At 43.1% G+C, this 60,153-nt stretch overlaps 2 protein-coding genes across 2 annotated transcripts; one reads left to right on the forward strand and one right to left on the reverse strand.

The window, feature by feature from the left end:
• Positions 1-362: 362 nt before the first annotated feature.
• LOC124413646 (lachesin-like) lies at positions 363-57,815 on the forward strand (the record flags this gene model as incomplete). Its single annotated transcript, XM_046894367.1, has 9 exons — positions 363-500; positions 40,142-40,238; positions 44,055-44,176; positions 52,967-53,152; positions 54,018-54,210; positions 55,419-55,550; positions 55,621-55,740; positions 56,311-56,481; positions 57,033-57,815. Coding segments are annotated over 9 exons (1,557 nt in total), but the record flags the coding sequence as incomplete, so codon positions are not given.
• LOC124413388 (zwei Ig domain protein zig-8-like) lies at positions 13,076-17,106 on the reverse strand. The gene is made up of 6 exons (XM_046893926.1): positions 16,695-17,106; positions 16,060-16,217; positions 15,270-15,480; positions 14,723-14,873; positions 13,970-14,118; positions 13,076-13,682 (listed from the first exon to the last, which is right to left on the reverse strand). The coding sequence occupies exons 1-6, from the start codon at positions 16,819-16,821 to the stop codon at positions 13,582-13,584; spliced, it is 897 nt and encodes a 298-aa protein (XP_046749882.1). The 5' UTR covers positions 16,822-17,106; the 3' UTR covers positions 13,076-13,581.
• Positions 57,816-60,153: the final 2,338 nt, after the last annotated feature.

The following is a 60,153-nucleotide window of genomic DNA, read 5'->3' on the forward strand; positions in this document are numbered from 1 at the left end:
TGCTTGCCCAAAATGTGATTTGTATAACCCAGCACTCCAAGGTAGCCTCACTAAATCATACTCTCGTGAAGTTACTCTCACACTCTCTCCTCTCCTCCATCCTCAGCGCAACCTGAAATTTTGAAGAACCGTGTCCTTATACCTGAAATAAATGCCTCACAGTGCAAATGGCGGTGGAAATTATGTACCATTTATCTTACACCATAATATAGTGGTGGTTTCACGCTGATACATCCGGTCGTTCGGGTCCTTCGAAGGTGTGTAACATGCCTGGCGAGACGTGTAGAGCAGGAGTGATCCAGTGATCCTGAGAGAAGGTAAAGGGAGAAAGGAACCGTCGCGTCGGGGGCATTTCGTGACATATATTACCCCGGACAGGCAGCAGCATTAAGTACTCCGAAGTGTCAGCGGGGGCCGAATCTCACCCTCTTGGTATCGTTGAACGCGTCAATCTAAATCTAAAGTCCCGACACCCGAGCCGGCGGGTGTATAGCTTATGGGTGGGTGTATCCGTACCGGCTGGCTACGCCATTTTACTCCAGGCCGGTAAATTCCTCTCAGATTTTAATTGCCGTTGTGTTAATCCGACAGTGTTGCTCTTCAATTACTGCTATAGCAAAGTTATATGTATGTATATGTAAATGCATTTATTTGCACGAGAATTAAAGGCCGAGAAGGTATGCCCACGCTGGATTTACGAATCGATTGAAATACAGCAAGGCGGAATTAATTACCTGCCTAAAATGGCTTTACGCATTTATTCGTGAGGTTGGGGCGGAAGTTGGAACGCGAACATCGCGAGAAAGCATTTGAGTAAACAAGAGGTTTATAATTAATTATATCTTATGATATCCTCGCGCATTAGTGAAAGGTTAGTTTTAACTGAGAGTTTAGTTAATTAGAATTAAGGTTAATTAGGGTAGGAAAGCGGCCGACCATTAATGCCAACGTAGTCGAGATTACCCTTAGTTCGGTCCTTATTCCTTAACCACGTCCACGAATCACCCGCGTCGCTGCTTGAAGTTACCTCCACACGATGCAGACTCCATCGCGCAATTTCTTACCTGATGGTGTATATAAGACTTGACACAAAGTCAAAGTCTTCTAACTTGTCTGGCTGACATTGCGATGTAATTTGTGCACAACGAGAAAATTTCCGAATATTCCTGTAATTAAACGGTACGTGCCAAGCCAGCTGCTTCAATTCTTCCGAGCTTATAAAAGCCGACCTGAATATCGTTTCCCGATCAATTTTATCCAAACGAAAATAATATCTCTTCCGGAGATTTATTCAATTCTTATAATACGTCATGCAAAGCGATGGATTGGTTTTACTGGAAATAAAAACATGTTTGCTTTGCACAACGCGTTGGCTGATGTATGGAAATCGCACGAACGCTACTTCACGTTGTTTTTTCTGGTCATTCATAAAACATAAGCAACGAACGTTGAGTGAATTACTTCGATTCGATACCGATGTACAAATACAGGTGTAAAAGAAAAAACGAAACGACACCTGCGGTATAAAAATTAATTGTGAATGCTGCGAATCTATATTAATGCAAGTTTTGGTTCACTAATTTCAGCGTGAGCTATGTAAAGTAATTGAGCAGCGTCACGAACAGAGGCTAAGGCGTATTGGGGTTGTGCACATTATGTCTCACCCCCTATCTACCTACATCAGACAAGAATACACACTTGAAGAAGCGAAGGTGGATACGCGCGATATTAGGACGAGGCGTAGCAGCCGGAGTGGCAACGTTGGCTGGGAGAAGGCGAAGTTACTTGGGTTCCAATATGGCCATTGCTGGTCGATGTTAATGCGATTAGCAAGTGTACTTAATGTCCTACAGACACGTACACAGACTTTGAGAAACACGTACGAGAGAGCGTCGCGCACACAGAGCAGCTGGTGGTGTCAAGCCGTATATGCATGGTATAGTATAAAACAGTAATCGCTTACAGTGCAGTTACGAGGTAAGTTCGATAATCGATTTAGGTACAGTTTCGGAAGTACCCCGCCGCGCTACCACCCTTCGAGAGTTAGGTTTAAACCTAGTTTAATTAAACTGCGGCTTATTGGATGTACAGCTTCACTCGGGTCAAGCATTTTCAAAGAAGAAGGAACGCGGGTCCGGTTATAGAGATCAAAGCAGTTCATGATACTGCCAGATAGTACCTGTCCAGTTCAGCCATGGCACATAGCTCGGAACTCACTATTCAAACCAGAGTCCAAGGATCAAGAAAAATTGGGACTCGCCCACGTTTCCTCGCGGCAGGATCACTGGCGCTGGAGGATTCGAAAAGGTCTTTCACCCTCTGCATCTGTACATTCGATATCTCACCTGCAACTAGATGCGTGCAGAATCACGGTGAACCTTGGAGCCAGCTACTATTTCTGTAGGAAACTTAATTACGCTAACAGGCAATTTATCAGCCAGATTCAACATCTTTCATTTGTCTTCTCCACCCCTGTGACACGGAATTGTGACCTCGACGAGCTATAGGCGAAACCTAATGCCGAAGAGACCTTTCGACGAAGAGCATTCGACCCTATTCTAAACGCGGTCAAAGACAGACGCCAATCGTGACTCTAATATGAATAATTTTTATCCTCAGTTTAATCCCACCGACGTTTTCTGGATTGACTTACCAGGCTTGATTCGAGGCTCGCGCTTGCGTAACGAAATGCGAAGAAGGACGAAGATGGAAGAAATCCCGACGCTGCGGAGGAAAAAGGTTCGGAGCTCGGTGCCTTTGCAATTTAGACCCACAGCCAGAAGAGACTCATTAGCACTTTCATCCACAAAACTACCCCCGATCCCTGACTCAAATCTCAATTACACACCAGGGATTTTTTACCGATGTCACTCGCGAATGAAAAGCACCCTTTTTCGATGCATTAACAAGCCAGGCCGACTCTTAGGAAATGCCTAAAATTACTTTTAGGCTTATTAACAGTCATTGACGCAGTCTTTTGTGGCTCTCTTCGTGCATACTGATTCACGCTCGTTCTTTCTTCTCTATAGAACCTAGACTTTAGAGTATTCCGGCTGCTGCAGCTGCAGCTCCTTTAGACGAATTGCATTTCCCGTTCACGGCGCTCAAGTAAACCGCGGCGCCGTTTTATCAAGTAAATAGATACGTGGATACAGATATCAGTCAGAGCTTTGTCGCCTTGCAGTTGCACTGACGTTGATCAAAGTCCGACGACGAATCGAAGCTTCTAGATTCGAGTGGAAAGCCTGCTCCAGGTTCTCTTTTATCATGGAGAACGCGAATCGAGCTTCTCATGCATGTGCGATATGGACTTTTTCAGGATACTGGGTGTGCCAAAAGTTTTTTACCCTCCAATCTCTGCATCGTTATCAGACGTGAGATTATTAGCCAGGACAAAATCGCTACTTATCCTCTCGTGTTGTAGAAAGGATGCTCGACTTCTATCAGGACATTCCACGCATGCTTCATTCCGAAAAGTTCATCTTGATATGAAATAACTGATGCGGAAAATTTATCTAATTCCAAGGAAAGTTTCTTCCTGCTCTTAACTATCTTTTGTTGGCTTTAATTACTCGATGGCCAGAGCTGCCGTTAGATTAGATAATTTTCATCGCCTGTACAGGTAATAGTATTTCAATTACAGCTAATAATAACTTATAATTCTTCAACTTCGGTGTGCAACTTTTCCGTCACAGACGAAAATTGCAGTGCCATTTAACTAAATTGATGTTGTTCACCTACCTGGGTATTATTGACTGTTCTCGACTCCGGAGTAACCATGGGAGACGCCAATGTGGAACTTAATATAGTCCGCGAAGTTAATAATTGATTCCGGACGATACGCTTCGAGTGTAATCAAAACTCGACTCAGGTTACCGTAGGCAAAGTGGTACGGAAAGGTCAGTTATCCATTGCCTTACCAGACCTCAACCTGAACCCTCGGAACTACTGCGTACCTAGGCAATATCGCTGCACAACTACTGCCAAGCACGATCCTAAATTTAATCGGAATGGAGTGAAAATTGATGAATTCATGGACCAAGTTTTCACGGACGGTTTTCCGAAAACGCCTAATTCCTAATTGTTTGGTGGCGAAACTTGAAGTAAAGAAATCAAACTTTTACGAAACAGCAAAGTTTCGAATGGTCGTAAACCCAACACCTCAAAGTTCCGAAATGCGAGATTCCGAAAATTCAATTTACGATCTCGCAAAAATGTAAGGAAAGTAAAATTTGTAAAATTAATAGATATTTACACGTATAATACGAGGGTGTACAAAATCAGAAAAATCGGAATGACTGGGATTCCGAACAAAAAAATTTCAGAATTTCAATGTTTTCGATTTCTAAACTTTCTCATTTTCGCACTTTCGCAACTTTGACTTGTCGGAGTTATACTCTTTCGGCATTTTGTCCTTCCAGAACTTTGCACTTTCGGAACTTTGAGCATCGGGTTTCGGACGATTCGAAACTTCGATGCGTTGTCGAAGTTCAATTTCTCAACTTTTAATTTCTCCACCAAAAAAATCGAAATTTGGCGCTTTCGGAACTTGTCAAATTCGGAATTTCAACTCCGCCTCAATGAAATCCTGATGAATTCTGCGTGACACCTGATAGCGTAATCCGACATTCAATTACCTTGATTGTTAGTCAAGACGGCGTGTCAGGTTCCACAACGAGACACCCATACGTAACGCACCACCATACTCAGAAGTTTGCTGCTTCCAAGTCACGAGTCCTAGAATATCTGCATGCAAAATGTACTGAAATCAATATTCAGCTATGAATTTGTGATTTACTGGGTGCAATTGAAATCCGGAATTGATCTGAAGATAGTACAACCATTTCGTTCATCACAAACCGATCTTGAGACACCTAAAAATCACAATCTGAAGGTCAAGTTTCAGTATAAGTAGATATACAATATCCATATGTCAAACTTTTTCTGCATGTCTGGACCGTTGAGATTCATCGGCACTTGCAAGAGTCAGAAATATTCCAGGAGTCTGAAACGTAAGTGGATATCGCTGACAGTACAAACGATCTGATTGAAGGTGGTCATGATCTATATTTTGAAAATCTGGTATAAATCGAAGTTCGCCATGATGCGTTCTCAGCTTTCCTTTCCTTCAAGTGTAACCCGACAACCAAGCAAGTGCCAGAATGTTTATTCAAAAATTAAGTAGGTACAGACCAGAAACGAGTCTCCAATAACGCCATAAAATTACCACTTCGAGAGCAATTAAAGGTACGATATGATATTTTTATGTCTGTTCGGATTCGCTGCTTCCGTAGGATTATTTGACAAAACAATCTTCTCTCCTTTAAGATTTCCCTCCAGCTCTTGAGCTGCGGCTTTTCTTTCTGGGGCTGAATGGACCATTTTTTCCTGCTACTCAAGGCCTCTTTTCTGCGCGTTTTATAACAAATCGCGAAGTCCCTGTTACCAGCCATTTCATGTCTTGCAGTTTGAAACTCGAGTTAATTGATCGGGAGATGCCGGATGTTACCGAAGGATAACGACCGTCGACGAGGGTAATGGCCGTAGTCATCAGGTGACAATTATCCCGTTCACACCAACCACCGCTACCCGTCTCTATCCTCGGTAAACAAGGATGTTTTGATCCTGCGAATGTGTGCTCGGGGCGGTTCCGGTCATTGAACTTTGCGTCTCGTATTTTCATTAATGCATGGATGTTATTTATTTTTTTCTCTCCAAACGCAGTTTATCGCTTTGAAAATCGAACTGGGGAAAAAGTTAAAAAATAAAAATGTATAAGCCAAAAGTTGGCCGATAAAAGAAGCGGAAGAAAAAAGAACTGGGTAGAAAAGAAAGAGAGAGAGAGAGGGAGAAATAACGGTAGACGGTTGAACTCTCGAGTTCTAGTAGAAATTGCTCCGTATTTTTGATTGTCTTCAGAGTTTCGCATAAGTTTTCCCTCGAAGGGATGAATTGCCAATATTTTCTTCTGTTCCCTGCACTTGTTTCTGGGGAAAATAGCTCCGGCAACGCCACACGTATAATAAGGTGCCTTACACTTGGAATGAAGGAATCAAACAAAGGTTCCGCCCTCTTTGAGTCATTCCACCTGCCAGATTTATAAACGTTTTCAATTTCCATTCTATCAATATGCCTGTTTTGCAGTTTTCGTTTTTTGGCTGTTTCGGCTTTTCTTTCACCCACCTTAAACCTTAGTGCTTCAAGTCAGAAGTAAGGTCGAAATCAGACCCATGATTGAATTTTCGTTTAGGGTCGGCCAATGGCTTGATATTTTCAGTCGACAGCACGCGTTTATGTTGAGAAATTCGATGGTTAAACGTTTGCACCTTTTTTCATAGGTTTTCGCGGCGTTTTGGCGCGTCAACAGCTTTCAGTTTTACGACGGCCACGTCCACGGTTCCTTTTATACCAACTTTATCTTTTTCTAGGTTAATGCTAATCCGAAATCATGGCGTGTGAAGAAAGGAGAAGTCAAACAAGCAAAGCGAACCGAGCTCCGGTGGATATCCAACGGGTGCGAAAAGGATGACGAATCTGTTTTCTGGGGTGTGACTTATGCAGCGGGCTATCGCTTGAAAGAGGCATAAGGTCTCCTTATCGATGACGGAAAGGGATTGGACATTTTCCGCGTAACTAACGCCTCATTGGTTCCGGTTATCCGCTCAATTGTGTAAGCCGTCTTCGCGAGTGCAAATTTTTGGTGTTACGTATTTTCTTCGACCCATTTTTCACCCCTCTGCGCAGTTCCGCAAGCCGGCCAAGTATATAATGTTATTTGCACGAGCTTGCGACTTTTTAAATACATCTTCAACTCTCTTTTAATCAAACAAGAAGCTCGAAGAGTTTCTTTGAGCCACCATTGTCAGTGATTAATTATTCGCAGAGTTGTTGTCAGAGACCCAACGACAGGAGCTTAGGATCTAATGGTGGATATCGTGACAACAGGCTGAGAAAGGTCCGCTACCGAGTATAAAAGCTCAACAGTTTCTTTAGATATCCAAGCTACTCTCACGACTGAGTTGATCTTTTTCCTATCGCGTTACGCAAGATTAAATTTAACATCCGTTCAGATAAGAAAGATTCCAGATATTGTCAAGAGAAATAAATTGCCTCGCGAAAAACGTGCTTACTGAATTCCAGACTCTACCGTTTCACCTAAAACACTTTGCAAACTTTTACCAACACTTTGTTATAATGAATTTAAATACACTTCGCTTCTCGTCGGTTTCAAAATCCCTTACATAAAGCGGTTTCCGGTGATTTCTAAATTTTATCCCTTGAATCTGGTTAACAAGTTTTACCGATTTAGCTTACCCGACGTTTATTTCAAATTCTTTTCTACCCTAGTGTTTCATCGTCTTATGAACAAATGTGATTGTCTTCGGAGATTTTATAAGTAAGACTTGATGCGTCTCAAATCCGAAATTCATCGTCTCTAGAGTTTATTAAAATACAAGAATAAACACCGGTGAAAAATGAAGTCGTCTCGTTGTTAATGTACCTCTCTGATTTGTTCGTCTTCTTTACTCTCAACTGTGCTTTTTTTCTTCTTTTCAGCCCACCTTTTGATGCCATGTCTACAAAAGCACTCGGAGAAAGTATCCTTGAGATAAGATTTTATAAAATGAGGCCGGTTCAGAGCCACACTTTGCTCAGAGTCGTGCAACTTGTTCTGTGCTTGGCACTCGAGCTGAACTAAGGAAATGCAAGTACAGTCGATGCCATCGACCCTTGGTTGGCAGTGAGCTTGAATAGATTCGCTAACCATCTTCAAGTTTTCGCCGACAATTTTATTCCAAACTTGTACATTTCACAGATTTAAACTGAGTTTATTAGTGGACTTAGTTTAATAAAAAAAAATCGCGACCAAATCAAATATATAGAAAACCATCCGAGTTTCGGACAGTTTCGTTTTATTATCTGTTTTTTCTGATTGGAGTTACCCAGGTAAACGAGCAGGCATGACTACAACAGAATTTCTGTAAAGTGAACCAACAGGCGTGATTCCTCGAAGGAGATTTTTTATAGATAGAACTCTCGCTGGCACTCTGTAGGTCTTATTTTCTCTCTTTGGTATCTGAGAGTAGAAAGGAAGCTGCTAGGATCCGGTCCGGAAATAATACGAAGGCTTATTAGTGTCCGAAACTCGTGGATCGGCGGGGCTCAGACAGTCTGACAAAAACCCATTACAGCGTCCCCTGAATCTTCTGGAGTCCGTAAGTCTGCCTCACTGCCATCAATATACTTAAGTATATGTTATGCAGTGGAAGCTGTCCGCATTTAAGAAGTAAATAATTGTACACCCATGCGAATCCGAAAAGAAAGGCCGGAACTCGACGTGACTTCGAAAGAACGGTCGTTGACTAATGGAGGTTCATGCATTTTGAGGGATTCGTACGTGCAGCTTACATTTTCGTGTTACGGATGGACCAAGAATTATGTTTAATAAAAAAATGCAAGAGTTCTTGGTACTTCGATAGCGGTACGAAGTCTTAGAAAACGGGAAAGACAATACTCGTTACACTATCGGTTCAGCTGTCTGTAAGTTTGTACGGTTAGAGGGATGTATGTATTTAGTGAAGTGCACCACACGTGGAAGTTTTATTTCAACGTAAAGTTTGTACGGTGTGTATGTAAAACAGCGCGATCTCCTGCAGAACGGTATATACGTCTGTATGTTATATGCATGATAGGTGCACACGTACACACATAAATCGGCGACAATAAAAGTGAACTGCAGTCTATGCATCGTAAGAAAACATCTTTGTTGCACGTTGCTACTCTCGAGATGCAATTGGAGAGAGGGTCGAACTGCAGTCTGGCCTTTTGTAACATTACAATTCGAAATTGTGAAAACTAATCGATTGCCGCTTCTCGTTCCACATCCATGGAGCTCTGCGTGTTTGCTATGAATACTACATTCGCAGTGATTCCCTCCGCGTTTTGTCCCTGAAAAATAAAGCAAACAATATTCCAATCGTAAAGCTGGAGGAGAGTTTCACATTTATTCGTATGTGGATGTATATACGTATATATTGTATATATACGTCGGTATTATTTGTCGTTGGAAAATACACACGCGAGCGACTCCTTTTTCTTACTCTGCAAATGGATTAGACCAGCGAGAAAAAGAGAGAAATTGAGAAAGCGCGAGCTGCAGGATCGCATCGACGACCTACTCCTGCTCCTGAAAAGCCGCTCGAGATGCGGCTGACTCAACCGCGACTTGCACTACTCGAGTCTTCCCCCGATACACGGCTTATGCAGACGTTCTCCAACTTGAGTTTCCGCATCCCGGGCGAACAGGACGCGGCACATAAACTCATCGGGTAAAAAGCGCGACCCTCGTTTAATCTCAGTTTTAAAAGGTAAAAAACGGTTAACGACGTGTACGCAATACCTGAACGAACGCCGGTTGAGAGGGTGGCCGGTTCCAAATTAAACCAGATTTTTTTTTGCCGACTAAAGCCGCCGATTCCATATAATTCGCTGAGTGCTGAACTGCAGGATATCGAAATTAAACCTAAAGCTTCACGGTGAGAAAGGTGCGAACTTGCATCTGGGTGCAATTTTACGTGAGATCTTGAATTCGCAATGAAAATTACAGTGAAATGTCTATATGTATACACGCGGGAATTTTCACAGCGTTCGATTCTCCCTTAGCAAATATCGAGGGCTGCGAAAACTAGATTCGCTTTTGCGAACGTTGGTTCAATAATTGCGAAGCCTACATGCCCGCAGGGCTATGAACGAATTTGAAAACGCATTTCCCCAGTTTCCTGTACAGCCGACTATCCTGTATCCAAACAAACGTAGAGCTCTCGAAATGCAGTAGAAACGGATGAAATTATCCGCGGGATTACGTAACTACACACAATTTGCTTGACTTGAAAATCAATAACAAACTCAATTAAAAATTGCAATTTGATTTTCCGTTACCAATTTACAGCTCGGAAGGGTGAAAGCTGTCGAAATTTCATCTCGTCATTTTCCGCACAGAAATATGAGAAAATTTTTTAAGTTTTTACGATATTTTCAACCGTTAGAATATATGTACCGTAACATTCGTTGTAAAAATTCTACTTTTCTTTTCTGCAATAGCGTATTTTCACGAATTTTTTACTCGAGGAAATTCAAGTGGCTTAACACGCACCCGGAAGACAATACTTCATAGGACATTTCACGGAATATTTGACAAGGAATTCACGCGAATAACTGTGTATGTTCGCAAGGTCACCCAGCTATCCCATATAACTGTTTTACAACCCTTCATTTTATTTTTCCGTCGCATCGCATCGCTTCAAAGTTTCGGAGAAATTCTCTTACACATTTAAGAAAGAAACGTGTCGCCGTATCCACTCTCACACGTTTCCACCCCTCATACTAATGCTTCGGCATATCGACATTTTTGCTGTCCATCTAACTGACCGTGTATGTAATTTCACTTGCAACCCATCCGAATGACGAACAACATCGTCATACTCCAATCAATCGGTCATCCTGATCATCCCGATCACAGCGTGCCGCTGGCTTCACCTTGGGACAAGCTGGTTTTAGCTCGTTAATTTTAATTGCGCCAGTTTTCCATCTCACGAATATCGAGTTATATATTGTGCTGAAAAACGTATTATATATTACGCGTCGAATCCACCAAGGGATGGGTCCTTTTACCTGTCGCAATTCTGCCGGCACAAAACATTTGTGTTTTCTATTGTGTTATAATTAGCGCCCGGGGTTGGAATCTGTCAAACTATTATTTCAAATTATCAAGTTATGTTGTGTTATAATCATCGGAGTTGTTTTGAAAATCCGCTCGTTAAAGAAGTGGAGAGGGAGATAACATATACATGCAGCTAGTATACTTCAATTTAGAGGATTTTCATATGAATTTTACACAGAATTTATACAATGACTTTATGATCCAAAAGTCACTAGATCTGCACCGAGCCTTCATTAAAGGAACGAGAATTCTCACTTTTTTCAGTCGTTGTCTTCCTAATTAATATTACATCCTCAATAATGGGGTTAAGACTTGAGTTGGGAACGCAAATAATGTTATATGCCGAAAAAAATCTACATAAATACTCAGTATATATAAAATCTAACGGTACGTCAACAACCCTTATCCAGGATGAAATTCCTGGGAATTGGAGGGAGGCGAAAGTTCTCTGACCAGTAACACGAACGACCATCGTATTTACCTGTCAAGTATATCATGCGAGCCGACATCCATATGCATGATTTTGTCCTGTCAGTAGTTGGAGATCCTCCGAGAGCTATAGGCGGGAAAAGGGGTCTCGTTAAAGGGGTTTGACGGGTTTCGGGATCCGGGATTCGGGATTCGGGATTCGGGAATTTCGCATCTCGAGACCCTATCGTTCCCTTTCCTAGGATATGCCGCAGTGTCAATCGCGGTCAGGACCGAAGGTACAAATGCGAGCTGACTGATGCAGAGCGCAGAGATTCGCGGATTTTGGGTTACGGGATGGCTCAGGTAGATAAAGTTTATTCCCGAAATTTCCTCGCTCCTGCAGATGCGTGCGGCGATCGGATAAGGACGCCGCGGTTTCACGGAGGATCAGGATCACACATTCACATATATATATTACATGTATGTATACGTATAGTACGTATACGGTGCGATGCGTCGCCAGAAAATTTATTCATATTTATAACCATTACCCCTCGTTCATTGAAATTCAACGGGAGCGTAACGTGATCCATTATCTTCTCATCGAAGATTCATCTCCGCCAGTTCACCCCCGCTCCACCACCCCCGCGCAGCCTGCATATTCCCCCGAGATCAAAGCGAGCCAATCTCAGACCTTGAGCATGGGCATAAATTCCAGGTAAGCTTCCGCACCCGTAGAACAAGGCATGATGTTTATTCGTAGAAATTTGATAACCATTATCCTGCAATTTGGCACAAGGTGGTACGACGCTACGTTATGTGCGGGAGTAATATTGCACCGTTGAACAACCGAGTTCCACATACGTTATACGGCTGTGAGCAGGCTGCACATATTCTATCTGTGTGTGTATAATTTACCCGGATGCCCGTGTATTTGCCGCGCAACGCACACGGTCTTGCCGAATGTGTTTCAAACGGCATAAAGCAGCCTGTTACCATAGTTGTGTAGTACATACTCGGTAACTATACGTCGAGTAGAGTGTCGTGGCTATCCCCCAAAGCCGTGTGGCCAATGTGCATGAATTTCCATCGCACACGGTCCGTTCGCGAAACTACTATATCTAGGTTTCGCGGTGGACACCTAACCGCGGCTTCCTGGTGATTTGCATGAAATGAGGCTGCCTATACTCTACACGTTCTATCCCCGGTCCCGAGACAACGTAACCGCACGTATACCGCAGCACCCACTTAGCGAATACACTATATACTCGAATTCATGGAAATATAAAGTTTCTCAAGCTCTCACGTCTAGTTCAAGCAAAAGTGAACAGCAGCGGCGAACGGTCTGCACAACTTCCACGGTACCCATGTGTGATGCACCGACCACGCAATGCAGTCTGCGACAAGTTATTGTGCTATTTTGGCGCCAGTAACAGGCTGTCGGAGCGATAATAACACCCGGCGATTATAGTCGCGATGTCGGTTACTCGTCTAGCGACAAACCTCTCTGATAATGGCGGTCTGCCCGCGCGTTACGTGTGGGTGATATAAAATTTTGCGAGCTTTCTGCACACGGGCGCAAGACTAGAGCTCTGGATATAATACACATATAGATATAGGGAAGAAGTTAATTGGGTGTTGGGAATGGGGAGTAAATATCCCGAGGGATCTGGGTCAACTGTCATGGGGGTACCTATGGTCAATCGACTGCCATACCTGCGATCCTTTCTGCAATCATGGGGAACCGTTTTCTTCTCTCTTTATGTATGTTCACGGAATGAAAGTGCGCGGTATGCAATGATGCCGCCTTCGTGCGATTCGTGATGGTCAAGTTTCAATTCAGGATTTGTAGGTTCGATTCTTGGATATATAGGTATATGGTACTTGCTATATTCCAATGACAAATAATAATTGTATTCAGTTTTATTATCGGTTTTTGTGCTATATAAATTTTACACTGGGAATAACAAGGATAAATAAAGATGAAATAAAATGAAAAAATTCGATTTAAAACGGACTCTTCCGTTGATCGTTGATATACATACATATAACTATGTATAATATTTCACTGGATCGCGTGCAAATTACAATACCTGTGTAATTACTAATCTCCATCGTTCCTCGGATTCACGCGCACTTTTGATTACCGGTAAACAATGAAGAGTTTCTTTATCTCTTCTCTCTCTCTTTTTTTATCACTGTCCGATCTGCGGGTTCGTTACAGTTTAGTAGGCTTTCATTAGCATCGCTAAGTCACCGCCACGCGAACCTCCTAAATCACGGTGGCGGACACCTTCCGTGCAATTTGCCGTTAATCACAATCATTTGAATATACACTTTGGTACACTGTACACACCCGAGTCACGTAGCTTCAGTTCAGGTCGATTGGATTTCAATTGGTTTCAATCGAGCTGACGGCGAGAATTACGGTCGGTTTACCCCCGGATCGCTCATCTCAGCATATTCCCAACGAAGGGGGTGAGCAAGGCGAGGAGAAGTTTCGGCGTAATTCCGCAGCCCCCACCGTGCTGCATGGCGGCCGGATGCTCACCTGCGACAAAAATTTCAATTTCAACTCCCGACTGTAGGACCCGCAAAACAGAATTATTACGAGCTCCCACTTTATTTAAACCCCGGCCCTTGTACAACGCTCGGTTAAATTTATGTGCCAAGTGTCGCCGTATTTATAAAAGGCGCTGCAGGTAAACGTCTTGTGACCTCGAATATTCACGGCCCCGTCTTATGAATTCCTTCTTATCTATACCGACTGCTGAATTACTTCGACCAACAAATCACATTCACGCTACGGATTTAATTTTCACCTTGATAAGAGCTTACCGTTCAGAACGTGGACGACGACGCTTGCGGAAGCTGCGTTCTTCGGCACGCACGAATAGTTCCCGCTGTCACTCAGCTCGGCCTTGGTAACCAGCAGTTTACTCGTTGTACCGGCCTCCGACTTCTCCGTAACCAAGGATACTCCACCCCTGTTAATTACAACGAACGTTACCATTTCGTCCCTCCTTCACGATCTTGGGATTTATTTACGGGACTATTTTTTCTCTTCCAATTTCGACAAATATAATATTCAACGAAATTAAGATCGTGAATCGTCTCGACAAATTCGAAGTCAAATTCCAACCTAACGCATCACGCATTTAATCACGCTCCGTGCAATACTGGAAGTAACATGTTTTTTACACCTATGTATTGTACATATAAGTTAGAATTTTGTTCTCCAAATCAACTGGTTTTTAAAACTGATCTTAGATATCCTACAATCACGTCAATTTACGTACAAATGTATAAAGAATGTCAAGTTTCTATTGTTTCATCGAGACAAAGCAAAATATGAGGCATTGTAATGGAAAAAGTGATAGATATCAGAGGTAAAAAAATTTTAAATTGATTTAGCACCCGTTCGAGGTTGAATACTGGTCATATTTTTATCGCGCCAGATCAATTGTCGAATTCCATCTCTACAGGGAATTTTTTTCAACAATGAAATTCGATCTAAATCTCAAGTGAATTGACGCTACGTGTATATTGAAAATTATATTAAGTTACCGAAGGGAGAAATTAGAAACGAACCTAGGGCCGTCAAAGTCAATCACGACACCGGCATGATACCACAAGACGCTGCTTGGTGGGGCGGCCTGAACGTTGACGGTACACGTCAAGCTGATGGTGCTTCCCTTCTTAACGTAAACTTCCTCGGGACCCCAAATCTTGGCTTGAGCGTCTGTGACAAATTTTTTGTGCGCCTACGTGAACTTTAAGAAATTTAATAAAGCAGCGTTGTCATGTTGTGTACGTAACCTACACGAATCATTCCTCGTGGTGTAAATGAAATTACTATCTAACTGTTAGCTGTTCCGCCATGGAAGTTTAGCTGTGAGATAAAGCGCACTGCCTGGAACCTTGCGAGAGCTTAGAGAAACTAGACTGCAACATTCCCAAGAACTCCGAGCGGCGGAACAGACTTTGTAAGACCTTAATATCCAATCGCACGGAATTAGTCAAGGTACTCGCGAACTATTTGAGGAGGTTTCAGCATCTTCTGAGAGACTCGACTACACGTAGACGCGCAAGATGAATGAGCTTTATCGATATACTGTAATTAGAAACGGGGGATCACCTTGAACGTTGAGCATAATGGCCAAGTGAATCTTCGGCTCAGTGTTCACCTGGCACTCGTAAATCCCGGCATCTCTCTGCTGAACATATTCTATTTCAAGGTCCCAATCATCTGAGGCCTCCGGATGAATAACGGCGAACCTCTGGTCAGTGGTGTAGGTGAAGATCGAGGAAGTCAGAATGTGGAGATCCCGCTTGCGCATCCAGGACACCTGGGACACAGTATCACTGGTTGCCAAGAGGAAAAATCTTCGACACCACAGGCGCTGACCTGCATTTTAATCCGACTTGAACAACTCGCGTTACAATAACGTACATCCACGATAGACGGAAGTCATGATTTTTTCTCGCAATTAGAAAAACGCAGAAGGAGTACTTGGCAGCTGCAGGATCAAAGATTGAACCCACCGAGCGTAAAGCTGGTCAAGCATGGTTGTACTAAGGGTTTCCAGACCAGACCGCGTTACATTCGTCATTTTATTTCAGGAACTTTATACGGCAGGACTGGTATACATGGTACTTGACATTATTAACGTCCGTCTATTTACCTCCGAGTGCTGTTATCGAGAAAAAGGGCATAATATAAAATCCCTCGCGGGTCGGGTTACCCTGCCACTTCTGCCCAAAATGGGGATGACACTTTCCTCACCGGGTGTAGGGTATTCGATCCCTACGATCTGTTCAAATACCGAGACATTTTCAGATCCTTGAGTGCAAAAAGTTTCGACAAAGAACCTGGGCTTTTTGCTGCGTCACCTTTGACACTCTAGTTGAGAAGGGCGGAAACTTACCGTCCGTTCGCCAGGATGCTTGACTTGACAACGCAACACGACAGACTGACCCGCGATTGCTGTCACGTTTTTTGGCGAAACGTCTGGAAAGTACGTCTTCTCCGTAGAGTGAGTCAACTTCTGGATATCCCCCACCGCGTTCTGCGGGCTGGTTCCAGCTGCGGAGTAACATTTTGATTGAGGAATTGGAAGCCACATGTGCCCAGCCGCTGGGGTGTGCACACTTGGAATCTCGAACAATTCATAATGTGAAGCTTGACAGATTATTCCAGCAACTATATGAAATACCATGACCGCGTATGTATACAAGACCCCGAGGCTCGGAATTAGTCTTCGGGTAAAACCGGAGACCGTTAATCACTGTTGGCTTTATAGCGACCGCAGACTACCGCGTACTCTAAATTAATTCCAACTATACGCGCTTTGGTCCGGCGACCGTAAAACGATCCGATTAAATACCCAGAAGCACGAGGACAGAGAGAGAGAGAGAGAAAGAGAGATCAAGAGATCGGAACGTTCGACGGAGAGTTTACCTGGAATTTAGGAGGACAAAGGGTGTCCATCACCGCGAAATCAACTCTTAAAACGATGAAAATCTGGAGAAATTTGACACAACACATTGACAATTCACGCACCTATGGCACCAACTCCGGAACCGGATGGATCTCCGTGAAATATGTAAGCCGTCGCTCCCAGTAGCGCGAAAGTCACCCTCAGGACGGCCATATTTTTCTGTCGATTCTTTCCCCAATTGTCATTCATTTGGCGCTACAGCTTGATGCACCATGTGTTGAGCTCCAGGTGCACTCACGCTCAACCGAACAAACCGAATTCCTTGTCGGACATCCCGACCACTAGTTGCCACTCGGTGGTATTCCGCAACGCTGCGCCCGAGGGCGAGCGACAATTGATGGACGTATCGTGCGGGGCGATTGGCAATTTGAGCGTACGTCGTTACGCCGTCTCCTCGCGAAACGTATCCTGGCAAAGAAGTATCCTTCGCCTACTCTTCACCGAGACGAATGACGCTGCACGCTGCACTGACATTATTTTCTTTTCTTTTTTTTTTTTTTTTTTTCTTTTCAAAATCCTTCTATTATTTTCTCGAGATTATATAATTCTTCCTGTGCGTCTTATATATATGCGGTTCACGTTCGCTCGGATCAAAGGAATTGGGCTTAAACCGCGACGATCGAGAGTCGTGACACGTGATATCGTGTCCCACTGAAGGATTATACGCTCACTCTTTGACCCCACAACGTCTAGTTAGCATAACAATTAGGCTTCCTCCCACTTCACTGGTTGCCGACAAAGCTTTTCGCTTGATATGACGTTGGATTGGTTAACAGATCTGATTGCTGGATTAATTCGCCGACATAACACCACTGCGGGAACTTTGCACTCTACCAAAAAAGTAGGGCAATACTTTTCACCACGTGTTATAGGAAATTGAGAATCGATTTGGCATGAAGAAACACTGACAAAAAAATACCGGAAACTCTACGATGAAGCACGATGTAACACGCGATCACGCTTCGCAAACAATAATCACCAATCCCTTCTCGCTTTATTGTTTCACGTGGAGATGCGCATCTCCTTCACTGTTAACGTTTTTCGGAAAAAAATAATTAACTCCGTCATCGCCGTTGGCAGGATAGCGGGGGTCGCGCGCGTTCGCCAGACTGAAATTACCGCTCCTCCTGCAGGAACAGACGTTCGCACAGAGGAACGCGCGCTGCATGTACCGGCTTGGCCGAGCCGCGTTTGCGCGCCCTGAACCACCTTCGAGTCCTTCGCCCTCTCCCTCGTCGCTTGTTCACCCTGCCAGTACCACTTGCAGAAGGTCCTTTACTTTCTCACTGCATATCCTAGCACCTTTAGGACCTCACTGCCGCTCTGTGTTCAGAGCTTGATGAGAAAAGGGTTCTCGAGATGCGCGGGCTCGTTCCGAAAGGATCACCTCCTTGATGATCCGAAATTACTGCACTGGCTTATATATGCCATTCTGTTTTTGATTAGTTTTGTAACGTGTAGGTATGATCGTTCAGCAAAGATGAACTCTTCTATCTATATTTTTTACACACGATATGAAATGTGATCATGTATTGGAAATACCGATACGATATGACTCTTCTACCCTCCAATATTTATTGACGTCTCTTTTTCCTCTGAAAAGTTCAAAGCCTAGAGTTTCCCAATTTACTGTGTTTGACGAGCGCCTCTTTTTGGGCAAACGAAAAATACTCTCGTTGAAGTCTCTCGCTCTCTCTCTCTCTCTCTCTCGTGTAACGGGGGATTCTTTCTTCATATGGGCTGATTTTATTACATGTATACCCTCGGGTCTACTTGTATCAAACGTATAATATACGGTGTTCAATACACTTGAAATGAAAGCAACGTCCTTTCAACCAAACCAATGCTAATGATTGACCTGTCGATACGCTTTTCTGGTACGTGCGCTGGAAGTTGAATAATAATTACAGGAATTGTACCACAAGTTAACCGCAACCTTGAAAAATGACTAAAAACTCTCCAACATGGTGTTACTATGATAATAATTATTCTAACATCAACATCCGTAACACCGATATTAGAAGGTTTTTCATGAGCAATCATGGGCACACATATATCGGATAAAAAATTACGACACTCTTATTCTTATACTCATGCAATGAGCGGACTAATTGTAAACTGTTTCTTCTATGTTTTTTTACAATAAAGGGAGCTCTGAATGACCGAAAAAATAAACAAACAACAAGAAATGAAAGCGCATTGACCAGTGTTATCCATGATCATCAGCAGTTGGAAATTTATGGACGAATGATCTAATTTCCCACTGTAGATACTGAGCCCGAGCGTCTCGTTCTGCAGTCAACATGGCAGAACTCGCAGTTTACTGTATTATCGGCCGATTTCTACCCCTCCATGTACGCCAATCTACCCTGCCCAACGTTGCCAAAGTCGGGAATTCCCTAAATCGCGATGTTTCCTTCAGCTCACCACGCTAAGTACCTTGTCAAGACTTCTTTATTATAGTTAGATTCCCACATCGTAGATGGCCGCAGCTTATTTCTTAGCCTTTATATAACCACCGCAATTTTTCCAGTTCAAATCACCTTCCGAGGCACAGATATCATCCCCTATAACCATTTATAGTTGGGCACGTTCATAATTATGTAAAGTATTCAATCAACGTTGTTCAAGGCTGCAATTAGGCTCAGAAATCTAAATGGATCCTGATATCACGTAGGTCAATATCCGTTTTTGAATATTTTTGTCTTTACGATATCTTCTGACCAAAATCTTCACTTTTGCTGATCCCGGGGATGACATTCGACCACCTGAAAGCTGATCTTATCGGAACTTGATCGGCTGACCAAGAGTGGAATTGCAGTGGATTCACCTCGAAGGTGGGGGCAAGCTGTCCATAGTATCCCCCACTGGAATCTGAATTGCAAGCGACATACCTAACGCCCCAGCCGAATACCTTGTTGCGATCTCACATAGTTCAGGATACCGTCTTCATATTGAGCTTCGAGTAATGCCACTAGAGCTTTTGAAAAGGTTAATTAACGCAAGATTTGATCGTCACTGTGACGTAATTACAGCTTCTCAGTTTCCAGCAAATTGATAGACATCTTTTCATTTTAAATAGCTCAAGAAATAGCTGAAAGAGAATCAAAACTGCATACTCTAAGCAGTTCTTCATCCCTCGATTAGCAAGAATCGAGTTCCTATCTTGAGTAATGAAAATCTTGTACCGACTGGAATTTACTGGGACATTGGAACAAGCTATATATGCTGCGGTGAGGTCATCTTCTGTGATAAAAATTGACATAAATATGCATAAACAATCGGGCATCTGAAGTGCACCTTATTTCATATCGATCGATTTTCATGAAGGTGAAAGTAAGTCAGTTCTTATTTTCACAATCAACTTGTCTCAAAGCATGTGTAGGTATAACTATAATTGTAATCCTGAAATCGGTTGAAGTTCAACGAAACGTGTCAGCAAATCAACGGCACGATAGTTACCATTCCGAACTTTATATATAATCCATATCACAAAGAAAACGATTTCGACATCCGTCGTAATGTACGTCAATATAAATCAAACGTTTCCCAAATCTGATCGCAAATTACCGTCTAAAACCATGGCCGGTAAACGTCAATCACATGTCGATCCCAAAACTCCATAACGCAACAATAATTCGAAAGGTCTATATCGATTGTCAATTTCATATACTTAATATATGCCATACGTATCCACATGCGATCCACATGACGAACAAGTTCGATCCCTACAGGGATAAAATATGCAAGAAGTTTAAGTCATGCCTAACCTACCCCAGAGCATCCTGCCACAATGGGACCGAGGTGCAGGACCCGATGCGAAGGGTCGGGCAAGGGTTGCCTCTGAGAGAGTGAGGGAAATAAAAAAACGGCGGAAGGGGATGCGGGAAGAGTGGGAGCGGTAGGGAAATGGAGAGGGGGAGGAAAAGGAGGAGGGGGAGTCTCGCGTGGCGCAGGATTCCAGGCTGCAGAGGGACCGGAGAACGGGAAGACGGTATTCCCGGTTGAGCGCAAATGGTTGAGCTTGCGCCGAAAGCGTACCGCGCGAAACGAAAGCCGACGGTCGTGTCTCGCGTGGGTTACTATTCCCGACCGGCGATTCCCTGACGCCTCGAGTCCTGAGTGTGACCGGCGCATCGCCAGGTGTGTGACTGCTGCTTGAAAGCTGCGGAAGGACTGGTGAGGAAGAAGTTGGTGCGGTTCGGTGTCGGAGCTGTAATACCTGCACCTGGGAAGCCGCGTGGTTGGAAGGGTAGCGCTTTTCATCCCTTGGGAACCGGTTCGTCGTAGAGCTGCTTTTGAAGAGGCGCATCAACAGATATGCCGTCGCCGACATCGGCGATCTGCCCACTTGATCTTGGCGCTTAACCAACAGGTGTTTTTTTTTTACTGGTGAGTAAAGATTTTTTTTCATAGATCTTATATGGTAGTATTAATGGTCGATTAACGATCCATCAAACTTGTAAATGCCAAGTCAAAACTGGGCTGTGAATTGATTCGGGGAAGTTATTTTTGGGCCCATTATCAACGGTGGATAATTGTTGTTGCTTTTTTTTTTTTTGTTGTCCCCTTGTTTTTCCGTGTCACGTACTAGTCAGTTTTTATTTTCGTCGATATCGTTCAGCGTTGCTGGCTGGAAATTATACCCGAGGCGAGAGGATAAACCCCTGACAAGTATTGTTATTGAATTCTTCTTTCATCGAATTACAACTTTCCTAGCGAGCTGAAAGCTTTCATTGAATTTGATTCTCCTGGTCTCGGTGGAGCCTCTTCCTCGTCCTCTTTTTTGCTGTCCACATTATTCATATCTACGAGACTGAGGACGTGCTGTTGAAACACTTGTTTCGTCGGTTGCTGATCCGATTCCAGGTTCGTGGACCACAAGCAATAATATTCTATCTTTGTAGTATAAAAATTCGATCTACTTTTATTTAACTTGGACACAACGTATGGAATTGACAAAATTTTGACGAGGATGTTAGGTGGCTGTACTTCGATTCGATTTATGCACGCGTTTGAACAAATTTACGTTTTCATTACATCGAGGTAATACGGTGCTTGAAACGGAGCTTGAAAGAAAGTAGTGGAGATTGCATTCATTTTACTACCAAATGTGTTCTAATTTTTAATTCAGACGATTAATCGATTGTGTGCGATAAAAAACGGTTCGTCTAAAAAACAAGGAGCTGCAATACGATGCTGCAGAGTTTCAACCTCACCAAGCTGCTGACGAATAATTGTGGGCCTTGTGACTGTAATATTTAAACGTCCGAATTTCCAAGTTCAAGTATTAAATGAAAAGAATAAACTCGGGCAATGCTGATAATTAATCTTCGATCGGATTACACTAGTCGAGGAACGTAGATACACCGGGAAAATCGAATTGCGAAAATTAAATCACATTTGCAGAGAAGAAGAGATAAAATCAGGAAAAGCACCTGAGTGTGCAAATATTAGTGCCTCGATAAAACCGCACTCAAGTGTGTCGCGGTTGCTGCGGCAGGAAATAGGTAAACAAAAGTGAATTTCTCCCTGGTATGAAGTGAGCAGCGGGAGCTATCTAAACGTGCAAAATGAGGCTCGTGGAAAACTAGGAAACAGAGTCTACGACCATTTAAGGTTTAGAGTCGAAACAGCAACGCAACGGAGCCAGAGTTTCGTAATGATATTTGTTCAGCGCAGCGGAGCTAATGCACTGCAAACAATTACATTTATCCCACCTCATCCAACCTGATCTAACCACCACTGGCCGACTTTCCTCTCCTAGACTCCTGGAAACCTACCTTAAAACCAGGATATTTTCACTCCGCAGCTACAGAAATTTGTCGCGAAGTGTTTCCTCGCATACGTGAGCGATGAGCTTGCACGCGGAAATACTTGCGCCAAATTGAGCAAAAAAAAAAAAAACAAAGGAAGACTGAAATGAATATCAAAAATAAATTTTCATAGCTAATGAGATATTTGATTAAAGAAGACATTTACTTTATCGATTTCGTGCACAGTTTGAAGGAAAAATTGTTATCCTTTTTTTCATGAACTCTCATAATAATGATCATTCGAAAAGCAACGAACGGCTTAAATTACTCCTTGCGTCTCGATCGGTGTAAAGTTTCTGTATAAACTTCAGGATATCGAAATATCATTATCTGTCCGTGCGCACGAATGAAAACGACAGCATTGGGGTCGTCACATCGTGAGCATGGGGTATGACGGGGAGAAATTGAGTGTTGAACAAAGATCGTTTCGAAATTAAAATCGTTCAGTCTTCAGCCCATTTCGTATAATATAAGCCGTTCTCATGCAATGGACCATGGCCGAATTCCCGTTGGACGAAATGGAGGCACGGTATTATTATATCCGTATAGGTACAGCGGGTATTAGATATTAGACCTATAATGGTTCAGGGCCTTATTGTTTTATCAGGAGGTAATCGCAGCCTCGGCAATTCACGGACTTCGTATCTTCCGCGACCAACCCACGCTGTTTAATCTCTCGAAGCGAGCTTGCGGTTTCGCATTGCAAGGAACGTTCCGCGAGAAACCATCGTCGCAACTGTGGACGTTAAAAATCACGACAATCGTAAAGGTCCCCGGTCACAAGGCAAAATCTTACCCGACGACCTCGTTTACCCCCTCCCCTGTAGCTTGACTATGGTTCTCCCACTTTGCACCCCCATACCAAATAACCCGGTACTTTGCGGGCGGGATACAAGCCAGCTTGAACGAAGTAAGAGGGGAAAAAATAGAAATAAAATAAGTGAAAAGGAGGAAGAAAGAGGCTGCAGCGGTACAATTGCCTGCTGCACCTGTTTGCGATCTGACTTTTTACGGTATCCAGTTCCGCCAACATTTTCTCATTATTTTGTCTTGTGCAGGATTCTACGAGGTATTTACACGTGCATGGGCTTCAGAACTGCGCGGTCAGAGTCCACTTTTTTCTTATTACTTAATAGTCTATTTTGCTCCGCTCGTCCAACTAGTTAATTCAGAACTCGTTCGAGCAACGAGTTATGTGCTTTGAGATCTGCTTAAAAGGTTGTCAAGTAAAGTCGTGCGTCAATTGTAGAGCATGCAAGTGATATATAATGAGTGTATAACTTGGGGCTATTGAACATGATTGAGGAAATTTTCTTATGAATTACTTTAACGCTTATTATACTCATTTCTATTCATAAAAGAAACTGCACGTAGAAATACTTTGTGTTTATTTAACTTGAACTTTAACAGAGACAAATGTTCGTCACATGGAACGAGATTGTAGGTATATACATACCTACTATACTTTGATTATTCAATATTCAGACTGTCCATGACACTTTTATTTTTAGAAATCGAGATAAAACTACTGTTAAATGTAATTTATCTGCAAGATAATTGATATTATCCATCTTTGCACACGTGTGCATAATCTCACCGTATCAAGATACAAGACTAAAAGCATGTACCGAAATGTGCGCCAAGGCACAGATCTAAATTGAACCGAAATCGGAATAAATTACGTGCTCAACTTAACAAAATAGATCGATAATGTTTATGTCATTTTTATAATTGGTTTTCGATAATATGAAAAATGATTTGTCCTAATTTTAATTTTTCTTCTTTTAAACGTTAGTTATTGCAGTAAAAATCAGCACCGTAATTTAGATTTGTTATTTACACCGCTTTGCAAACAAAACAAGTGTGGATAGTTCAGAAAGGTAATTAGGAAACGACATTACTTGTATCTTGAAGCGTCATATTTTGCGTCACAGCGCCCTTCAGCCTCGTAAGTTCTTCGTGAAAATCATCCCCAATACAGCCCACAAGTGGTTGTGTCGAAACAAGGGAACCCATACAGCGATGACAAGTCAAAGTAGGGTGGATAGGGAGGAGTTGGTACTTCAGCACTGCCAACGGCCATATCCATATTCGTATTAGAAATTCCGGAGCATCAAAGTCTACGCGACGACGGCAAGTTGCGTGCTGGTACGAGATTCGCGATGAGGGGTGAGAGACTGCAGAGAACAAGCGTTGGCTGTAAGGGCTTTGGAAGGGAGCCGATACAAAGGGTGGCCGAGTCTCCGATGACGAGAAAGTCAAGTGACCGAAATTGACCTGCACTTGGGGGTTTTTTGATATTCCCGAAGCCCCGAGAGGCGCACCAAAAACTTTAAGCTTAACATCCACGCACGCTACTCGTATGAATGCGTATCCTTGTTGAAGTGGTTTTGCGGCTCGCAGCGTCCTTTGTAACGAACGAAAAAATCCCGCCTTGAAACAGACCAACGAGTCCGGGAATTATTTTTAAAAAGTGGAATGTAAAATTGCAGTGAAGCGAGACCAAAAGTATTCAAAATCTTACGCATGCGTACACGTCAATCGCGCAATTATGCTGACACAATCAGAATTCGACGAATCTCTCTCGGCTCGAAATTGTTGTGACACACTTTTTATATGCGGACTTCATCGTGTGGTTTAGAACCTCGGTAGTCGAGCAATCGGAAATAAATTTCACGATTACGGTACGATCAGAAATAACGTCGTTCCCATATCCCGGAGCGATTCCCGTTTTGTCACGATTCGTATGTGTAACGGAGATACCTTATGCGAACGTTTGTTCAGCACGTATCTGCCCGAATATATACGAAGGTTGTAAAGCAGGGTGACTGCAGTGCTCGCGAGGTTTGATTCACCGCTACTGTACATAATACCTACCCTCTGCAGTTGTTGGCTCTTATCGTTATTTCAAATATCCCAACACGGCCATCGAGTCGAGAGCAGCAGGCCGGAGGACAGTCCAGGATAACGAGGCCTAGCACAACAACTGGCCATGTATATCAACAGGAAGTAGCGCGGCAGCGTGTGGCGAGAATTGTTACACACCCCCTGTACGAGGGGGGAAGCTGCCACCCCGCGATCTCGAGGGCTAGGTTGAATGTATAATTTCACTACTCGGACAACAGAATTGGACACGTCGGACGAGGGTTGCGTCTTTCGTGACGAGTGGATCGTTTGAAGAGAAATTTTTTTCCGTTTTTTATCTCATTCTCGTTTGCTTGGTTAATAACAAACGCGAATTTTTTACGTCTAGCCTCAGATTAAGTTTCAGAGAAATTTTCCTTTGAAAGTACATGAAACGACGTTTAGCCTTTATTGTACTATCTAGTCTTGAGATCTTTGAGGGGACGAAATAAATGGGAATATAAAACTATTTTTAATACATACAAATCAAGACAGAAGAATGCTGTAATTGAAAAAAAAATTTCGCCTATTCAACGTCGCAAAACTAAATGCACAAGTCAGGCACTGTTGAAATAAAATCACTTTCAAGGCATTGCGATTTGGTCGATAAAATTTTCCGCGAGGGAAAGAAAATAAAAGCTTTCTTAGACCGGAAATTTCAAACTGGTGATATTTTTACGCACGGGCAACGTCGTCGTGACGTAAAAACCGAGGATTTGCGAGGGTAAAACTTGCAACGATCCTGCATGCTTGTGAGAAAGCCATGTGTCTAAAAATTTGACAAATTTTGTTTCTTTTTTTCTAACACTATTTCGTTGGACGAGAAGATGAATATAGTTTCGCTTCTAGCTCGCTGGGATGTGATCGGATATTTTAACGCCGGGTTTTATTGGACTATAGAGAGGATATGAAGAACCTCGTGTCTGTTTTTTTTTCTCTTTTTTTTTCACCTCAGAACTTGGATTGTAAATCACGTACGCAAGAAATATTCGTTCCGAGTGGTGATAAGCTGCCATATTGCCCCCGCTTCTTCCACTGCTCGCATGACATTTTCTTCTTTCTTCCTCCCCTTTTTTCAAAGTGTGACGTCTCAAGAAAATCGTGATGTGAATATTACACGGTATTACGTTCGCTTGAAGATATTATTATACGAAGTCCAATGCAGGAGTCTAGGAGATTAAACTCGTGCCAAATACCTCATAGTTTCGGCACTAGCTTGCAGTCGCATATAATAGGATTCAACCCTTGGCACAAAACTGAAGGATGGTCATTACGCTGCCGCAATGTGTAAAAACTAACGTCCAACTCTGCGGAAACGTTTGACAAACTGCAAAAGAGGCGGAGCGAACGATGTGGGTCTCTGAGTTCTGCCTGGGCAATAAAGCACGAGGAATTTTCAACTCATCTTCCACGCTGCAAAATCCTAAATAAATAAAAACCCCATAACGTTTGTGTGTACATTATGATTGCTTATACCGGTGCGAACACACAGCTACCACCTCGCTCCTTGACCAGCTGATGATCGTGAAAAAGAGCAGCAGCGTGACGTATCTTTTCATCTTTTCGAATCTGCTGATCGTCGTCCTCCACTCTAAAACTTTTCCTTCCAGAGTCAAGGAAACGGCAACTGTGTTATCCAGCCGACGCCTTACGCTTTTCTGGAAGACGGTTCATCCCGATCAATCGCTATCACGTTTAATGAAATTAGCGCTGCTCGCCTGAGTTCAAAAACGATATGTCGACAAGGGAGGCGAGAAGTCTGCCCCTCTGGGACTTAATTCGCTTCTTTGAATGCCAACCACGTATTGGTTGTATCAGCAACTGTTGAGAAGTAGTTAATTGAAGAAGGAAAGCTACTTGATGTCGATAAAATTGCACTGCAATGTCTAGTTTCTGAAATACGACCTGCGATTCACATCACAGACTTATTGCTGCACCGTTTTCGTCGGATGAGAATGGGAAGATCTATGATTAAAGACACCGCTGGTTTTGAACAACCGTTTAGAGTTAAAGGTGACGTTTACATGGCGATATAAACTTCAACAAGTGAATATGTGAGAAAGGTATTTCGATTTGTGTATTGAAAACCATTCTCAAGTATATTTTCGCCAAACGGTACCTTAAAGTTGGTCGCGGGTATATGTTTGAAGAAGATTCGGTTCAACTGCTCGTAAAATCATACGAAACGTTAACCATGATTTGACGTTCGGTTGAGAATGTCTTCGAGGGGATTCACAAGAGGTAGATATTTTCTTGGATAACAGATCTCCAGGGAGACAAAGTTAGACGGAAATTGGTTCAGCGCTGTGCGTCATACTCACGCATCACGGATGCTTGGATGCACAACTTGCATGTGTAATTCCATAATTGTGAAGTCTTGCGTCGTTTCCTGGTGCCAAGGGAGATGCGTTGAACGTCATGGAAACCTGCACGAATTTCATCACGCTGATTAAAACGTCTACATCTTAATTGGATTTCAACAAAGTCTCGATGAAGAAACTTTGCCGTTTCTCATTCAACTTGGCAATCGACTCTACCCTTTCGTCGTGACAACGATATCACACGCGTTCGAAATTAAGAAATCCCGACACTTCACCTGTTGCCGGTCTTTCACAACTGCACCGATCTGCAAGTGTGAAGAAAAGGTACTTTAGATACTTCAAGATCAGGCCTACAAGCCTAGACAACAACATTTATAAAGTGTAAGTTCTGCGTGTGTTTCTTTAACATTTTAGAATCTCGTGTATACTTTTTCATCGATTCATCGGGCCCGAGGGAATAAATTCTGACATTGGTTAAAATTTTCCGCGTCAGCCACGAGTGCGTCAGGTTAAATTTGACGCAACACATCCTCCTCGGCTACCCGCCCCCATGGGTCTCGAATGAAGTTGAATGATGTGGGTATTCGACGGGCTTCGCGAGGGCTGAAACGACGCCACGGCGAGGGGGATGCAAGGGGGGTTGGGAGATGCGAAGACTGGCTGCGTTAGGCCCGTTCAACTCCGTTCGGTTTTCAGTTCGGGGTTGGGTTCGAGCATTTGTTTGGCTGACAGTAACGTACAAGTAATAAACATACCTGACTGCTTCCGTAGGGTGTGACTGGGCTCCGGGTTGAAGGTGTGGCTCGAACGAAGGTGAAGACAGGGTTGGACTTTGACTAGAACAAAACTGTTACAAATTGAACAACGGAAATCTGCGAAGACAATTTCTAGTTATGAATTTATCATTTTTGTTTAAGCGTATGAGAAAAATTTGTACATTTTATCAGTAAGACAGACTTAAAATTTTCATCCAGTATGCTGTACGTCATACTAATTGGGTAACTTGTTTTTCGAAGAGAATTTACGTGTGTTATTATTATATACTCAGACTACTCCAATGGAAAGAACAAATATTAACGCATGACAAATCGATCACACAATTTATTCGCATTATTTTTTTTCACATCGTTAATCACCGCTTTGCTATACATGCAAAATTAGGCCAAACCGTATTCTAGATCACTTTTATATTTCCGAATTTCTGGAAAAAATAAAAGCGTTGACAATCGCGAAGAAAAATGACAATATTTTCGTTGAAAGCATCCGAGAAATAATAGCACTAAATACATATATATATATATTATACATATAGGTATGTATATCGTTGCGAAAGGAAGTAATCAAAAGCAAACTTCTGAAGGTGATGACGTATCGACACGTTGCACGCTGCAACAAACTTTCATTATTTTCGTTGTTGACGTTGCCCCGCGATGGATTTTCGTTATATCACCATACGGAGTCCAATAATTATTCTCCGGTCATCCAAACTTCACCCTGAGCGTAATAACAACTTTGTATGAACACGAGTTTGTCCGCCCGTCACTCTATATTTCCGGGTAAAAATCCTGCGGAGCGGGCGAAATTTTTTAACCAAGAATAATCCGACTCGCTGAACTCTGCATCAAAAAAAAAACACCTACAACCAAATCCGAAATCCATATATACTGTTTCATTTAACCGTGTGTTCCAATTATCACCAGACACGATAGCACGTAACATCTAATTACGCGTTTCACGTTGCGAGGCTTCGGATCCCGTCGTCAGTAGTAAGAGTCCCGCGCTAGTCAGACGTGAGCTGGCGGCTGCTGCATCCGTTGGTGCGACATGCGAAATGCCTGCAACTTGTAAGCAGACGTATTCGAGCCGGGTGCAGGGGGATGATATAACGGATGAGACGAAGCGGAAGGCACGAGGTATATCGCGATGGGACACGGTTGCCGCTTATAGAGAAAGGCGCGCCGCTGCCCGCAGGCACAACTTAATGAGCTTCCTGTTTGCCTTGATTCCGGACCTGCGATGCACATTTCGAAATTGCGCGGTGCACGGCCTCCGACGTTATACAGCAGGACGGGGAAGGATTATTTTTCAGGGACGAAACCCCGCTGACTCTGAGTCGATTCGCCAAAAGACACAGCGGGATATACGTTCGAACTTCTCGCGTCCCTTCTCATTCCGATCATCTTTCATCCGTCAGAAGTTACTGCGATAAATCTACATCGACGGAAACTATATACGCTTGTCAGGCTTGACGCTTCCGGCGTCACGTCGTAAAACCGCCCTTAAAAGGATATGGAGGACTAACTGACAGGATTCGTCCCTTGTTCTTACGTGGCATTGTAATTATCACGTTCGTCCACTTCAGCATCAAAGTATCGCAAGTAGCAAATGTCATGTGTATATGTAATCGGAATATATTGTTTATAGATTTTTACTGTAAAAAGTTGTTGCGACACTTGACTTTTCAAGGAGAAAATATTGTGAAATTGTAAATTACCGAGTGAAACGAAGAGCCTGGTTTTGCTGTCTTGCAGAAACTTCAAGTGTCAACAGAGTTTCCCGAGCCCTGTATCTTTTCAACGTCTTTCTAACGCTCCGCGAGATCCGGAGGGTCGATTACCGTCCGAGAAGCCGGAGATTGAACGAATTAAAATATAAGATCTAGGGAGGAATTGCTGGCGTGAAGCAGCGACGAACGGGTCCGATCCTTCATCCTTGCAGGAATTAAGAACCTTTTCCACTAACGGTCGGAGTGCCCATTCACATTTCAGGGTACGTATATCACGTGCATACAGGTGTATTGTGCTCCCGGCACCTTCTATTTAAGCGTCGAGAGCCATTGCTCGGGTATCGTCGACGCGTTAGTAGGGGATCAGTGACTCGCACAATGCACGTACTAGAACCTGAATGCATTAATCCCACCTCTGCTCGCAAGTATCAAGAGGATTTCCACGGCTCACGTATCGTGCAAGTCCTCGTCCGCCATCTGCCAACTTGTCGTTAAGCTGCCAGGAATGAGTTCACCGGTGGGGAATTCGAATGCTGCCGGATGATGACAATATATCCACTTAACCGGGTGTATCGCCCTTGTAACTTTCGGAAAACTGATCCGCACAGTTTCCTCAGGAATCTACCCTGGCGCCAAAGATACGTTGCCAACCGAGGTTAACGCGACATTCAACAACTGCACGATTTTATTTAACGCCATTGTTGTCAGGAGAGGTAAAAAATTTTCTCGTACCTTGAATAAGAGATTTTTTGTATATCGACGAAATTGGATTCGTCGAGAATCCGTTGCCTTCAATTTTGATTTATAAATAAATCAGAAATGGCACGTTAACTCTTATCAATAATAAATCAAACAGTTATCTATCTAGGAAACAAACTTTCGAAGTATCCAGTTCAGTTGCGAGTTTTGTGGAAAAATATTATCTATTTTTCCGAAAACATTTCCGTATATGGTAGAGAAGTCACCGTTCTCCGAGTGGCATTAATTCCGTTCGAAGTTCTAACTGATGTGAGTCAAAATTGTAGAAACTGCGGGATACGTCGCGTCTCACGTGACCTATAACCCGAACTGAAGAAGCATAAGCTGCGGAGGTGTCTAGGTGAAGTGCAGCCTGCCGGCTCATGAACATGGAAGCAAACTTTACAGACAGTTTAAACCGCAATCCTTAACTTCGTACGATGAACCAAGTTTTCGATGCACCGACAGCCGGTGCGACGGAAACTCGACTTTGCCGACTTTTCCAGTTTCATGAACACCTGCCAAAAGGCAACTCTTCGATAATTGACGACTGATAGCTCATCGATCTCTCGATCATTGAGCAATGCGGAATATTTGATTTCAGTCGCTCGTGGTCTGCAGGAGCCACAAGTTTGAAAGCTAGCTTTTTTGTACGTGAGCTGATAAATTCGTCAGAGCGATAGTGTGATTCATTATCTGTTAGGTATCCCAAGGAAGAACCTAAAGAGATTCGTTCCCTAAAGGGAATCGTCGTTTTGCTACTGTAAGTGTGCCGGGATGCAAGATTTAAGTCGGTAGCTTGAGTATAAATCGATGGAAGAAAAATGACCGAATGAATTTCTGCTCGAATGAAGCCAGGACTGTCGACTCCTCGGAACTCCGTTGAAATCGAAGACTCGTTCGACCGTTTACTCGCTCTTCATCCTCGTTCTTCTTCTATGTACATATATATGTATATATATATATATCAGTCTCAAATTTCAGTGACGCGGAATAAAATGCTGGATTTTCGCAAGCGTCTCCTTGTGCAGACCAAACTGGCGTACCGAGGAGATGCGAAATTTGGCGTGATTAATTCCAAGGCGGATTTCAGAGTTGAGACCCAGGGTCGGGAATAGGATCAGAGGTTTCGAGGTCCTCGGGTTAAGGAACAGAGCGAGGTGTGCGATGAATGTGGGACCGCGGCAAAGGTCGGGAAGGAGCTGCTTGAGGGACATGCGACACGGATAAGGTCGGTGTAACCGGAAGAAGGGACCACTGTAAGTGCCAATTGATGCCATTCCACGCGAACAGTTGTTTGTATGTTATGACCGCGGCGATGGTTGCTTCGACTGAGTTTAACCTCGGGTTTCACTTCTATGACGTCTTCCTTTGAATTTAGAACCAAAGATGAATTAAAGTTTATTATATAAACTTGGATCATGGTTTCATGGGTTGAAAGAAGACGTTTTTTTTTCACTTATACACATGCTGAAAATATCAAGATTCTTAACAACCTGACTTTGGACGACTTTTATGTAAGGCATGATCGAGCATGTCGGTTTTACCGAGTCTCAAAATTAGTGACAGAAGATATAGAACTTGCATCGCGTTAATAACTCTCGGTGAATATGTCGTGGGCGGACAGGGTGACGCACGGAGAAATGGTGGTTCTACGTAATCCGGTTCTTCCTCAAACTTACACCTATACACGTTGGCTGACAAATGAGCCTAGTTAATAATCTATGGAGTCTACTTGGAAGAACGGAGATGACGAGCAAATCGCATATTACGGCGCTGAAAACAACGGCTTTTACTATACAGGGGGCCGCATCGCGGCTCTGAGTAAGACCATCTCTGGGTTACATCTCTAAATTTCCGGTCAGTTGCACGGGAAAGTTTGAAATAGGATTAAACTCCGGTCTGAGCCATTTTTCTCGGTTTCCCGAGATTGGTGAACGGTCCGAGCTGGAACCTGCAGTGGCGACTTTCAATCGTTAATCTTCGACATGAATTTCGGTGCCATGTTCTCCCGACACCGTAGCAACCTACCACGCGTCGTGTACCTTCCAGGCTCCAATTCCAATGCGGGATGTTGAATAGAAAATTACTAACCTTCAATCACGTCGACCATCCTCCACCTCGGTATCTCAAGCCTTGGATCAAAAATGCCGGAACTGCAGAGATTAGCGAAATCTAAAATAAGGCAACTGATTTTTTACGCTGCTAGGAATCCCTTACGAGCAAAAAAGAGGGGATGGAGTTGCCTCGGGCCTGTGCGGCTCGGTGTTTGCGGCGAAAGCAGCCCCGAGTATTTTCTATAACAAGACACGAATAGCACGCGAAGTGAAGAAAGAGATTTCGTTTCGTGTTTCCGAGGAACGGGGGGTGGAGCGGATGCTGGGAAGCCGGGGGTGGACGGGGGTGTGAGACAGGGCCACGGGGCTGCGGCCTCCTCTTCCTTCCGTTGTTAGCAATGAGCCAGCGTCGCGGGCTTAACTTAAGCTCTCGGGCTAAGAATCTCCAGCCCCGCAGCAGCCACCACCTCTGACCTTCGCCGGAATCCCTTCTAGTTTTCCCCGTTCCCAAACCTCCAGCAACACCCTCGATTTTCCTCAGCTCGCGTTTAGCCCCGAAGAACAAGCCGGGCTCGAACTCATTTCACGAGGATAACTATTCCCTGCAGAAACACGACCCACCGTAGCCAGGAAGAGGGCACACCGATTAGTGACAGCCACTGTGTACTCGTCCTCCATGCTCCATGTAACCGAGTCCTAGTCGTCCTGTCGAGTGGTAATCGCAGACCTTCGCTCGAGTTATTGGCGTTATTTCGGCCGCCGTCCTTTCCGGCAAGATCCGTTTCCCTACGCGCAGGAGTGCGGGAATCGGGACGCAAAACCCGCCTTCGTTACTTTAATAATTGTCCTCGTGTTACGCCTTTCACGCACCGAGGCAGCGGGTCACGTTATACCTACTCGTACTCCACTTCCAAGCCGGGATCGACTCAATTTTATACATGACTTTGGAGAACTTGGAAATCCTTCGTAGCTTTAACTTTCCACAGCACGTGTCAAAAGTTATAGGTATGTACATGCTTACACCGTGGGGTAGACGTTCTTACAACTTATCCTTGCGCCTGTGCCTTAATTATACATGTATGGCTTCGTTTTAATGCCATTAGGAATGGTCGAGCTGTTTGAGATGAAACTCGTCCGTATTATTGTCTTGAAAATCGAATCTACTATATAATGCTGAGAAAACGAGACCGCGATCTTCGTTGAATTTTTACTTTGTCGTATTTTATCGGTGGATTTAATGGAGGCTGATAATTCCATAACGCTACCCCAAATGGACTGCGATATTTCATAAATGATATCGTATTAATTGCTTACAAGATTTCCACATCCGCTCCGTCAAGATTTTAACGACAAAATCAGGGTTTCTTTTGTTGTACCTGTTTAGCTTGAAGAGAATTGTTATACAATTGATTTCTCGACTCGAGGAAATGAGAGCTCAGGAAAGAGATCAGGGAGAGAGGAAAAACAGAAATCGAGTCACCGTATGTAACGTCATTATTTTGACTGATTCTGTTTTTTTTTGTAAATTACGTTATTCTCAGACGTGAAATCCGGGGGAAGGAAGGAATTAAACCTCCCCCTTTATTCCCCCTGAAAGCCACCATCTCCTTTCTATGCCGTTCTCTTGAGCAGCTTAAGCGGAAGAGAGGGATAAAGAAGAAGAAAGAGAAAGGGGGAGAGAGAAAATGTGAGAAAAGAGACCAGTATTGAGCATAAATTACCATTCAGTTTCGGTTCGTAGCTTATTTCTTTTGCCTATTTTGTGATTTCTTCCGCCCAAGCTTTGCCGCTCGGGATTCTCTCTGCAACCCAGCGAATCTCTCTCGCTCTCTTTTTCCCTCGGGCGTAATTCGAGCCAAGCACCAGGAGCGACGAAGCTCTTTTCCCTCTCTCTGTACAAAACGACGTTTTAATTAAACGTTTAAGCGGCGATCAATCGTCGGGAGAAAAAAACCAGCGAACTGTTTACACGACTCGAGAGTAACCTTCCATTATTATTAAACATTCACGGCTGAGATAAGTCTCATGATTACATCAAGTTACGATTAACGATCCACAATAATTTCGGTCAATGATGGAGACTTGATTATAGGCCACATGGACTACAAGTGCTCACTGAGTGGCAGGTCCATTCGCCTGGGCTCATATAAATGCCTTGCGTGATTCGGACCGGGTCTTGAAGTCGACGGAATATGGATCAACGTTGGCTAAGGGGGTTGGGGGTGGCGGGTGGAGGCAGAAGGAGAAGTACATTACATCCGCATTAGCCTCGTAACTCACGCGGGCCGCGAGGCGTCGCGAAGCTAACCTGCGAAGACATATTCAACCATGCCTGCCATAACCGCTTCTGATAGGATCAACGCGGCCGCAGGACTCGCATTGCATCAAACTTTATTCTCGCGTCGAGTGCGAAGTTTGCATTTCGAGCTCAAGGATGCGGGGATGAAATCTCGGGGTGTTGGAATTGAACGACGACTATACTAATCGAGGGGAAATAACTAGGCGACCGCGACTTGCCGACGAATGCTGCCGGAGGAATTAGTGCTAATTCTAAACAACGCAGCCGCGTCTTCCCAGCCGGAGAGAGACTCTGGGAAAGCTGATACAGCATGGCTATGCTCGCTTAATGCTGGTACGTGAAGGATTATGGATGTTGGTGGTAGGGTGGAGCAGGGATGGAACGCCTTGGAGTTGGAATGGCTTCTGACAACGCTCGGTCTGGCAACAGCTTACCTACACATACCTGCACCTTCGATTGTGTATCTGATACGCATTAATCTGACGCCATATCGACGTCTCGGATCCTTTCTATTCCTTCTTTTATTCCGTTGGAATAAGTATTTGGACCAGATCGTCCGATGATAGCCGACTTGGACAATGTTATTGACGTTTATGATAGATGCCGTTCATTGGGGGACGCGTGGGTGCGAATAATAAACGGAAAGTCTTGCCTACTACCCTCGACATAATTCTCTTGGCTTGTATAATATAGATTCACTGTCTTCAGCGGAGGCGTGAGCGGTGGCTGCTGTGCGGATGCCCGTACGGATCGTAAAGTTTTAAAACGATATAACAATATCCGAGAATGTAAATACAGATAAATCGAACCAAGCGATCGGGGTGGCTTGGGGCCTCTTGAAATAAACTCGATAAAAGAACCGGGGGTAGAAAATCTCGAGTCTCTTTTGTGGTGAGAGGTTTTGGGATATTCCGTCGAGAGATTTCTCGAAAGGGGAATTCTTTTCGGGGCACAATCACTTTACCAAATTTGCCCTCAAAGCGTTCTCACCGTCTGCCGGAATTCTCTGTAAAGTCCGCTGCGCGGTCTCGAGCTTTTTTCCGGTCTCCTCGAAGGACCTAATTAACCCAAAACCTGACAAGAACGCAACAATCGAGCCGGCGAAAATTACCGAATTAAACGTCGGTCCTTCGTCATTTAAAGAGGAAAGGTAACTGCGCGTTTTCCCGCCCTCAAGCCTCAAAATCTAGCCCCAATCGACCCGGACGTACCGCTTTAATTCCCGTGGTGGCTCAATTGATAACGACCTCTGATAACGAGGGTCGCCTAGTTTCAATGAAACGCTGGCTTGAAATTGAATATTCGCTCAACCAGAAGACGACCTTCGTTCTCCAAAGAACCGGTCGGCATTTCTTCCCCGATGACCATTCCGCAGTCGCGGGAATTCGCCTGACGGATCGAGCAACTTATTGTTAGTTAGACACACGGTCACTCATTCACTCTTCCGTACCCTCGAGGCTTGTGTCGCCAGCAGACATCGAGTAACATGTGTTTGAAGGAAAGGCGGAAAAAACAATTTACTCGCTTGAGAGAACAATTACATTAGACCATATCTCAAGCGCAGAACGGAGGGCACGATCAAGGAGGAGGGCGAGCCGGGAATCCTGCGGCTAGAAGGAAGCGGGATGTATAACCAGAGCCACGCCAGGACGAAACGAAACGAAACGAAACGGAACTGAACTGAACGGAGCGGAACAGCTGTATTTTCGCTTTTACTTGTTTCGCGAATATTCTTCGTACGCCCTGGAATTTCCTCTAATCCTTTCTCTCCTCACTGCGCTCGAAATCTGGTTTTTCATCTTCATCCCATCCTCTTAATGGCCGGGAAAAATCGAGCACGGTTTTGAAATCGGCCTTCATTTTTATCGCTGTACTCGTCCTTTCCTAGACAGTATAGGTTTAACGCAATATCATGGATCACCAACTCATGATTTCAAGGCTCGTGATAATTCGGTCGAAACTAGACTTTGAAAGAATATTTCTTATTCCTCTGATTTGAATTTATTTTTTTCTACATTAATTCCCCTTCCAACTTAAACTTCCCAGGATTGGTCTGTACAAAGTCAAAAAGTCAAAAAAGTCTATAATAGTTGCGGAGATGCTCTCACATCTCTGGCAGGTGCTGCAACACCTCGACGGAAGTACCTGTGTTCTGTTGCCATCGTTTATCCGATTTTTTTTTGCTATCACACTACTCCCTGAGAATAACTCATAATTTTTTCAGAGCAAAACAGCTCTTCACGATCACTGCGCAACAGATCGACCTTTTGCTCCTCTCTTGACTTTTCGCGTCAATATTATCTCGTTACAATTGTCTTATTTTCTATTCAATATCGTGAGTCTTTTGTTTTGCTATCAAACTTTAATAATCGTTCTGTTTTTCCTCTGGTTCATGCGTTATGGTCGTGTACCGACAGCGAGCGATAAGCCGTTGAAGCTCGTCTCCGCGCAAGAAACAAGGCAGTCTCTGTCGGACGGTGTTGCTGAACAGTGTACCGAGAGAAATAAATAGTTAATCGTCGATTATTATTTCTACCAGTTGTCGTACACTCGACTCCCTGCGGGTACGTTTCAGAGTGTATGTGAGAACAGCGTGTTATTTTATTTTGTCTCTTTATCGTTTATTTTGTCTTTCGTTCCAAATTTATCGTTTCGCGTTTCACCTTTCTGTCAATTTCGATTTAGACTATAGCCTGTAAGATTTATCGGTTTAATTTAATTATTGTATGAGTTATCTTTGTCAAGAAGTGGCTGTTAGTGCGTTACCTCGGCCTGCGTAATTTTCCACGATTAATAACTAAAATATCGTTTATCTAATTTAGTGTTGAGGTTGAGGTACAAAACATCGAATTCATATTTTTATTCGATTATCTGTTATGTCAGCGCATTGAGTTTGTCAGCGATAAATACAATCAATTCATTATCACAAGTTAAATTTATAACTTGTTTACCAGATTTTAGTTCTTGTGATCTATTGTCATCTTTTGACTGGCTTTTGATTGGCTCTGAGACAAACTGCTGACAAAATCCGGTTGAATGATTAGAAGTTAGCTTATCTTTGCGCACCCCTACTCCTTCCGCTGCCTTCTGCGATGCAAACAACGTAGCATATTTGTTTTTTTTTTTTTTTCCTTTCTTTGTGTTGATTCTGTTAGTGTAATTTACTTTTTCTTATTATTTTTTTTTTTTTCATTCTTTACTGTTTGCTAGCCGCGTGTCCTTGTGAGCCTTGATTCTCTAAAGGGTGAAGGCGGCCGTTACAACAGATGTAGGTATATATATTCTGAATGCAACATTCGGAATACCTAGATCCTTCTCTTCGAAGAAACGTCTTTGATTTGCTCAGATATGTAAAAGCGAAATTTTCGCGGATCTTCGATTTCCATCGTTCCTCATGCTCGGACGCCTCGTGCTTGATCTGCCCTCGCATGAGAAAAATAAAAAATCAATTTATCCTGGGAGAAAACGGAGGAGATCCAAATCCGGCGAAATTTTCTACGACAGAAAATTGATCCATAGACAGCTAGCTTGCTCAATAGTAAAGTCAGTTTCAATCACGATCGTTTGTTGTAGAACACAAAGTGCCACTGAATAACTAATTCAGTATCTGATAAATTTTTACTCGCATATTTCTCTGCCGCACAATTGCTGGTCAAAGAATAAAATCCTTTGGATAAATATATAGGTATGTATATAGTGATTATAACATTCAATCCCACCGTCTTATACTATCTGATCAGCTCCGAATAATCGGTCGGCTATTCGAGTGCTCTATACATATAATACCTATAAGATACAGATTTCCCGGGCGTCTTTCCGGGCTCCCATAAAAATAAGTTGCTTAGCTTTAATAGACCGGAAATAACAGGTTCCTGATTTCGAGGTACGAGGGTGATCGGGGCGCTGAGCACCGACGGGCGTTTCTTTCCCCCGGGCTTCAAACAGCGGAATCAATTCTATTGGGATGAAAATATGTACATACATGTATGTACATCCGAGTATATACTATACAGGTATACATATAGACATAGAATTGATGATTTGTAGGAATTTTGACGTCGGATTGAAAGCGGGCGGAGAAGACAATAAAGAATAAAGGTGGATGCATCGTAAGCGAAATTTTCATTTAGTTCGGCGATAAAGGGACTCGCTGTGTGGCGGACGTGTTTCCAGCCAATTCGTCGGTTCCACGGCGATGCCACGTGCGTGTGGAACTCTTGACGGGCTTGTGTGCCGTCTGGCCGCGAGGATATGCGAAATGGCGTCGGTGCCATGGGGCAGCCGAGGGTGTTATCGGGGTCGGGAATGGCGGGGGTGGGTGGTTCGAGGGTGGATATATCAACGGTTGGCGTTTATGTGGCGACCAACTGTCGAGTTAATATTCACGCGGTCCTCAAACCCGGGCGCTGCCGCCACCCCGAGTGGAACAACCCGTCCTTTTTACCCCCGACGAATATAATATGAAACGTCGATGGGATCAAAATTCACTGCCCGAATCCCTGATCTCCAGGCCTCCAACTTTCGCTCAACAAATTAAAGGAGCTTCCATAGCTTACCCTGAACGCCTTAATGGCTATGAATTCGCTTCGCCTCGCTCAAAGTTAAACTCCCTGATTTAATCGGTGCAGGTTCACTTATCCGAATCGATGTTTTTATTAGCTTCCTAATACGCCTGTTAGCATTTCCGAGCACCGTTCTACTCAATCGGGGGTATGATTTACTCTGCTTATATAATTCTCGGTTATCGGTTTCACTTTATTCTTTTTATCTTCTTTATGCGTATACTGTATAATATATACAGAGTACCTACCTATCTACTCTTGAAAATCACTTTTCAACCATCCAATTATTCGACATTAACGTTTCAGAAGGAGCGAAGACAAGGAGAATCCACAGCCTATGGCATGGCCCCGAGTGACGTCAGCCTCGCGTTTGTACTTGCTGCGTTCCTTCACTCCACATTCGGTGAGTTCAATCTTCCAGTAGGTACATATTTTTTAAACTTGATCTACAAACGCGTGTGTTTCGTTATCCTTAATCGTATCACGCTTATTAACGTCGAAATGCACGAAGTGAAAACCGGCGACTGCATTCATAGGCGTGATCAAATAGCTGCCGACAACACCGTAGATCACTCTGATAAATCCTGGGGCGATGAATTTTATAGGTATTGTAGGAAGGTGCTGACTTTAACCTTAATTACCTACGCATGGGGAATGTTCGAAGGTCTGCCGGAAGGTCCTCGAATATTGCTGAACTTGGTTGACACTTTGAGCTCAGTTTATATATGCCTATGTATATTATATATATGTATACCAAAGGTTCCGACTTACTCCCAATGTGCAAGTATGCCGAACGTGAGGCTTGTTCGGGACTGAAATCTCTTCGGAAATCGAAGGTCGTACTCCGGCTGCAAACTTTGCCCTTGTGCATCGTGAAATGAACGGCAGGAACGTGGTTCTAGCTACCGAATTATATTCACTAGCTACCGGACCCGCCACTACCTCGAGGGCAACAACCGCTTACCCCGTAAGTACTCGAGAGGTTCCCTAAATGCGCGAGAGATAGTCACTTTATCTCTACCAAGGACCATTTATTTACCATACCGCTGCTGCTGCTCTGCAGTGCTGCTGGTTGTCATCAAAAGATAAAAGTTCAGTTCACCCGGCTAGAGAGAGGAAGGAAGGAAGTAAGGGTTTTCTCTCGTCCTGAACATAAATATATACATACATGTATGTGTATATATATGCAGTACATTCTGTCCTGCCTCACGATGGAGACGAAAAATATTTCAATTCCTCCTGGGGGTGCTCACCCCGTTTGTCCTCGACGGTTGGTCGTCACACCCGTTTTAATATAAGCGAAATGGAATGCGTAACTGCAGGCGAGAAGTCGCCGTTTGAAGCGTCGAATAGCCGGAAGGGTGGCAGGTGAGAGGCGAGTCGTACAAGGAACGAGTACCTAGAGCTGAAAACGTGTCCGGAAATCCGAATCTTTTCAGGAGTCAAGATCGATTAGACCATGGTTATGCTGGGCAACGACGCAGCTCCCGTCGTCGTCGTCGCTAAGAGACTCCTAAAGCAGTCGGCTAGGGTTGCTCGACCCCCATCGAGGAGCAGTCTCGAGTGTATAAGTGGAGATTTTGGTACTACGGGACGTTGAGTGTGCCAGCACTCGGTTACTGCTGGAAAACGAACCGTGACGGCCGAGAGTTGACGGTTGGCTGCCAGCGGGAGAGAGTATTGAATGCCAATTCAGAGAGTGCCCGAAACTCTCCCTCTTCTCCAGAGGCCGCCTTCCTTATTCCCGAGATATCGTTGGGGTACCTAAGCGAGTACTACAAGTGCTCGTCGGCGTCTATGGATCAGAGCCTACGCACACAGGCTCGAAATTGTACGAGAGCTTACACGCTTACGCGCTGATCCTTCGGAAAGTGATTCGGCTGGACCGTATCAATTTCTAAGCAAATGGATGCCGGCGGGGACTTGCTTTTTGGAATAAACGGGGCACCGACAGCCACTCGGAAACAGCGATATCGCGGCAACCCCTTTCTTCCGACGCTTCTGATACCCACAAAGAGAGATAGAGAGGAGAGGAGAGAAAGAGAAATGTACATTTTATACGCATATTCAAGCTCAACCTCGAGTAGGCTTAAGGGGTTGAGTTGCAAACGCTGCTCCGAGTTTCTCAAAGATAACGCTATGGCGGTCTCACCCTTGAAGCTAAGCTCTAAAATTTTCACGCTTGAAATAAAATTTGATTTTATAGCGCAAAGTTTTAAGCCCGTCGTGACGTAAGAAAGAAAAGGTAAATAGAGCTGAAGCAAAAATCTAAAACTTTTTTGTAGCGATTTTTCGTGTTTCGTTATAGATATAATACAAGTAAGAAAAATATGCGGTCCGTCGTTAAATCGTTTCCAAAATTCATTAGCTTTCGGACACAAGCCTCGACGTCACCCACTCACCGCCCCGGGCGGAAATTACGTCAGACTTCCGTATCTACGGTTCCACCCTCACTTTTCTTCACCGTCCGCAGATGCCGTTCCATTCACAAGAGCGTACCAGCTTAATAATGGCGTTTCAGGAAAAATCCAACTCTCGTCAGGTTTCGATACGTACCTACTACTTTTCGGCATCGAATATATATACGATTTGCACACCCTCGTATGGATCTCTTCCCTTGCTGATACATCTAAGTATCCTGCGCACAAGGTGATTTTCTTTGAAATTTCGCGAAGCCCGACGAAGCCCGCTTTCGTACTTCGGCTAATAATGCTGTACACTTTTCCGTTGACGTTAGCTGGTTTCGGGGGGGGGGGGAAATGATCGGTAGGCCGTTGTACGTAAGCTGGTAGAAATTCTGTGCGCAGCTCGGATGGCACGCAATTCGCGAAACAGCCATCCTATGTATCATTCACAGCTGACTTGGCTCCGTATCACTGAGCTTTCCTCCTCATTCCGCACCCCCGATATCCTCGGGGGAAGATCCACCCCAACTGGATGATGCGGGACTGCGTGATGCCGGAATTATCGGCATTATGTATATGTATTATAACGCGCTCGCCTATCGCCGAGCTGAATCAATTCCTCGATTTGTCAAACCGTAAGGCGGAAAAACGTTATTGGCGCGATAAGAAACGAAAAGAAAAGGAAAAAAAAATGTCGCAGGTGAAGGCGAGAAAGCATCGGCTGCGCAGCGAGTGAAAGGGCTGCTTAGAATTCAGTCGATTTTCTTGGGGGCGGACGAGGCTCGAACGCAGCCAAGGTGGTTAATACGTCTGCCATTTCGGCCGCCCCTCCACCCCCTTTACGCGGCAAGAAATCTGCTTATGAATAAAAACACACTTGTCAAACGCGAGACTGAAACATTCTTCGATCGAGATTCGTATCGGATGTCATTTCGGGTATGAACGAGTATGAGCAAAAAGTGAAATGATAGCCTGTGGAAGAAAGGGAGAAAAAGAAAGGCCCGCCAGACTCAGATTCATTCTACACCGATTCACCGCTGCCTCGACTTATTTTTCTCACGGATAAATAGCCTCGCTGCAGAAATACAGAGCAGAAAATATTTTCGCTTCTATTATATATTATATGGATATAATACCTAACCAGGAAAAGATGGATGTACCTGCTACGCGATACGGCATAATTCTCGCATTTCCTGAAACATCAGTCAGCTGACTTTCTGCAAGCTTATAGGCAAGCTTATAAAAGGGCGAAACAATGCTTTTGTAACCCCGTAAACGATCTGTGGATGTATAGTATTTGTATTTTTATAAACCTACGGTAGTTTTTGGGCACGTTTACACGGCTGAGTTAGCAACGTTGCATAGATTCGCCATAACGCTACATCGTTCGCGAAACGCGGTTTCAAAATCACGACGAAATCCTCATCGTTTCGTTGGCGTATGAAATCATAAGCTCATTGAACTATTCCAAAATGATTTCACTCGCGTCGAAATTATAGGGTATATCTATTGTGATTGTATTTTGAAAGGGACCGAAACCGAGCAACAGATGAACCGAATTAATGGGAGCGCACGAGGCGCAATCCGGTCAGCTATTTCATCTAACTCAATTTGGCGGACAAGATTTCACCGTAACGGTCAATGTATAGAGTCAAAGAGAGAATGCACGTTACATGGGTGCTTTCACGATGCATTGGAAATTCAGCGATCACTACAGTGTTCGAATATTTGAACGTTGCGACCAGTAATGTAGTTTACAATTATAACACAGCGTACAATTTCAGCATCAATTTCAACCTCCTCATTTCATTCAGGTCAACTGATACCGATGGCGGAGATCCAGCCGGAATTCTTGGCACCCCTTGAAAATCACACCGTGACGCAAGGCCGGGACGTGTCGTTCACCTGCGTTGTTAATCATCTACAGTCTTACAAGGTAAGTCTTAAGTGTCGAATTTAACATATAACTCGTGCCAGATATCATGATTATTGAATATCAATGTCTTTTGAATTATGTAACCAGTAAATAACAAACTTTGGTCTTCTTGCATTTGCGTATCCCGGAAGTCTAGCCTGACGAGTATAGAATAAAAACGGAAGATGCCAGCGACGCTTCGCCAATCGCTTACAGATGTCGTTATATAATTCTGCAAGCGTATGCGAAAGCTGTGCAATAATCGATCCAGCGGGTTTCCGGCGTATATTCGAAACACTTTCAACCGTAGATCGAGGAATTTCTTGGATTTTCCACCCTTGGATTTCCATCGCCTCGTGTGGATATCCGCTAGCCCATTTTCCTCCTTCTCACACTATCGTCGTCGATAGCTACTGGCAGTCACCCCGTCTCCACCATATAGATATAGTATATATAGTGAGTATACGTGATGCGTCGGGCACGATTCTAAATTCCCGGAGCATTTTGAATCCGATGAAATTCCGTCGGGTGAGTTTCTCCTTTCGAATGCTGCGACGGGGATTCTTCGCGTCAGTTTGCACCGCCGTCAAGCCGCGACGGGATCGAAGGAAAACAATAAATGTGTATTCCGCTTACATAAATATACATACATGTATACAAACATATGTATAATATTCCGGCCCCGTGTCACCGTCGATTTTCCATATCTCTAACCGACTTCTATGCATGTAGTACCGCCTGGTCCATGTTTATAGATTATCGCATCGACGGGTCTCAAAGTCATGCATTTTTATCGACTATAGACGACGCCAGGCGTCGATTTGAAATAGATTCGCAAAACAAAAAAGAAACAAGGCCGAAAAAAAGAGCCGTTTTATGGAAATACGGAACGTTCCTTCGCCTGACGACGAGCGTCATGTTCGCGGAGTAAGATCCACCAGGTGGCGACTGGCCAGATGTTTTCAAAACTTTCTTCAGCGCACCTTGCCCCGTCGTCGCGACGTTCGTAATTTCCTGCCGGGAACTCGGTGACATTCTAGGAAAGCATAAAGCAGGTATACGATGTCACGTAAAGCGTATAATTGAACCGCTGCAGGTGTAATTATTCACCCATTAATATCACGTGACACGGTCATTAACAATTTACCCTAACAAGGCCTCGGTTTCGCGTTTTAAATAACGAGAAATTCGCCATCCCTGGTACACCGTGGGATGAAAAAGTTCGCCTTACCGTTCTGCGAGTCTCGTTAAGCTATACTGTACCAGCCACTGTACCCAAACGCCGATAAAAGTTCACATTCTTCAAATACTTTTCAAACTGTTGGAAAATAATTTCCAACTATATCTTTCGTCGCAGTTCTGTTCTACGAGACTATATGATAATACGAAACGAGACTGTAAAAATACGCGTAGATGTCTATAGTACAAGCATTGAAAAACAGTCTGCAAGAAACTACGGGATATAAATGTGAATTGACAATTGGAAAACTTTTTTTACCGGTATCGTCCTTGTTTTTACCGACCTCCTCCATCCACATTGATACAAATAAATCTATTTTTCACTGGCGCTATAAATCCTGGAATCACGAAATCGCCATGAAAGTAATCAGGGCCGAGGGACTTTTGTTTACGAAATAAATAATTGCAGGGGAAACGTTATGGAACTTCCACCACCTATTGGCCAGGGTAGATCTCAAGGTGCAATTCGGCGCTCCTAAGTACGGCCTCAGGTTCTACATTAGGGCCAGATTATAGCCCGGGTTAGCCAGGAGCGTTTAAACATTTGGTACACCTTGTAGCAGGGGCTGAAATACATTGTATCGCGACGTAGCTTTTCAAGTTTCCAGTTCCAAATCCCCAATTCGTCGTTCTTGGTTTCCACAGTTTCCAGACTCACCCTAAGAACGCCGAGAGTAGTTGAAACGACGACGACGAGGAGGAGGAGGAGGAGGAGGAGGAGGACTTTGCCGAGGTCCTGGAGGGCACTGAGGCGTCAGCTGTGGCGGCAACTAATGAACTCGCAGTTGAAATAAGGAGTATGGCTCAGTAGTAATTTCTTAACTGCCGCAATCAAATTTAATCGACTGTTTAAGTTTACTGCACGAAATAGGCAGCCCGGCACCCTATACGCAAGGTATAACTCGCGACGCCCAACCACCCCGAAGGACGTATATACATATACATATACGTGTGTATATTTCCGCTAATTCTGAACCTGTGTTGGAACCATCTATATCGCGAGGCACAATTGCAAACAATACAAGCGTTACGTGATTCTGGCTCCTTAGAGCAGACGATGAAACTTCTGCGATTGTATTTCTGAGAGTCTCTGTATGTACGTGTACGTACACTGCCGTATATTATCCCTTCTCAAGGACGACCCATTCTCTCTTCAGGATAAGTAGTCAATTTTATGAGCAGTTCCCGCAACCCCCTGGAGGAACTTCTCAACCGGAAGGACACGGTGAATTTGATACCCGCCTTCGCACAATTTCCGCGTAGTATAATCGCCTCGCCTAGCTCATACGTACCGCATTCATGGCGATTGTACTCTACGTACGATGTGATATGTGTATACAACAATTTTATTTCGCAATAGAATATTAGTATAAAATTTTGCAAATGATGTATGTACGCACCGAGAAATCGTGCTACGAATACGAATCGTTTAGCTGTATTAAATCAATTCGACACGTGCGAATAGCTACGATTTCGCCTGATAGAAATTGTGCAAAGTGCAGTACGAAGTGAAAATTTTTGAAGAATTTCTCATAGTTTATGGGTGGTATGACCAATATCAAGGGTAGCTCTTAGGGGATGGAATGATGGGAGAAGGAATCGTCGAATAGACGGGTAACTTACTTTCGCAGGAAAAGTCCTGCAGGTTTGATTGCGTGTTTGACTCGGCGAACACTTCCATTGAGGGAGGAAAAATACTCGGTATAAGATGGTAGAGGGATGAAGAGGGAAGTGAAGGAAAAGTACGTACGTGGTCTAGAATCGGTCCATAGTGTAGGAAGGAATATATGTATACGTGAGAGTAAGAAGGAACGGATATAAATCGAATTTCAGAACTGGTAATGGATGATACCGCTGGTTTCGCCAAGGAGAATCAACCCCTAAATTGGCCTGAATACAGCCCTTGAATAGGACTCGTTACAACGCGACGTTATATGTACCTACACCTACGCTTCACGCCTTCGGATTCGCTAGGTGATTGGGACTCATTGGCGGACAGTTGGCAAACGAAATCTCGCCTCCGAGACGTCTTGTGAGTACATTTTTTCGGGAACAAATCCCATCCCGATATCCCGACGGTAGAAAACGGTGGTATTGGATTCTCGCCGAATTTAAGCGCGGGATTCTCCTCATCCAGTTCCTAGCTCGGAGGGTCCCCAAATATGACGAGGAGATGGGTATACTTGACTACCTAAGGTGCGGTGCACCTGCGGCAAGAGAGAACCGCCGAGATATGTTCGTATGGGAAAGGATTCGGCGAGAACAGACAGAAGACAAATATTGGCTCGAAACGGTTCCCCGAGGTTTTCATCCCTCGTTGCCGCGTGTTCTGCGGAGAATAGCTGGGAGAGTGGTTCCGGGATGATCTGATGCTAAGACGGCTCGCGGGATCCTCCGGTTCCTTGCTTATTCGCGAGGGAAGAATAAGGTGTAAGTGAGGAGCCCGAGAGACACCTTGACTGTATCTTTCTTTTCCGCATAGGTATTCGTATAATATTTTAGATAAATCTGCGAACGTCGCGTCGAAATGTGCCGGATCTTTAAAAATCGGATAAAGTCTTTGAGAAGTGGTTTTCTGAAGAACTTTTGCCCCCTCCGCAGAAGGAACCGATCGCTCGGCGTAATTTGGACCTCGTATATGTATAATTCACCAGGAAATCAACAATGGCCTCGCGTCACTTTCAACCGCGGGACGTGGTCTCGAAGAAATTCCACATGCCACGCACGCGGACTTTCCGGCTCGTAAGAGCAAACCGGAGTTCGGAAAATAATAAATTTCTACGATTTTCGACGTTTCGAACCGCATCAGCAGTCAAAAGGCACACGAGGAAAATGGGAGGAGGAAGATGAGGTACGAGGGCCGAAGCAGGAAACAGGATTCAGAGGTGTTGTGAAAGGAAAAAAATTATGGGATAATAATAATAATAATAACAAAAAAAAAAAAATAATAACCACAACAAAACAATGATTATACGCGAACAGGTGCGATAATGCGAAACGGGATTAGGCCAGGCAAGTCCCAAACGGGAGGGATCAAGCGGGTCGGGATGGATTCCCCCCCTATGACCCCCCGTCTTCCTGTGCCGCGGATCGGCTGAAGTGGATACGAAGTGGTAGAAAAGTGGTGAGAGCTGAAACGAAGTGGGCAGACCTCTTAGAGCGCGGAGGCGAAAACCCGGGAAAATAGCGAGGACCGTGAAAGTCTCCAGCTGATATACCCTTCGGCCCCCGCAGGGCATGGACGACTTGGAACGACCTCCTACGTATATCTGTATCCTGATGTATACCTACGTACCTCCCAGACCCCAGGATTCGGATTTTTCCCGACTCAGATCTTTCCGAGATCCAGGATGCACGTCACCCGTTGCCTCCGCGACCCGCCATATTGATAAAAATATGTATTGAAACACGCCGAAGAGCCGGAACCAGATCTCTGATAATCCTAATGTTTTTACTTTTTTTGTGCGATTGGTGCGAGGAAATTTGCGGGTTAGTACATTTCGTTGATTGATTGATTGGTTTTGTTTCTTTCTCTTTGTGTGAAGTTAATCACTTAGCCGTTCGATGTGACACAAAATCAATTTTTGACGATCACGAATTTTTTAAGATTCTTTGCAGGTGTTCTGATCCAAGGTTAAAATCAGTTTAAACCAGCCTTTAGATTTAACTGAATTATTGTTAATCATAAATTGTGAAATTGGAAATTATTTCCATACGTCAAACTACGACGAAGCTTGAGTTATTATTACAAAAAAACAAAAAACTCATTCTTAAGTAGATATATGATCTATACGAGTTATTCTACAATACTTAGTTGATGGTATTTTCTTTTTGAATTATCATGTATTTGTGAAAAAACAAAACATAAAACTCGTAATCGAGTTTCTGCGCTGAGACTGCTTCCAAAAATAATTGAAAAATCAACGATCTCGTACACACTTTTCCACACTCTATGCGTATAATAATTAGAAGGACCTCTTTACGACGTCTTACGTCTTACGTCTCTCATAACTTTGAAAGCTTAGACGCCTAGCGCGCTGCGACCCTAAAATACAGAAACTATAACGCGCGCGCTCCTGGAAATCGGTTTGCCTAAGCAGGCGTGGTTTTACGAGCGAATCCAAATTCGGCACTTGTACAGTCTCTCGAAGGAGGCAATTCCTTGAGAAATCCTGTATATTACAACTGTTATATATGTACTTATGTACGACAGGTATATGTATATACGTATATACACATTCCGAGAGCTTGCGGGGTGTGTGGAGACTCCGAATCCGATGCTGCGGGGGGTTGCGACGCAGAGTGAGGGGCGCAGGGTTCTGATTTGGAATCCCTTGTTACAGCGGCTTACAATCTTCAGCCAGCCCGACCATCCGGGCCCGAATTCGCCAACCCGTAGTCAGTCGTGCCTCCAGTTCTATCCTTTCTCTGTTCAGTGGCTCGTACCCTCCACCGAAAATTCGAAGACACTTCGATAAGCCGCGGGGGATACGCGGATACGCTCGGCCTCTTTCATTCCTGGTGTTGGTGGAGCCGAACGAACGAAAACGGCGCTCTCAAATTTCAAAGTTCCACTCTAAATCTGGCCGATTGTATGGCTTTTGCACAAACGATATAGTTTGCCGGGAATTACCGCTTGTACCGGAAATTAATAAAAGTTGAAAACAAATTAACAATTTACCACGTTCTTTCAACGCTAAAGACAAGAAAATGCAGTCGTATAGTAGTAAAAGACTTTATATGTGGTTCACATATTCTTTTAACAAAAGTATATTTTAGTTTTGATTATAGACAAATTTAGTTACCTGTCAGAAATCGTCCCAAAATTAACCGTGTCATAAACTATTTTATTAAACTTTTCTTCCTTCCGAAATCAACTTCTAGCTTTACATATATGGATCATTTATTAGAAGGGGTGACTGCAGTTGTCGTCTTTGCCTGCTGAGAAATATAATATTACTGAAAAATATTTGATGTCGCGTAACCGGATCTGTATTCTTCCGACTTGTCAAATCTAGGCGATGCCTGTAGTTTATACCTAAGTGATAATCGTAGATTCAATTAACAATTAAAGGTCCTATAATTCCCCAAAGTTTTTCTAACTAGCGGATATAAAGAGGTACTAAAAATTCAGAACCACATGCCAGTTTACGTTACCAACCAATATTAAAGGACGAAAGAATTTACTCTACCTAACTGAATTTATGGATCACGGTACTTTACGGCAGTTCGTGCTGCGCTCAAGGAGGGAACAGGATGTGTCGATAACGTTCCTTTCTCGATAGCAGCGATGCTTTTTGGCTGCGGTTCGTCTCTCGTACGAAATAATGTCAAGTGTTTTTCTCTGTATGACCATCGATACTCGTAGAATCATAGCGACATGTATGAGTAATTCGCAGGCTTTGGCGTGTAGGTACCTGCTGCAAGTAAAAGGAATGAGAAAACAGTTCGGTGAAATGTTTTTCTTTCGCATGCAATATTATTTTTGTTTTATTGTTGGGTTCTTTTCCGGTGAAAAAAAAATACTCTCCGAATTTTTCCTCGCATCCTTTTCGCCTTTTTTCCAACCGGTAACTAAATGAGAACTCTGAATACCACCGTACTTCCGCAGTAGCTTGTTTCCTCCCTTTTCCTCGCACTCATCCCCGTCCATATACCCCCTTGGCCCTCTTTTCTGTTGAGTGAAGCGCACCGAAAAGCGTATACGCATAGCTCGAATATATGGAAACGCGAACACTTTGTTGTATTTTTATTTATCGTTGAGATGTAATGTATTTTCAGTCAAAATATATCACGAGGTTTTTACAATTTCACCCGCGAATCTAGATCATATAGTTCCGTGCCAATTTCACACCGTTTGAAACACTCTCCACGTATCGTTTGCCTTTGGAAATAAAGTCCAAAGAACTTACCAGGACTTCGATTTGAAAAATTATGTGTAACAATAAAAAAGAAACAGGCCAAGTGCATGTTAAGCTGTTACATATTTCCAGAATAATTTGGTAAATCGTTCAATTCGCCAACACATACAACGAACAGAAACTTCACCTGTGTAAGTAAGTAAGTAACTGCGAAATAGGTAATTGACGATGGCCTTAAACAATCGCAATATTTTTTTACTCAGCTGAGCTATGAGTGACGTTTTCCCTCGGTCCTTACGACACCTCGCGACGCTGCTCCATCAACGTTATTTATGCAGTACACCTTAAATTGTATTGCCTCGGATAACGTGCGCGCTTTTGTTCGAAATTTAAAAGCTTTTCGCGCTCTGAATAGAGCTCTGCCTGAAATATGACAGATCGCGGCGTCAGCCTCGCCAACTTCGTTGTGCAGTGCGGCACGGCACGGAGGCAAGGGTGGATTTTTCGCGGATCAAGGGATGGAAGTTCGACCGCTTGATCCTGCACGCCTGTTCGTATCCAACGCGGCAGGTACCAACGTAGTTCGCCGATTCACTCGCTCGTTCAAGCACTCTCTCGTCGCTTCCATTGTCTGCTGCTTGATTTCCGATAAACGCCTCTACGGCCTGCCACCTGCCCTAAACATTCAATTTTTCAACCTGCACATAAACACCAGGAAGTAATAGTGGCTTTAATAGCTGGCTGCAGTCTTCCATTATCATTATTATTTTACGCACAATTAACAAAGTTGGGGAAAGACTCTTTGGAATTTTTTTAAAACATATTCCAACGTTAAAAACGTTGTATAATAACACGCGGGAATACAATTTATATTCAACAAATTCACACAAATCATCTTGTGAGTAATTCCGAGTTCCGTATGCAGGAAATTAAGATTCGGATATGTAAAATAAAAGTATAATTCAATTCAAAACAAATCATAAAATATAGTTTAACGAAGAAATAAGAATATAATATTTAAACGATGATAGTGAAATTATGTACTTATACGAGATTAGAGCAGTTCGACGATATTATAGGTATATGGAAAGGAGAGTGACTATAAATAGTTTATGTGCGTGATTTATTTGTTAAGAAAATTTTCATTTTTTTCACGATTTTATTTTATTCATTATATTTTGAGTCACTCTCTTTCTCTCTTTCTTCTTCTGCTATCCGTCTCAGCATTTATCTTGAAGATGGTACACCGTCACAACCTTACAACATTGATGGCGGTCCAATGAAGGAAAGAGCAGTAAACGGTTTGGTGATACGATTTGTGAAATCGAGTCTCACTCGGGTCTTTTATAAAGTAGAAACGTGCAGACTAGACGTAGACGTTGAACTAGAAATCCCAGAAAAACTACACCTCACATTTTACGACTCTACTACGGAAGCATCGGCCCCTCGAAGGGAGAAATTTGCGGATTTTTCACAATACGCAGTATTGCGGAAAGAATTTATAACTTCCGATTTCACATGAATTTCACGCAAATACAAGACGCGAAAGTACTAATTGCGCTTCAAAGGATTCGCAAACAGCTCTGACGAGATAGGTTCTCGAAAACTTTATTGATACGTCAAACCTTCGGAAAGAGTCCGTCGTTCAGGGTGTATATAGTTAAATACCAAGGTAAACATTCCTTATTAAGGGCTGATTAAATACTTCCAGGTTGCCTGGATAAAGTCAGACTCGAGGGCGATTCTGGCAATTCACACGCACATGGTGGCCCATAATCCACGGATCTCGGTCACCCACAATGGCCACAACACGTGGAAACTCCACGTGGATAATGTCCAACGAAACGACTCTGGAACTTACATGTGTCAGGTCAATACCGACCCGATGCGCAGCCAGGTAAGTTGGGGTAATACATTGCGGGGAACGAGACGTACGTGTTTGATTAAATCCAACCTACATCTGTGCTGTAACCGCGAATTATCGAGAAACACATCGGTGTTCAGTCGAGCGTATAACGCGAGTGACGTTCATCGTGATTAAGACGAAAATCGGTGTCGTAAAATTAGTTTCATCGAATTTCGCGACGTTCGTGATAGTTTCTTATTGCGCTATATCCTCGTCATACTTAGTTTTTTTTTTTAATACGTGTTTCGGTCTTCCAGTAAACAGTAAAACAAACGTGTCCAAAAAACCTACGACACGTGTTATTTTTCAGGCTTCCTTTAACTCGGTAAACGGTTTTTTAATTCATTAATTTCAAGCCTTTGCGTTGAACGTTATGAGAGATGCTGGGATAAAATATCCTGGTAGCAAAAAACGTGGGAAATCCACTTTTTCAATGCTACAAACTTTTCAAGAGTACCTAAAGAAAAACTTGACAATTATTATTCGAAATATTAGTAGCTTCGTTTAAATTTCGGCCGAAACAGCAGAGTAAAGCTCTTTTCAAAATATCCAACCACGCGAAATTTGGTTCTTATTTTTTCGTCAACTGAGCAATGGTCATCCAGGGTCCATTCTGCAGTTTCAAAACCACCGCATCGAGCCGAGCAAAATCTCGATATTAACGTGACTTAACGTCCCTCGTACAACATTCGAAGGATAGAGAAGCAGCTGGGTTGCATACCGCAGATTTTGCACCCTTCTATGTTCAAATAACACCCTGCACGCACGCGTGATGCGAGGACGAAATAAAAGCGAAGGTGGAACTGGCTGTGCAGCATAATGTGTCCACATATACTGAGAAGGAATTTGAAAATAGATGGGGTACATGGAGGTCGTGATTCCACCGGATATAATGGACCTCGACGATTCGATGGACAGCCTAACCACCGAGGAGGGAGGCAGCGTGCGACTCAGGTGCGAAGCTACCGGAACTCCGACACCGAATGTCACCTGGCGTCGAGAGGACGGTCGCAACATCGTATTGCGAAACGAGCACGGCATCAAGCGGGGTAAGAGCGACATTTTGTTTTAATCGACTCGAGTCCTGATTACTAATTAGCGAGGGTCTAGAGCCGGAAGACCGTCCGATTCCGAGGGACGAGAGGCCCTTTTTCGACGAGGGCGTCCTACAATTAGCGCGCAGCTTTCATCCACTGGTTCTTGAAAAGAGTAAATTGGAGGTGTAGAGATTTAAAAAAAATGAGTAGAGTGAACGCAGGAGTTCTTTTTCTTGCTGTTATCCGTTTGTTTAAAATTTATATTCTTTCATGGAAATTTATTGTAGGTAAGTTTTTGCACACGTCTAAAGCAATGGTTCTAACCCGCGGAATAACTGAACCCTTACCACCCTTTAGTTTCCATCTGGTAACGCGCTGTTTAGGATTTTTCGAAGAGGGACAACGAACTTTGACACTCTCCTTAATGCGGGTTATACTATAAGCTGGAGCAATCTTTCGGAGAGAGCAGCCAGCCTTTTTGACTATGAGTGATCGATGTTTACTTTACATACGGCTCACGCCTCTCCAGATCCAGCTATATCTATCCTTCTTTCTCTTTTCCTTCACCTTCGCTCTTCCGTGTTTTCATATACGGTATGCAATATTCATTGTGTACTCTTCGAATCACGGGGGTGAATATATATATATTAATATAATATACTATATACACATACAATATATATATATGGTACATATATGTATGTTCTAATATTTTACGAAGGGATAGAAGTGCTGCACACGTTATTATGTACACCCCGGAGATGCATCATCTGATTTTTGAAGGGTGTCGACGCCCGGAGAAACCTATTTAATAAATTGAACCGCGAAGTCGGTGAAACGTGCATCGGAATACCGTTATCATCTCGGTAAGATTGAACATTTCCTAACTCAGCTGTGTCACGCGTACATAAAAAATCGATTCACACGTCGACCTCCTGCATCATAAATACCCTCCTTCACCGATCGGCACGCAAAACCGTCCTATAAACGATTCGACGGTATCACCGGAGAAGATCTCTTTATCGTACTTGCGTATTTATAGCCCCCGTTTCCCTTTGTGGGCAGTAAACTCGTCGTCAGTCAACAGCGTATATGAAAGTAAGAGTCGCAGGTAAAAATCAGCTCTTTCTCGTTATCCTTCCTAAAATATACCTGTCCTGAAGGAAGGACATTTCCTCTGATTGTGAGCAGAACTTAACGAATAGGGGCTTCTGTTCCAGCGGTGAAAATCTACGAGGGTGAAGAACTGCATCTAGTCGGTATATTGCGCCAGGAGATGGGCTCGTACCTCTGCATCGCTTCGAACGGTGTTCCGCCTACGATCAGCAAACGATATTCGGTACGCGTGCACTGTAAGTACGTCATTTCGATTAATTCGACCCTCAAAGCGAGACCTCAACTCTTTTTTGCCTATTTTTCTAGTCCGACCGCTGATCAAAGTCGCTAGTCAGCTTGTAGCCGCTCCGGCAAACAGCGACGTCGTCATTCAATGCTACGTCGAAGCTTCTCCGAAAGCCATGAATTTCTGGTACAAGGATACGGGTATGATCATTTTTCTCTGCTTTTTATAACGAAATGCTTCAGGTGTGTACCTACGATACAGGATTAAACTTCGAGGAGTGTAATATTAATCTCTATTTCCGCTAGGCAAGCGCTAGATCGAGTGGAATTTCATTGCTGCATTGTAAGAAAATAGAAAGAAAGAAAAAAAAACAAACAACTTTCATTGTATTTTCCACCACCCGCTGAGAAAAGTTGTTTCTGCATTACTAGCTGAAACGCTTTCGTGGGTCCCGGGAGGCATAACTCGTTCGCAAACGATCGTTCCTCCAATAACCAATAACCGAACTGCAAGGAACTAGGAAACTATTTTTCTTCGAACCATCAAATGCAATTTCCGATCAACAGACGTTATTTCACCTACCTATGTAGCATGTAAACCGGAAACTGAAACAGTGTTTACTCATTGTTAGCCGAGAGCGTTCCGGAGCTAGCACCGGAAGTCTCCGTCAATTTACATCCCTTATAGAAGCTGCTACATACCTATATTAATTGATCAAACTTCCCTCCAACGTCACTCCAATAATAAATCGCATGGATTTATCTTTTTAGGTGAAAAAATCCTCCAGAGTGGCAAGTACCTCCTGTCGGAGGTGGCGATCAGCGATTTCTCCTACCAGCTCAACATGACCATTCGAAGGCTCGAGAAATCGGATTTTGGAAGCTACGTGTGTTCCTCGGAAAACGCCTTTGGCAAGGCTGACGGCGCTGTGCGGCTACAAGGTTTTCGACTCGATCATTTATTACAATTTACGTTACCGCACGTGGCACTCCCTCTGAGAATTTCTCGCTGCCACTTGCTTACAATCAGAGAAATATGTCACTTCCTGTTATATTCAACTATATTTATTACCCAGAAATAATTCGACGTCGAGATGGTATACGGACGTTGCCCTCGAGGATATTGAAGAGAAAACTCAACCCTCGTAGGGTGTTACGTCTGTTAAAATTATCAGTCCGTAGAAAATTTTCGGAAGATCTATCAAGTCGGTTAGGTTCATTGGAAACTGAAATTTCACAATCCTCGATTCATCAAACAAGAAGCACACGGCGATCAGATTTAAGTTTGTCGTGATAAGAATTAGGTACATGACGATGCAGAAAATAGTCTGAATGACTTTGGGAGTAAAAGGCATTTCCGGTTGTTGTTTGGGGATAATCACAGCCTGTAACCCACATCCCGGAAGCCCTATTCCAAACCAGTATAAATTCGAAATTCCAATATCTATTCAAAGTTGTTATTCCAGCTTCCCAGTAACCATAAACCCTTTCAGAGCTGCACATTCTGACGAAGACGACGCTCCCGTCGATCCGAGATTCCGAGCAGAGTAACAAGTCCCGGAAAAAATCGGCAACGTCGAAATTGAACAAGAAGATGCGACCCAGATTGTCGGCCGAAGAGGACCTGGACGAGTCCTCGATGGACTTCGGAAGAGACGGGGAAACGCAACCGACGGTTGTCTCGTCGAAGTCCGGCCGCGGCGACGATGCCCGAGGGGTCCCAAGGCCCCCCATTGGTCCCCCTCAGGCCCCGGCACCTGCGCCTGCGCACTCGCCGCCGACGGAGGTGGCGTTGTTTAACGAGGCTTCCGCGTCGCCACGCACTTGTCGGTTCGAAACCCTGACCATAACGGTAATCGCCATCGCCCTGATAATCCGCCTGATTCACTAGATCCAGGGGGATCGATACCACCGTCGAATTATTGCTCGCGTGTAGGATCGTGAAATTCAGCGAATATCGCGCGTCCTATCGTCGGTAATTACATGAGACGTCACGTCGTGACTATTCACGCGGTTCAAACGGCTCGCGGTAACTTGAACACTGTAAAATTGCCGAACCTTGGATATACTGTACAAAGTTTGTTCGATCCAGCGACTATTTAATATCGGGGTTTCTGGCAGCCTGTATTATAGCGGAACATCAGAAATATCACATTTTAATAAACAATACGCTCAACGGCGGGAACTTTACTTGTTTGAAAAAACTGAGTTTACATTCCATGTCGGAAAACATTATGACCGCGTAACAAGCTAATATTTTTTAGAAAGACATTTCATTTCAATAACAGATCATTTTAATCTGGAAATATGTAATCCTGGACATAATAGAGATTAATATTGATTCTGGATATAATCTTCAATATGTAAAGAACGCTTTCTTTTATCATCTAAAATTCATGTATAGTACGTATCGTGAACTCAGTTTTTGCGTAGACGCATTTTTTTATCCGAAAGCTGTGTGGAGCCTCCTCAGCTTTCCTGGGTAGGATTAGGATTACACACACATACACGTAGCAGACAAACGATTGTAGGTGTCAAAGAAAAAAGATTACCTTACATGACGCATTATTCGAATGACAATAATATGTAGTGAATATTATTCGTATCTTTTAACATAAAGTATTCGAATCTGACATAGAGTTTCATATTTTAACTGAAGTAAATGTGCCATTTTATGGAATATTGATCTAATCGAATAAATAATAATTATAATTATGATCATAATGAAAAGAACCATCTGAATGAATAGCACGTATATTAGACTGTATCAAAAAAATTAACTATTTTTTTTTTTAATGATATACTGAAAATATTGTTCAAGATGACGAAAAAGAAATACCATAAAAATTTCAGATTTTAATATTGATATTTAGCAAACATCAGCAAAGGACCTCAAATAACTTTTGAAGGAGTAGACTTATCGTAAAATGACAAGAGACCTTTTTTGTAGAACGTTCAATTTCCTACAAAACCATGTTTATGAATTTTCTGTACGACGCGTCGTTATCTAGTTATAAAAATCGCAAGGAGCAAGAACCATTTTTGCCATGTTATTCTTATGGAAAGTAGAAAATCGCAATGAGGCACCTCTAATAAATATCAATATTAAAATCTGAAATTTTTATGGTATTTCTTTTTCGTCATTTTGAACAATATTTTCAGTATACCATTAAAAAAAAAAATAGTCAATTTTTTTGATACAGTCTAACGTATATATATATTATCTGTATCATATAATAATACAATATGTAGTATATGAAATCTTATGTACAAATTTCAAAGAGTGGTATAGTTGGTGCCGTTCAAGCGATGGGGAAACATAAAAATTTTGATTTTCTATAACCAATACCAAGGAATCAATATTTTTTATCGATCGCTGTGTGATACGTAATCACCTACAGCCATGTAAATTTAGATATATAGACGTTTCGTTGTGCGGGCAGCGATATTAAAAACGATTTGTAAAGTTATTCGGACGATTATAAATGCCAAGTTTAAATTTAGGCTATCCTACCTCCTACCTATTAATTAATTACCGTGATTATGATTTTTTGAATCTGTTTATGTTGCATGGAATTCATACATTCTATAAAATTCTAGTACAAGTAGCAAAAATACATTTTTGATTAAATTTTACGAAACTGATTTCGTTGAAACGGTTTTTTTACCACTCAGGCATTATTGCTAAAATAAACCAGACAAGCGAATGTTTAAACTAAGAAATGAATGATGAGGGAACGGTTCAATACTTTTAGCCAGTCGAATTATTGCATTTTGTTGAGGTGATCTGCGGCTTCGGTGAAATTTACTGATCGGCAACGTTGAAATTTTTCACGTTTGAATTTCAATCAGTAGTTTAATAATTATCGGTAAAAGCGACGGCAATTTTATAATGGGGAAATCTGAAAATATGGAAACAAAATTTAATTAGCTTGTGAACAAAGTGTTGTATAGACTGAATATTATACATATATTTCTATGATATGTATTGTTGTAAAATATAATGTGCATATATACACAATTATGAATCACGCAATGCCAATGCTGTTACGTGAAAGGCCAACAAATGATTAAATCTTTATTGAATATAGTTATATCCGAATAATAATAATAATAGAGAGAAGTGAAATTTCAAAAACATTTCGACGCCTAAAATTAATTGTTACTCAAAACTCTCGGTTGTAAATTCAAGAATCAATTATTGAGTAAACCAGCTGAATCAGAATGCCCTATCCCCTTATATCATAATCTAATATAATGTAAAAACATGTGACAATAAAACATTTCTTACTGTACGTAGTTTTCACGATGGTCGTAATATAAATTTACCGTATATTGTCATAAATACAATTCATGGATAAAATGATACGGAATCCATGCAAAATGTTGATTTAAAAAATCCGAATCGACAATGGTTTAGTTGCGTGATACCTACTACGCAGCTGCATAACCGTCAAACAAACCGAAATCTCTTACAAGCGATTTAACGTTTAATGTGGCAAGCATAAAAAATAGATAGAAATAAATTTTCTTGAAGCTCAAGGGGAATGATAATGTCTCCATAAATTGAATCCCCGGTATATCGCGATCATAAGAAAAATGATACTGTCGTAT

This window comes from Diprion similis, chromosome 12 (assembly GCF_021155765.1).
Source record: "Diprion similis isolate iyDipSimi1 chromosome 12, iyDipSimi1.1, whole genome shotgun sequence".
Lineage (NCBI taxonomy): Eukaryota > Metazoa > Arthropoda > Insecta > Hymenoptera > Diprionidae > Diprion > Diprion similis.

What these genes read in the sequence shown, in the direction of transcription:
- LOC124413388 (XM_046893926.1), bottom strand. Translation starts at nt 16,821, where the DNA reads ATGAATGACAATTGGGGAAAGAATCGACAGAAAAATATGGCCGTCCTG. An exon ending in TTCCGGAGTTGGTGCCATAG is followed by an intron (nt 16,218 to 16,694) that starts GTGCGTGAATTG and finishes GTTACTCCGCAG; the next exon opens with CTGGAACCAGCCCGCAGAAC. An exon ending in CGTCGTCCACGTTCTGAACG is followed by an intron (nt 13,683 to 13,969) that starts GTAAGCTCTTAT and finishes TTTTTGTCGCAG; the next exon opens with GTGAGCATCCGGCCGCCATG.